Source organism: Tamandua tetradactyla, chromosome 16 (assembly GCF_023851605.1).
Source record: "Tamandua tetradactyla isolate mTamTet1 chromosome 16, mTamTet1.pri, whole genome shotgun sequence".
NCBI classification, from domain to species: Eukaryota; Metazoa; Chordata; class Mammalia; order Pilosa; family Myrmecophagidae; genus Tamandua; species Tamandua tetradactyla.
The window spans coordinates 46071336-46143424 of record NC_135342.1 but is presented as its reverse complement, the minus strand read 5'-3'; the positions used below and the strand labels follow the sequence as shown (position 1 = coordinate 46143424).

Here is a 72089-nt window from a genome sequence, read left to right as displayed (position 1 = left end):
ATTGCCCAAGGGTAAGAGTTTGAAAGCATGAAGATCGTCTTAGTATATTATAGATATTAACCCTATGTTTGAAATATATATACTTCAGCTTTTCCTAAAATGGCATTTACCTTGTGACTTTGTAGGATGGTTCTTGTCTTTGTCAAACTGATAAGAGGAAAAAGACAAATAACTCAATAGCAAATAAAATGAATAGGCTATTTGGAGAGGGAGAATTCAGATGGCCAATAAGCATATGAAAAGATGCTTGACCTTCCCACAAATCAGGAAAAATTCTAAGTAAATATATAAAGCAAACATTTTAAGTGCATTATGAGCCACGCTGGTGAGGCTGCAAAGAAAAGGGCACACTCACACATTGCTGATGGAGTCAGAAATTGCTCCAGCCTTTTGGAAAGCAATCTGGCAATATCCCCTTAAAGTGAAACACATAGGTCTTTTGACCCTGCAATCTTATTCCTGGGAATCTGGCCGACTGACAAAAAAAAACACACCAGTGTATAATGATATCTTTATTCTGTCATAGTTAGTGATGTGAGAAGAAAAAGAAGAAGGAAAAAAAAAGCAAACCAAATGCTAAATAATGAAGGGATGGCTGAATGAAATGTAATATATTCATACTGTCTAATATTTTGCAACCAATAAAAATGAGTTAAATTTGTATCATTTAACTTGGAGAGAATTCCACAATGTTTTATTAAACAAGAAAAGCTAGTTGCAGAGGTAATATAGAGTATGGAATCATTTTTGCCACAAGAAACAACAATAACAGTATAATTCTAAATATGTGTATTGATGTGTATATAAATATTTGTATGATCATAAAAAAATGCATGGAAACAGAAACATTAGACTCTTAATAGTTGGGAGGTATATGAGGAAATAAACAGTGAGGAAAGAAAGGGAGGGGAAGGGAGATGCAAACAAAATAAAATTATAGAATAAAATGAGAGAGGTTTACAATGAAGTAGATATATTCCATTTGTGAAAAAGTGTGTGTGTACTATTACTTAGAGTTATATGAAAGCATGATCATAAAGATATTAACTGCGATTGTCTCTGAACGGTGGGATTTCAGATGATGTTTATGATTTCTTTGTATGGTTTGATTCTTTTCATAATGTGGTCATATAGGGTCATTAGAATTGATCTCTCGCCAACTTTGAATTCTGCTGTGTGTTGGATTCATTCTCAGGCAGTTTCTCCTCAAATTATGCTAATGTGGCCTCTGATAGCCCAGGTTATATTCTGCCACCCAGTACAAGAGCACCTTATTTATAGTAGTTCTAACAAAAGTCCTGAGCACATTATCATTGGTCTGACTTCAGAACTCAGTCCACTCCTGAGCCATTCACGGTTACCAAGAACATAGAATACGTTGATTGGCCAAGTTTGGGTCACAAACCCAAACCACATGGACTGGGAGTGAGAGAGGCCAGTTTCCAAAAGGAAAATCAATATGCTCTTTCCAGAATATGGGTAAGTTATAGGAGGCTGTTTTCAGAATAATTCCATTCTATAGAGAAAGGCGAGAAAGTTGAGCTACAACTTGACACACTATGGTGAGGAAAATGAATACTTATGAGAAGAGATAGGAAGAGCATCTACAATTTGACTGAGTGGAAAGGAGAGGAGGTATGCTTTTCCAGAGAAAAAAATAGTGAAGCTAAAAATTTCTGTTTGAATGTTTACCTTTCATCATATATTGATTGTTTATTGCTCTAGTTGCAGACAACAGCATTCATTCCTACATATTCTATGATAATAAGTAGCTTATTAAGGTCTTAGAGACCTAAGAAACCAGGCTTAGATACTATGCTCTGGGAGAAATTTTCTACCCTGCCAAATAGTTATTCCAGCTGAAACCTGCCTCTGCCCTTTCTGCCACTTCTAGATTCAGCACCCCCAAATCTAGGGAGTGATCACCAGAAACACTAATACAACCACCAAAGAAGAAAGAAATGCCTTTACTATGCTTGTCAGAGGAGTCATATGGTCTCAGCATTGTGATAGTGGCTTCTGACTTCTAATTTCACGCAGGTTGGTCTACCTGATGAAGCAAGGCTACTTGAAGAACCATACTGTATGAGAGTCTGGGCAATGCCACCTTTAACTTTATAGCTTCTCCTGTGAAGAAGGAATGCTAGGAGGAGTTTAGAGGAGCAGTGAATGAGCCACTCTTCATTTTCTGCCATGTTCTACCCCTCTGGTTATTCAAAACTATGCCTATTCTTCCTCTTCCACTTAAATTTCCAGAAAATAGCAATTGTATCAATCACATGCTTTTGCTTAACCAAGTGAAATCTACATCTTGAACAAACAAACAAAAAGAGCTCACCCTCTCTCTCCAAGTGAAGATCCAGATTCTTACCAGGGTTTACAGCCTTCTCTGGGTGATGCTCTATGATTTCTCTGGTCATTATTCAATCTTGATACTTGAAAGTTGTAATCTAATTTGTAAAGGTAATTGCCATGAACACATTCCATATTAAATAATAGGGAAAAACAAAATTACTTAATATAAATAAATATGTAAATACTAAAGCAAGGAGAAAAGAGCTCCTTTATCCTTTGTTTCTGCAATGGATCATGAGGTTGTCGTTGATATTTGAAACTTCTTTTCTCCCTACCACAGTTCACAGTCCCTTTACTTCTGTCAGCATCCAGCTTCTTCGGGTTTATCTGGTGGTTCATTCTTTTATGAGGATTTGAGCATTGATGATATCACCAATTTTGTATTTCTGCCATCTTACATTAATTTTTATTAACTGGCAAAGCAGCAGTAGGAACCTTTGGGTTCCACTCTTACTTTTCTTCACTCCTATTATGGAGTAAAGGACATCTTTCTCCTTCATAGTCAGTGCTGATCACACTAGCCAGCAGTTTTTCTTTTGAGGAGCATGAAGTTGCCAGGAGGATCGTGACTTCACATTCAAGGAAACAGTTGTGTCCTCTGTAGAAGAACACATTTTCCCCCTTGCGTATTAAGACCTCTAAGCCAGCAAAGTCCAGAGTTGTGGAAATATAAAGGAAACATTTTTCAAGTTGTTCGTTAGGTGTGATAATGGGTGAAGACACTCCCACCCATTGTTTCTTGCACCCATGTGTTCTAGCTACGAGAGAAATGGCACCATTGCATGGTTGCTGGTTTGTTTAGAGCATATATGATATGCTGTAGGATAGCTGTCAAATCTCTCCAGATGTTGTTTCCAACAGTGGGCACCATGACCAGTACTTCGGTAGGCCACTCCATTATTATGTAATAATTCTTCTGGAAAATGGGGTTCGTGGAAAGACCAATACATTTCCTGTGCATCAAATATTGCCTTACTTCTTTTGCTGTAAAATTAACAGGCAGTGTTGGGTGTGATACCATGATAGTGGATGAAGCATTTAGTACTTCTGTGCTTGGTGGGGCTGTCAGAGATGTGGTGAACAAGGAACAAAAACACCATGTACAGAATAGGTATCTACTCTAGTAAGGACAGATTTCTGTCCCTTCATGAAGGAAGGGGTCCAGTGTAATCAATTGTTACCAGGTGACATCCTGGTCCCTCAGACAGTGTTCAGGACTTTTGTGCACACTGCAACGGTGATTCCAGGACTAACTTTGTGCTATTGAAACTGTGCCTCATCTCTATCTTTGCAACTACGAACATATTTTCCCTGAGTCTGTTCATTAGAGTTTCTGGAAAAACCGACAGATCTCCCCAGGGGTCATGATTTGTCCAGATGATCACTGAAAATCTCCTACACAATGGGGCCATTTGTTGAGCATACATATAGGGCACAATTACTCCGATACTTTGGGCCCATTTAGAGATGCCTGTCCTTTCTTAGAACCTCCTTGCTGCTAATCCTCTAATCTTATTCTTTCTAAATGCCAGACTAACTGGCTGAACCCTAAGGTCCTGCCCATAAATTGGTAAAGATACATATATTAAGCCTTCTTTCCTTTCATGCAAAATGCAGCTTGTGTCTTGAGACTGAATGCTTAAAATCCTACTTATTAGAAAATCTCCCTTTCTCCATTGTCCTTCAAGGCCTTTTATGAGTGGGGTTGAAATGGCATTAAGTAATTCAGTTCTCACTGGCTCCATAAATCAGTATTGATTTTCTTCCTCAGTCAACAGATCACAGGGATTCCCCATGGGGCCACTGGTATGGAACTACAATGTGATAGGAGTAGGTACACTGGGAGTGTGGGGCACTTGCAAGTTATGTATATTTTAAGGGTTTGTTCAAGCCCAGACGATGGAGTTCTGAAGGGCCTTCCTGACTTTATGGCTTAGTAGATTGTACAATGTCCTGCTCATGCTGGTCAGCTCAGTTTGTGTGATTTCCTGGCACTTGGAGAAACAGCTACTTTCTAAAACGAGAACAGCAACTTTCTGAAAAGACAATGGCACTGCTGCCAATCCCTAATAGCTTCACCTGTGATTCTTACAGGTCTTGCCTCAAGTCTCATACAGAGTCTGGATCAATCAGCAACCAAACATCAATGAATCTTTGGGATCATAAAGGCCAACTGGCTGAGGTAGACCAGCTGGACAGCCTTCTGTTGCTCTGGATTCTCAAGTTGACAGCCTTATGAATTACTTAATAACTCTTTATGGTATTTTCTTCTAATTGGGAGAGAAAAAAATGCATTAGACTGGTCAATATCTGCACACTAGTTTCCAGGAGCTGTATTGATTTTCTCTACTAAAAAGACTACACCTGGAACAGTAACTGCAATTGAATTCAACACCTGATTAAGCTTAGAATAATCCACTGCTATTTCTCCAAGATCTATCCATCTTCTGCACAGATTAAAGAGGCAAGTTCAATGGGTCTGTGATTGGGTTGATCTTTCAAGGCATTATTGGTGGCACTAATTTTTGCATTAAGCCAGGGATCAGTATTGTTTTGGGTTTACTATTTTTATATGGAGGCCAGTCTAAAGACTTCCCTTTGAACATTCTCCCATAAAACCTCTCACTTCACAGGTTGTTCTGAAAATATGCATTGCTGTTTTGAACCCAGGAACTGGGGAAATAACTAAGATGGCTCATGGATCCACTCAAATCACTGTGAAATGGCTCAGACCTAACCTCTATTTATCAACCCCACTCAAACCTTTGGGCCACAATTGTGTTATGAATTCCCAGGAATGATTGCTAATTCAGAGTAATTCAGCCCATTGATATCTCAAAGGTCTATATAGCTTCCTTTTCCATAGTTTCCTTTGGAGAAGACTAGGAGTAAGATTTGTGATTTTATTGTAGGGTCCTTCCTCAAGGGTGCTGAAATTTTCTTTTATTCAAGGGATTCTTTTTCGGCAAACAAATTCAGATCCCAGAATTGGTCAGAACCCACAATCTCCTGTCATGATTACTTAAATCAAACTTCTGTTTACCAGATCTAAAGTTTTTTGATTATGTAGATGAAGCCAGACCTTAGTTAGGTGTTCGTTTATTTAAGTTCCAAAGGACCCCATTATCAATGAGTCACTGCTACAGATCTCGAAGGATCAAATTGTGCTACCTACTGATGAAATCATGGCCACTTTGCTGGTGTTTGTACCACCCTGGGATCCCATTCTCCCCATTGAAATCAGAAAGCCCATTTCAATGACAGCATGGTGCATCTTCACTTCTAGTTTACAAAGTACAGCCACTAAAGTGTCTTTCAAGGAACCTGCTGCTCTTCTCATCAGTGTATTTCCCAATGCTTTGGTAAAAGAACCATTTTCTGGACCCCCTCAAGGGTGAGTGAATGTACTGAATATAATAAAGTTCCTTCAACATTCCTTTTCCCTACGTCATTGGAGTCTTTCTGCCATATGAAACCAAGGAATTACATGAATATCAAAATTATTTATAATAGGTCCCCAGTGAGACAAGATTTCTATCAGCCATTTAGAACCACTCCTCACTGATTTCAGAATCTTTGGCAAATAAAGCTAGATTAGTAAATTCAGCCTCATTCAAAATGTTGTTACTTCTTCTTTGATGTATGATACTTAGACATATGCTTCCCAAGTTTTTCTGACATAATTTAGTAAAATCTTGCAGTTTTTTTGAGTGTACCTTTTCTTTTCATATTTTAAGTCTATAGCTGATGCCCCAGGGCATGTGGAGATCTGACTCTTGGTTTAGGCCTGGAGGTTGTGGGAGGTCGTACATTGAGGCTAGAGAATTAGTCTTCCTGTGAGGGTAACTCCCTTAGATGGATGAGATGTTTATAGGTTTTAGTGGGCAGGACCTGTTTTATCAGATAGGGCAAGCATGGCTACTTCTGTTGGTGATAGAAGCTTGGTCAAATTTGGAAGTTCAGAAAGTTCATAATGCCCCCAAATATCACCATCCTTATTCTCACTATTCCAATCTAACTAGTATATGAGAGATCAAGTAAGGTTATTTATTCAATCCATGTAGAATTGCAAGCAATCCACAAAATTAGACATGGTATCTTATTTTTGGCTCCACCAGCCCTGTGGCTACAAAAAATGCAAGTCTTAGAAACTCTCTAATTCTCTAACCATGCCTGAAAAAAGAGACATTAAATTTTGACCATGTCATATTATTTTATTAAGCAGTCAGAATTAACCAACTGTTTTGGCTTTCTATTGCTGAATAACAAACCATCCCAAAACTTGATGGCTTAAAACGGTAACTGTTTATCCACCATACTTCTAGGGGCTACTGGGATTAGTGGGGAGTGCTGGGACTGAAATCATCTGCAAGGTCCACATGGGCTGAGACATCCAATAGAGTCAACTAAAATAGATGGTGGATGATGCTGGTGGTTGGTTGAAGGCTCAGCTGGGATCATTGGCTAAGGATACCTTGGTTCTATCCCACGTGGCCTATCCCCATTGTGTGGACTTCTTCAAAGCATGATGGCTGGGTTCCAAAACCGAGGGTTCCAAAGAGGCAAAGATGGACATTACAGATCTCTTAGGAACCAGGCCCTGAGGTTTTACAGAGTCACCCAAGGTTAAAGGGAAGGGGAAGTAAATAAATAAATAAATTTAGGAGTGATTAAGAATTTGTGACCATATTTAATTTACCATGTCAACCCACTTCACAACTTTTCTTTCCTGTGCCTTATAATAGTCTATAGCTGAGGCCACTTAATCCTCTAGCACCATATAGAAGTTCCATCTTCTAATGATAACTGGATCTAATTGACTTCTAGCTCAACAAGGTCCTATAATCAATCAATCCCATATTCCCATTTTCTTGAAGATTGATTGTCTATCATAATTTGCTCTATCACTCAGAGTTCTTAATTACAGACAAAATAATCCACTCTAGATGGTTTAAGCAGGAAAGGATTTGTTTTAGGTTATTAAGTCACTTACAAGGATTTCTAGGAGAGTCAGGGAAACAAGATTGACTGCTATAAGATTGAACGAAATGAGGCCAAGGGAAAAATCCAACCACATGTGGGATAGTCACAGTAGAAACCTTGCCGCTAATGCTAATGCTTGATACTTGGAAGCTAGGGACCAAACACTAGAACCAGAATCGCAACTTCAGTGAAGAACTAAACACCTCTTCCAATAAATTTTCAGAAAGACTTTACAATGGAGGCCTCAAGGATCTCACTTCTGCTTTCCAAATTTTTGTAGATATACCTAATTGGTAGGAGATGGGCCACAAGTGGAACTCTAGCTGTCAGGGTGTCTTGGAAATATATCTAAGATTGTTTTAAACCTTTAGGGCAGGGTTTTGTAACTTTGACACCATTGACCTTTTAGAGCAGGTACTTATTTGTTGGGTGCTGGGAGGATCATCTAGTGCACTGTAGGATGTTTAGCAGCATCGCTGACCTGTACCCACAGATGTCAATAGAAATATCAGCCCTCTGTCATTAATATAAAAAATATTTCTAGACATTGCCAAGTGTTCCTAGGGTGGAGGTGGGGTGGGGCAAAATCACTCACACTTGAGAAGCACTACTCTAGAGTAACAAAAGCATGATAGCATGGAGTAGGAATGGAACTAAGTAAACTGTCACACCACAAAATAGATTAAAAGGACGTTAGTGTAGGAGGAAAAGAAATTCCATGATACCTCAAGGATCAGTGATGGGTACTAGTACATTTAAAATGAAATTTTAGATGTACCAGTACCTATTATCAAAGTGGAATGAAAAGGTCTAAGTAGGTAGCAGATGTGAATTTAAGGCCAGTCTTTCAATGATGCTGACATGTAGGGAGAATAACAGAGGATCTTTCTACATGGCTGCCCACAGATAAACTCACTTCTGAGCCCCCTTTCTCTTTGCGGTTCCATCAACTTGGCAGAAACAATTCCTATAGAATATGTGAGTTCAGATTACTCTTAATCAGCCTGCCTTCCTCTCTTTTTAACTATTTTGAAAAATCTAACTTAAGTGCATGAATACAACATTGATATCAGTGTCATAAAACAATTCTCCACCCTCCATCCCCCACAACTTTCATTCCTTGAATCCAGGTTCTACTGGGCTTGGGGGGGGGGGGATATCTTTAAAAAGTGACAATAGGAAAGTTGTCAACTAGAGGAGGGAGGGAAGTGTATCCTCATTATTGTGGGTAAAGAGTTTTTATTCTGTGCAATTATCTGGATTTCAGTCCAACGTGAAATTGCTTTTGATACAGGAATCCCTGGAGAGGCAGAGGTGGAAGGGACAGTGATGTTATATTGTGTGACAGCAGATGGTAGAATGCAATTGTTCAGCCAGCTCAAATCTTTACATTAAAATGAGGATTGTGATGGGACAGGAAATTGAGTTAGCAGGGTTTAATCTGGTCATTCTTGATACATTGGTTTGTCTGGTATACTTAATAAGCATTTACCGTGAGCTCAGTACTATGCGAGATACACAAGAAGTAGAAGATGTGGCCCTACCTTTAACAACCATTGTGAATTATTCAATAGTCACTCCATTTTGTGAGCACTCATAACAAGCCAAGCATTGTTCTAACTGCTTTACGTCCCTTCCTTTATTAAATGTGTAAGATAACTTTGTGCAAGATGGATTTAGTTTTTTTATCTGTAAGTTACTTTTTATTATTTTTATTTTTTCTTAAAGCAGTTGTAGGTTTATGAAAAATCATACAGAAAGTACAGAGTTCCCATATTATCTGCCTCCCCAACACAATTTTCCTTATTATTGACATTTTGCATAGGGTGGTAACTTTTTACAATTGATGAAACAATATTATTATAATTACACAATTAACTATAGTCCATTGTTTACCTTATGTTTCACTGTCTGTGTTGTACAGCTCTATGTTTTTAAAAATTTGTATTTGGTAGCATATTATATACCTAAAATTTCCCATCTTAACCACTTTCAAAAATACAGTTTGGTAGTGTTAATTACATTCACAATGTTGTGCTGCCAAATACTTAGTTATTGCTTAACAATATGTTGTGCCCAAAGTCTCATGGTTGAGCTGGACTTTAAGATCAGGTCTATGCATCTATGCATCTAACAACTATGTTTACAGCATAGAGGAGCCAAATGACTTCACAGTCTTTTAAATCTCCAGGTGGTAATCTCCGTAGTTTCTAGGACTACATCCTACTAACTTCAAGTCCAGTAGAAAGAGAGACTCTTTCAATAATCCTATATCTCCCAGTATTTCCCACAAAATCCTTCAAACTGAGCTCCCGTGCACTGAGCAAACAACTGGGGGGTCAAGTTGCAGTTTTTTTTTTAATGGAGTCCAGTGTGAGCCAAACCTCCAGCCCCACTCAGCATTAATGAGACTGAAGAAGGCATTGTGAGTTGGAACTAGTCAGCACTCTACTTTCCCCTAACCCCTGGTGCCAGTGTGGTCCAGTGGACAGCTGAACCTCCACCCTCACCCAGTAGCAGGGAGACTGAATGAGGCAGTATAAAGTAAGGCTAGTTGGTACTCTGGTTTCTCCTTCCCTTTCCTGGTCTCAGCAGAAGCCACTGGGGACTTGAGTTCTTATTCTTACTTGGCATCAACAAGGCAGAATGAGGTGGTGGGAGGTAATGCTAGTTGACACTCCACACCCACCCCTTCCCTAGTAAGGATAAGCAGAGAGCTATGCTTCTGCCCCTTCCAGGCAGCAACAAAGCAGTGTGAATCAGCCTTCTGTCTCTCCCACAACCCGTGTTAGTGGAGCCGAGCAGGGAACTGAACTTACACCTCCATTTGAAGACAATTAGTTGGTTCAAGTCGGTGCACCACTTTTACTGGAAAGATGTCCCCAGGATGAAGAGGGAGCTGAATTTCCACCCCATCCATCACAAACAAGCAGTTATTGTTCTACTTTTATGGGATGGGTGTTGCTGGGACCCTGCAGGGAGCTGAATACATACACCATTTGACAATTACACTACACTGCTACAGGAGGGCTTTTGCGTAAATAAAAATTAAATAGAATCCAGACCTCATCCTATAATATTCAAAATGTTCAAGATATAATTGAAAATCTTCTTTCATTCCAAGAACCAGAAAAACCACAATTTGAGTGACCAAAGAAAGCAACAGATGTTAATACCAAGGTGAATCAGATGTTGGAATTATCTGACAAGGATTTTAGAACCACCATCTTAAAATTACTTCAACAAGCAATTACGTGTTTTCTTGAAATAAAATTTAAAAAATTTAAAAAATCAGAGCAAAAGAAATTATCAAGAAGAGCCAAGTAGAAATTATAGAACTGAAAAATCCAATAACCAAAAAGTCACTTGATGAATTCAATGGCAGACTGAAGATGACAGAAGATAGGATCAGTGGATGTTAGGACAAGCAATAGAATTCACCCAGTCTAAACAACAAATAGAAAATAGCTGAAAGAAAATTAAATGATGTCTCAGGAATCTTTGAGACAATAACAAAAGAGCTAACATTTGTGTCATTGGAGTCCCAGAGAGAAAAGAGAGAGAGTAAGATTGAAAAAAATATTTGAAGAAATAATTAATGAAAATTCTTTAAATTCGGAAAAAAAAATCACAAGCCTACATATTCAACCTGTACTAATTCCTAGTAAGATAAATGCAAAGAAGTCACACCAAGACACATCATAATTGAACTTCTGGAAACTAAAGGCAAAGAAAATATCTTGAAAGTGGTTAGAGAGAAAGAAGACATTACTTACAGAGGAATACCAGTTCAATAGCAATAAATTTTTCATCTGAAATCATGAAGCCAAGAAGGAAGTGACATGACATTTCCAAGGACCGAAAGAAAATAACTGTCAACCATTAATTCTTTATCTAACTAACTATATGTCTTAGAGAAGGCAATGGGGGGTTATCCATAGAAAGTTCTAACGGTAGAGGGGAGTCTGAGATTGTAAGTTGTTCTAGTTTGCTAGCTGCCGGAATGCAACACACCAGAGATGGATTGGCTTTTAATAAAAGGGGATTTATTTTGTTGGTTCTTCAGAGGAAAGGCAGCTAACTTTCCACTGAGGTTCTTTATTACGTGGAAGGCAAAGGTTGGTCTCTGCTGGTCTTCTCTCCAGGCCCCTGGGTTCCAACAACTTTCCCCAGGGTGATTCCTTTCTGCATCTTCAAAGGCCTGGGCTGAGCTGAGAGTGCTGAGATGAGGAATGCCGAGCTGCTTAGCTGTGCTACGTTGACATCTCTCATTTAAGCACCAGCTAATTAAGTCAAATGTCACTCATTGCAGCAGACACACCTCCTAGCCAACTGCAGATGTAATTAGCAACAGATGAGGTTCACGTACCATTGGCTTATGTCTGCAGCAACAAGACTAGGTATGCTCACCTGGCCAAGTTGACAACTGAATCTAACTAACACATAAGTAGTACAGTCATTTTCCACGTCAACTAAAATATTTTTTATTCTTTAAATTTTGTGATTTTTATAGTTTCTGTATTCTTTTAGAAGGAATATTGGTTGCCAACTATCACTGGCCAATCTCAAAACATTTCACTTGAAGCAATGAAACAGTATATGTGTCACTTCCCTGTGAGTGAACTTGTCTTCTTTGCTACTACTAGGGAATAGTTTCAGACCCAATTAGAAATGAGTGTGTCTCTTTGGGGTACCATAGGAGGCGTTTTTAAATGAAATCCTTGAGCTGTTTCTGATTTGGCCTCCATGGATTGCCTCATCAGACCAAGTTTCTCTGAAAATGTGATTCATAGGGTTGGGTCAGTTACTCAAAATGATGACACCAAATTCCTATCTAAATTAGCTCTTTACTAGTCAATGACAGTAGGTTATTGAAAATGCAAAAAAGTTGGTTCTTCTGATCCCTCAATGCAAGAACCTCAACAGCTGGGGCTTGAAGGGAGGAAGGCAGACTACCTTGCAGAACCTTAGAAACGGAGGGGAGGGGGAGTGATGGGAGCATAAGGGAGGATTGGTGGCTCTGCCATTTGAGGATAGATAAAATTGCTCATCAATATCTGGATTCTGTGACTGGAAGTTTCTAAGGCACTTAAGTTTAATTTGAGAATCCTTATCTCTTTTTATATTCTTCATATTCCTTAAATAGATTGGTTCTGTATGATTGTACCCATTTCTCAGATGAGAAAATCATTGCACAGAATTTATGTGGCACAGTTAGGTCTGGCATCCGGAACTTGAAGCTATTTAAGTATCCTATCGACTGTACCATAAACCTTTGTTATAGACTTACGTCTCATAACTTTAATGTTCTCCCTCATCTTGGTCCTTGGACAGCAAGGGGACTACAAATAGGCCTTGCAACCTATTTGATGAAGAGTTAGTTCTGTCATGACTAAATGGCCATTGAGAAGAATCATTGAAGAGAGGCCCTTTATACTTAGGAAACCACAGTTTGAAGGCTCAAAGCTGTGAAAGATAAATTAACCTTCCCTCCGACTTCATCCAACCTGTCAAGCAAACTGGAAGTAATTATTTTATGTGGAATGCTTATTGCCATTCAGTGGCATGGACTTGATTTCACCATTTAGCAGACCCATCTGTTTTTCCCTTGGCAGGCACTCTGATCACGTCTCACCTGAGGCCCTGGCACCCTTGGGCCTTGATTTGTAGGGCACGTCCAAGGCTAAAATATGGGGACTAGAAATAAAGAGAAGATCTGACTCCCACTTCCAGTCCAGCCCCAACGGGGTAGATGGGAATGTGAGTGAAATGATAAATTTCCTTAAGAGGCATGAAAGTACCAAAATATTTGTACAGATAGTACATATTCACCCCCAAAAGCCTGCAATGATGCACTGGAGTCACAGCTTACATTCCCTGATTCTACCACTTGTTAACTCCATGATTTTGGGCAAATACCAAAAACCTCTATGTGCCTCAATTTTCTCAATGATAAAATGGGCATAATAGCACTTACCTCATTTAGCATTAAATGAGAATGTTATTAAGTGTTTAGCATATAATAAGCACCCAGAGAATGTTAGCTTTTATGACCAAGAGTTGAGACACAGGAGAGAGCCTAGGGATGGTCAAAAAAGCTTTTCTTTCACTTGGAAACACTGCTTTGTCTTTTCTGTGCCATAGTATGAATGGACCATAGTTTGTTTTTTATCCATTTGCCCTTTGAAAGACATTTGAGTTGTTTCTAGCTTTCAGCAATTATACATAAATCAGCTATGAACATTCATATGTGCAATCTTTACCCTAACTCATGCTTTTACTTAATTTCTTAGCTATAGACTTGGAGGATGACTGGGCCATTATACCAACTATAGATATATGTTTAACTTCTTTTGGAGCTACCAAAATGTTTTCCAGAGAGACTATTGCATTTTGCATTTCCACCAGTAACATATGAGAGTTCCAGCTACTCTACATCCTCACCAGGATTTGGCATGGTCAGTTAGTTTTTAGTTTTAGCCATTCTAATAGGTGTGTAGTGTTATTCTCATTAAGGTTTTAATTTGTATTTCCCTAATGGCTAAGGGGTTGAGCACTTTTCATGTGTTTATGCGCCATCTCCATATTCTCTTAGTAAAGTGTCTGTTCACATCTTCTGCCCATTTTTTAAAACTGAGAAATAATTCATGCCATAAAATTCATCCTTTTAAATTATGCATACAGTTTAGTGGTTTTAGCATATTCACAAAGTTGTGGAACAATCACCAATATCAATTTCAGAACATTTCATCACCCCAAAAGGAAACCTATGCCCATAAGCAGATACTTCCACTTCTCACTTACTCAAGCTCTTGGAAACCACTAATCTATCTCAGTAGCTTTGCCAGTTTGGGACATTTCATATAAATAGAATTATACCATATTTGGCCTTTGTGACTGTCTCCTTTCATGTAGTATAATGTTTTCAGGTATAGTTATGTCATAGCATGTATCATTACTTCATCCCTAATGGGTTAATAATATTCCACTGTATATATGGACCATGTTTTACTTATCTGTCAATCAGTTGATGGTCATTTGAGCTGTTTCTACCTTTAGGCTATTAAGAATAATGCTGCTGTGAACATGTGAGTACAAGTATTTGTGTGGGCATATGTTTTCAATTATCTTGGGTGGAATTCTCCAAGAGAGGAATTGTTGGGTCATATGGTAATTCTGCATTTAATTTTTTTGGGAAGATTAACCTTTTGTTTTCCACAGCTGTACCATATTTGCATATATACCAGCGATGTATGAGGATACCAGTTTAGCCACATACTTGCTGCATTTGTTATTGACCATCTTTTTTTTATTTTTTAATTACGACCATCCTAGTGGGTATGGAGTGGTACCTCATTGTGGTTTTGATTTATATTTCCCTAATGACTAATAAAGTCAAGAATCTTTTCATGAGTTTATTGGTCATTTGCGTATTTTCTTTGGACAACTTTCTATTATTATCTTTATCCCCATTTTTTAATTGGGCCATTTGTCTTTTCTTGGGTGTGCTGAGTTATAAGAGTTCTCTATATGATCTGGAAACTAATCTCTTAACAGGTACATGATTTGCAAAATTTTCCTCCCATTCTGTCAGTTATTGTTTCGCTTTCTTGACGGTGGCCTTTGAAGCACACAAGTTTTAAATTTGATTAAGTCCTATTTATCTATTTCTTCCTCCACTTGTACTTTTAGGGTGTGATCTAAGAAACCATTGCCTGATCAAAAGTCATAAAGATTTACACTGATCTTTTCTTGTGAGAGTTTATAGTTTTAACTTCTACATTTAGGTCTATTATCCATTTTGAGTTAATATTGGAATATAGTTTAAGGAAGGGGTTAAATTTCATTCTTTTGCATGCGGTTATCCAGTTCCAGTAGTTTTTGTTGAAAAGACTATTTCCTCATTTAATTGTCTTGGAACTGTTGGTGAAAGGCAACTGTCCATAAATATGTGGGGTGGGTCTATTTATAGACCCTGGATTGTATTTAATTGATCTATATGTCTGTTCTTATAGTACCACACAATCATGGTTATTGTGGCTTTGTAGCAAGTTTTGAAATAAGGATGTGAATTCTCCAACTTTATTCTTCATTTTCAAGATCGTTTTGGCTATTCTGGATTCCTTGCATTTCTATATAAATTTTACAATCAGCTAGTCAATTTCTGAAAATAAGTCAACTGGAATTTTGATAGGGTTTCCATTGAATCTGTAGATCACCTTAGGGGATCGCTGTCTCAACAATATTGTCTTCCAATTCATGAACATGGTTTGTATTTCTTAACATGGGAAGAACAAAGTCTTCAGTTTCTTTCAATAATGTTTTGTAGTTGCCAAAGTATACACTTTGCACCTCCTTCTGTTCAAGTTATTCCTAAGTATTTTATTCCTTTTGATGCTATTGAAAATGGAATTGTTACCTTAATGCCAGTTTTGTACTGTTCATTGCTAGGGTAAAGAGTTATGACTAATTTTTCTATGTAATCTAATTGTGTATCTTACAACCTTGCTGCACTTATTTATTAGCTGTAGTAGCTTTTTCTTGTTGTTGTTGTTGTTTTATGCATGCGTGAATTCATTTTGTGGATTTTCTAGATGCAAGACCATGCCATGTGCAAATAGAGATAGCTATTTCCTCCTTCAAATCTGAATGATGTTTCTTTTTTTCTCTATTTTCCTTTTCTGGAAATTCCAGAATGATGCTGAACAGAAGTAGTAAGAGCAGACATCCTTGTCTTGTTCTGATCTCAGAGGGAAAGCTTTTAGTCTTTCACTACTGCATGAAGTAAGGCATGGTGGGTTTGTTTGCTTTTTTTTTGCCATTTATCATATTGAGGAAGTTTCTTTCTACTTCTGGTTTGTTGAGTGATTGGTCATCAGAGTGTCAGATTTTGTCAAATGCTTCTTCTATCTCTATGTAGATGATCATGTGGTTTTAGTCCTTTATTCTATTACATCAGTGCATTACACTGATTTTCACATGTTGAACCACCCTTGCATTCTTGGGATAAGTTCCAATTAGTTGCGGTGTCTGATCCTTACACATTGCTGGTATTTTGCTTGCTAGAATTTAGTTGAGGATTTTGCATCTACATGCATAAGGAGTATTGGTTTGTAAAAGAATGGTGTTACCTCTTTAAATGTTTGGTTGAATTCACCAGTGAAACCATTGGTCCTGATTTTTTCATTGAGGAATTTTTTTTTTATTACAAACCCAATCTTCTTAGTTGTTATAGGTCAAGTCAGATTTCATATTTCTGCTGGAGTCAGTTTTGATAGTTTGTGTCCTAGAAATTTGATCATTTCATTTATCTAATTTGTTGGCATACAATTATTCATATTATTCCCTTATAATCATTTTTATTTCTCCAAAATAGTTAACAATGTCCCCTCTTTCATTCATAATTTTAGTCATTTGCGTCTTCTCTCTTTTGTCCTTGGTCAATATGGTAAAAGATTTGCCAATTTGGTTGATCTTTCCAAAGAAACAACTTTTGGTGTTGTTGATTTTCTCTAATGCTTTTCTATTCTCTATTTTATTTATTTCCACTCTAATCTTTATTATTTCCTCCCTTATGCTTGCTTTGGGTTTAACTTACTTTTCTTTTTTCAGTTACTTTAGGTGGAAGTTAGGTATTGATTTGAGATTTTTCTAATTTTTTAATATAGGCATTCAGATTTATAAGTTTCCCTTTAAACATTATTTTATTTGCATCCCATAAGTTGTGGTGTGTTGTGCTTTCATTTTAATACACCTTATTTTCTTTTTTTCTTATGATTTCTTCACTGAACCACTGGTTAGTTTGGGAGGATGTTTAAATTCCATATATTTGTAACTTTTTCCATATTTTCTTCTGTTATTACTGTCTGATTTCATTCCATTGTGGTCAGAAACATAGTATGTATTATTTAAATTCTTTTAAATTTATTGATCCATGATTTATGTCCTAACATATGCTCTATCCTGGACAATGTTCCAGATAAACTTGAGAAAAATTGTATTCTGGTTTTTTGTGTTGAATGTTCTATAGATGTCTGTTCTATAGATGTCAATTGATTGGTAGTACTTTTCAAGTCATCTATTTCCTTTCTGGTCTTCTGTCTAATTGTACTATCCATTGTGAAAGTAAGATACTGCCTTTTCCAACTATCATTCTTTAATTGTCTATTCTCCATTTAATTCTAACATTTTTGCAGATTGATTTTGAATTATATCCTGTATTTTTCAAATATTAGGTTATGAAACTCTTTGTCATATTTGAATCATTTGTAGAATGTTTGTTTTAGCAGGCAGACAGCTAATTATGTTCAGATTGCAAGTTTCTACTTGTCTTCTCCGAGCTTTTGTCCCAAAGCCAGTTCATTTCTCCAAGCCTTCGTAGAACTATTTTGATCTGTTCCATGTGAATGCCATTCAGATACTAGTTTGGGCATGGGAAATGGGTCTACTACATATTTCCATACTTAGAGTCTTTAGTATGTTGTTTGGGGTCAGATCCATGTGTGCTTAGCTCAGGGGTGAGTATAGGAGTCTGTGTGTAACTTATAGCATCACTTTCTTGAGCTCTCTACTGTCTGGGCAGAGTTTCCCTTTTTGGTCTTCTGACTCAAACTCTGTGGGTTAATTTTTCTTTTCAGCCATGTCCTCCCCACAATAATGGCTGCCTCTGGGATAAGAGGAGAGAGAATATATATAGAGAAAGAGCAGGGGGCATTATCTCCATGGTCTGGTCCCAAAGAAGAGGCCCATTCCCTCTGAGTTTAGTACCTGTCCAGCCTCTGCTGCTTATTACCATCACCACCACCACCAAGATAGAATTGTCTGCGAGGCTGAAGTAAGAAAAAATGGATGTAGTGTAGGAAAAACATTATTTTCCTCATTCTGTCTTATCCAGAAGGCCCCCTTTCTCATTATTTGGGCCAGAAATAGAGCTTTCTTGGAGATCTTATGTCAGTTTCCTGATGCAGTTCTGGATTTAGAGCTGCTTTTAAATCTAGGTCAGGAGATACTGCAGGGAGGAAAAAAAAAAGGTAGCTTAATACCAGAATAGTGGTACATGGAAGTTCTGGTTTCCTTTCCCAACCTGCCTGCTACCAGTCACTTTTCAGAGACATAACTACCTGTTCCATGATTTTTGTCTAGGGTCTTTAGTTTAGTTGAATGGGAGAGATGGTGGAGTGTTGTTTTATGCTATTTTAAACAGAATTGAACCATCTCCTTTATTTTGTTTTTCAGAGGAAAAAAGATCTTTTGAGGTTTTAGCTAAGCGCTGGTGTTTTTTTCAATTGTGAAAGTTATATAGAGTGGTGGTAAAGAGCATGGACTATGGAGGCACGTGCTTAGGTTCAAATCTTGGTCCCACCACATTCTAGATGTGCAACCTTTAGCAAGTTTACTTAATCTCTATACCTCAAAAGGATGTCTTTAATAATAATAAAAACTATTTCACAGGGTGGTTAATATTATGTAAGTTAATATTTGTAAGGCTTGAGAACTCTGTCCAGAACATGATAAGTTATATCTAAGTGTTTGTCATATAAAATAATATCTGACTCATAGAATGTAAGTGTTTTTGCCACAAAGAGTGTCTTTTCTACATTTCCCAGTTCACTTTATGTCTAATATCACTTTGTTCACAGAAGATCACAGAGTAGAGTAAAAAGGCAACGGACATTAGAATCAACATCACCTAAATTTAAATGAAGTGGAAACTGTTTAGCCCAATGTCAGTCATATATTAAGAACACTGTAAATGATCCAGTTTGCTTAATTTAAAAGAAAATGTATATATTACAATGTCCAAAGTCCAGCATTCTTATTAGCTTAGGCCTCTTTTCTTCATCCATTAATCCATCAATTCATTCCTTCATTTGTTCATTCCTTCAACAAATGATGTTACTAATTGAGTGACTTATTAATTACTTAATCAGTAAGTATCTGCTTCATGTGCTAGGTGCTGGAGAAATAATGGTGAGCAAAAGTGGCATGATTCCTCCCCTCATGGAGCTTACACTAATCAAAGAATCATCTAAACATATAATTGCAAACTATGGTAGGTACACTGGGGGGAAAACGGTGCATGGTGCTTTATGAATGTATAACAAAGGACTCTAACCTATTTGGGGGATGTGGGGGAGAGAGATGGTCAATGATGGCTTGAGATGAGATCTGAATGATGAATAGACACTAACGTGTGAATCTGGTGGGGCAGGGATGAGTAAAGGAAGGGGGAAGAGGGTCTCTGGTAGAGAGAACAGCACCTGCAATGGCTCTACAGTTGGATGAAAAGGCTATGCTTAACACTGATATGGCTGGGCAGGCAGTTATATATGGCTGAACAGGGCGTTCAGAGGAGAATGACACCAGAGAGAGCAACGAGAGATGGAAAATTAGGTGGTATCAGGCCTCTTAAACGTTGTGAAGGACTGTACTGTCAGAATAATGGGGGGGGGGGGGAGGGTGATGGAAGGAATTTATTTTGTATATTTTTTATTGAGTAATCTTTGCACAAAGACATTCTATACATGGTGTGCAGTCAATGGCTCATGATATCATCACTTAGTTGTGTATTCATCACCATGATCAGTTTTTAGAACATTTGCATCGCTCCAGAAAAAGAAATACAAAGAAAAAAGAAAAAACTCATGCATACCATACACCTTACACCTCCCTCCAATGGAAGGAATTTGAACAGAGAATGGGATGGGGAAAGGACAGTGACATGATAAGGTTTGTATGGGAAGATAATTCTTATGACTGCCACCATGTGGGGAATGGCGGGTTTGTTGTACAATCACTCTCCAATGTCTTCCGTGCTTACCTTCTCTGGGTTCTTAAGGAGTACCACCAACCTATCAAAGATGGAAGCTAAAAGCTTTCTGTCAGCAGTTAGAAATATGGTTGGTGATGACATCCACTGCCTAATGTTCTCCCCACACCTTCCGAATGTATTTTGTTGGTTTAGGCATATCATCATCCTCTGAAATTTAACATAAAAGCCTGCAGGGATGGGTTCTCTCTGTGGTAGGAAAGAACAAAAAAGACCCACCAAGAGAGGCACAAATGGGAGATGGAAGGGAGACCTGACTATATTTGAGTCTCTGTAGCTAGTCGATCCTGAAATCACTTCCACCCCTGTCTTTTCTATGGTTTGGGCTTTCTGGGTCAAGAAATTTACTTTTGTGCTTAAGCCAAACTTTATTTTGTGTACTAATTAATTTAAGTCCTGGGTCAGTTGGGGATCACCATGTCCTTTGTGTTTAAATAAAATTCGGAACTAACTCCCATCCCACCTGCAGAGGAAAAGGCCAGTCTTTTCCTCTTGGGAATTCATGTTTGTATGTGTGTGTGGGTGGGGGGAGGAGACGACAGGGAGAGGGAAGGGGTGGGAGTGTGGGAGTACCCAAGCACCTGATTCTGCCCTCAGTGAACTCTCGGCCATATTCGGTTCTCACATCTGGCCACTGTTCTCTTCTCTCTGCCTTCCAGATGGAGAACACAGTCCCTTTACCTTGATTACCCTAATCCGTTTTTACTAGGCATGTTGGGTAAATCTTGTTCAAAGTTTGGGGTGCCTGAGATAACCACATTTCTAATTGCAAACAACTTGAAAGTGTGCATTGGACAGTCAATCTTCTTAATAGATGCCAAGAATTTCCCAAGGTTACTCTTTGCAGCCTCCTTCTACCTCCAATCATCCTGTTCTCACACTTAGCCCTGGCTGCTTGGTCCTTTTAATTTCCTGTGCTGGGAAGCTTGGCTATCGTCTTATTTATCTGTCTGCTTACAGACCCTCCCACTCAGAGGAACGTAGTGAGACATGACTCTTACAAATACTTTCTGCTCCTTGAGGAAAACTCTTCTACTTTTTCACCCCAATACACTATCTGCTTTACCTCTTTAACATCTGCTTTACTTTCTATCATTTCTTTTTACCACCACTGTCTCCTTCCAAAGCAACAACAAAACAAACAGAAACCCTGGCATTGATTCCTAGTGGTGAGTAAATGACTCTGAAACGATAATTTTCATTTATCACTTGGGATCTGCCCTGCCCCGCCCCACTTTAACTCAGTCTTTCTAAAGTACCCAATTGACATCAGCCCCAGAACTTCTTTTTGTGTCATCCCACTTGTCTCTTTTCTCCCCCTCCCTAAGCCCCATAAAGACTCTGGCAAAAAAGAAAGAATGATAGAAAGTGACTGGGTTCTAGCTCTTCTCTTTCCCATCTTTTCCAGGTCTGATACTACTTGAATGAGGGGCTCTCTGCGGATTGAACCTTCTTTGTTCACTCTTTGACCTGACAGTGTCCATTTCTTCTCTTGCCCTGAGAAAACTTTTGGAGTCTTGGGTGCTACCTCCTCCCTAACGTAGAGCTGAGACACCTCACCACTTAGTCCAGCCTTAGACAGATTATGCAACCCCCTTTCAAGAGTGGCTTTTGTAAGCAAAAGTTTTTAATTTTGAGAAGGTCCAATTTATGAATGTTTTCCTTTTGTGAATCATGCTTTTGGTATCATATCTAAGAAATCTTTGCTCATTTCAGGGTTACAAAGATTTTCTCCTATATTTTCTTCTAGAAGTTCTGTAGTTTTAGGTTTTACATTTGAGTCTATGATCTATTTTAAAGTAATTGTGTATATGGTGTGAGGTATGGCTTGACTTTATTATTATTATTATTATTATTATTTACAACTGAACACCCACTGGTCAAACAACATTTGTTAAAAAGACTAGCCTTTGTCCTCTGAATTGCCTTTGTATCTTTCTTGGAAATCAGTGGGGGTTTGTCTGATAAAAAAATCGTGGTTTACTTGCCTATCTTTACACCAATGCCATGCTCTTTGATAAACTAGCTTTATAAAAGCCTTGAAAGCAAGGAGTGTTAGTCCCTCACCTTTTTTGGCATTTTCCCAATTAATTTTAGCATCAGCCTGTCAATTTCTACAAGAAAGTCTGCTAGAGCTTGTTTGTGATTGCCCTGAATTATTGATCATTTTGGGGGAGATTTGCATCTTAGCAAACCGAGTCTTCCAATCCATGAACACAAAGTCTATCTTCGCATTTCTTTAGGTCTTCTTTAATTTCTTTCAGTGATCTAATGCAACTGTCAATGTAAAGGTCTTGTGTATCTTTTCCCAGGTATTTCATATTTTTTTGGTGCTATTGTAAATGGTATTGTTTTTAATTTTAGGTCTCCCCTCATTTTTCTTTTGTCTCACAGAGATTACTGTCCTTTGTTGCCTGATGCCCAATGTCTTAAAACGTTTGCTTCACACACGTTCTCTGAATTTTTAGTGGTTTCAGGAATAAGGGTCCTGTGACTTCATCTTGGCTGGAAACAAAAGCCCTGGAGGTTAATTTTTAACAAATAACTTATAAGGACAAAAATGGTTACTAGTAATGTGTAATCCCTTTGGGGTTCATATATCTCCTGAAATAATTTAGCATAGTAGGTGAGGGCATATTCATTACATATTCATTACAGAAGATAAAGAATGTTTCATTTTCAAATGTTTGAAGTTTAAGGTGCGAGGTGTGTGAGTCTAGCAATAGTGTTTGAATACCAATTGACTCATCTTTCAGAAATCTGAGAGCTAAACTTGACACAATATCAGAGGAATTATTCACAGTACATAGGATGATTATTGATGACAACCCATTTATGATGCTAATGGAACAAATAATGATTCTATAAAATTTTAGAACAGATAAGCAGTTATTTCTGTTTCTACAAAGTCGATGCTTGAGATAAGAGTAAATTCATTTTCTTCTTATCGTGGGGATTTTTTTATGGTGCAGAAAAACTCTCTCCTCATAAAGGATAGGGATTACCCTGCCATTGCCTTAGAGGATATAGCAGAGTCCTATGCAAATGGTAGTCACTTTAATTGATATTTATTGAGTGCATGGTTATTACCTATCAATTACAGGAATAGCAAACAGGTGGCTTAAAGGTAGTATCCTTTCTGTCTAAAAAGTGTTTTTAAAAATCAGTCAGTTTCACATAAAAATCCAAATTCTCAGTGTTACTTTGATGGGAGAAGCTGGTGCATTCCATTTTGCTACAGACCTCACCACCCCCTATTACATACTCGGCACCATTCATATACATTAACTGGCTGGTCTGTTCTTCAATTCTTCATCTTATCAAATATTTAAAAAATTAAAATATCCTCCTAATAAAGATAATGCCTAGAATATTGTGAGTAATAAAAATACATCCTTGAAGCAGATGGCTCACAGGGGCACCTTAAACTTATTACTCCTATCCTGTGATTTAAAAGTGGCCACAAAATCTTTGGCACACCAGCCATTGAAAGGAGGGATCTATGTTCCCTCCTTCTTTTTCCTCCCCTTGACCTGGGCAGGTTTATGACTCAATTGCAACTGATAGAATGTAGCAGAAATGATAGTAGTCGCTAGCATGACTTCCCTCCCAGACTAGGTAATAATAGGCAATACTAATAAGGTAGAAATGCAACTTCTACCTTGAAACTCATATTTGGAACCCAGAAGTTCCCTTTGAGAAGTTTGACCTGAAGCCACCATGCTGTAGCCACACACAGGTGCTCTGGAGTACATCCCACCAGAGCACCTAGCCAACAGCCATCATCAGCTGCCAGACCAGTGAGTGAAGGTGCTTCCAGGTGGTTCTGGACTCCAGCCATCTCATCATCCTCAGCCATCAATAACTCCCAGCTGAAGTCCCAGGCATTCTGGAGCAGAGACAACCCCTCCCTCTGCTCACCTGGATTTCGATCTACAAAATGTGCAAACATAATACAATGGTTGTTTTAAGCTGTTAAATTTGTGATAATACTTTGGACAGCAGTAGTAATTGGAACATACCTATTTCAGAAATGATTTGTAGTTATATACACTGCTCTGAATCTGAGTTACTCATCTGTAAAATAGGGATAATAGTTTCTATAGATCAGATAAATAGAAGTATGTGATGTGTCAGTTCCAGTGCCTGCACGTGGTAGATTCTTGTTTTTAAAAATAACTAAAACAAAAATAATTTATCTCTATGAAAAGCTAGTCCTATAATAGAAATTTAGAAGGGATACTAGTGGTAAAATTATTTCATCTCATTCTGTTGTATTTTTTTTCTTTCCAAATCCCAACTCTTAGTCACTAGATGGAATTGATACAAGAGAAATTAAATGAAGTCTCGCTGAAAAATCTGATTAAATGGAAGGCTCCCCACATAAAGGCAGTGTTTTAGACATGTGGGTAAAAGAACAAAAGTTTGATTTTTTTGCCCTTTAATCAGCTGCAATTGGGACTTGTCGTTTTTTCAGTTAATTGAAAAAGTTGGTTAATTGCAGGAATCATAAAAAAAAATTGATTCTTTAGATACTTAAACTCTTTATTTTAAATTAACACACACTTCCCCCATGCTTATGTAAATATGCATTTCACTTTCAGATCAGGCCTTTTCTTTAGGTGTGGGTTTCTAAGAGGAGTTTCATATTGCATCTGTTGCATTAAACCATATCTATGACACTCTGGCTGTGATTTTTACTTTGGTTTCTTCAAAGAGGAGTGAGAACTTAATGGAACTCAAGAAACAATTGAGTACAGACTTCTTTTATATTTTTGAAGCTTTTTACAGTCTTCTTACTGGCTCCTAAATAGTTGGCCTTCATTTTTTTTTAGGCATTCACCATTTATTGATTGTTTCAGAAACATTTATCTTTGTTTTGAGTACCTATCTTTTTCCACTCATATTACATAGGTAGATATGCCTATGAATTGATCATGGAAGCTCCCATAAGTTGCTTATATCTCTATATATGCATGATGGATAAATGCCATCAAAGGGTTATAGATAATGTGCAGTGGAGGGAGGGGGTAATTATACTTTCCACTCTGGAATGGGAAAGGTGTCAACAAAGACTTGTTGAAATAAGAAGTTCTTTGCTGGATCTGGAAGTATGGCAAAGTTGGAAAAAGAAGAGATATGGAGGAGGACCCTACAGAGAAGAACTCATATGCAAAGACGGTGGCAACCAAGTGCAGGGAATATTTTGCAAGTGATGCACAGTCAATCCTGTCAGAAGTAAGATTGTGTATAGGGAGGGTGATGTTTATACCCCTATTTGCCTTGGATATTCCTGACTCATGCCTGTGGTTCAAGAACCCCATTTGGTTTTGCAGTTGTCCCAAATGAAAATATCCTGATTTGGATAATGAATTACATGGTCACTCTGTCTATGGGAGAGAAATAGGAAGTAAGGATGATGTGCCAGGTATGGTTTTTTGACAACAGTAGGCAGTAGAGAGTCATGGAAGATTTGGGAGTTGAGAGAATCAGAACTGAGTTTTAGAAGGTCTCACTGTATGACATTGCAGCTTATATGATGGAGGAAGGAGAAGAGAGAAGAGAAGAAATTGGGATTTTCAAAAATAGTACAGGGAAGAAATTAGGAGAAGGGCACAGGTTGAGGTGAAGGGGTGGATGGAGTAATGATTCCAACTTCATGTTGAGGCATTGACTTCCTTCACAAGTGAGGTGGTTCAGAAATGGACAGGGGTCATTTCCTGTCCTTTCCCTTCAGCCACTTGGAGGCATGATTCAATGGTTAATTCAAGTCCTTCTGAAATGGGAAGAATTGGAAATCAACTCTTAGGTCTCGTAGTTCTTCCAGTTCAGAGAGGGACCTTGCAGGTTTGTGCCATTCTGCTGTTGAGGATAAATCTCTTTCAAGATCCTATATCCCCACCTGCCTTTTGGAAGAAAAAAAGAAGCAAATTAGTCTTGAGAGCTCACCTTCATTCGGGATTCACATTCTTACCGCTAGTTTCTCACTGGACAACTGAGATAAGGTAAATCTTTGTGTGTGTGTGCTGGAATAGGAAAGAGAAGATGACCAAAAAAAAAAAAATCCTCAGGTCAAATACTTGTCAAGGTAATGACTCTTTATCTTTCCCAAGCCACATGAACCACCTTTTCTTCCAGTTCCCTTCTGCAAATGCCTTGGAAATGTGGTTCCTAATTGTAGGATTGAAATGTCTGAGCATCCAGCTATGAGCACAGGATTTTTCATTGTTGCAGAAACATGAGAGATGAGTTAGGAAGGAGCTCATTCCCGCAACTAAATATTTGATCACCTTCTCTGTGTCAAGGACTGTTCCAGGTCCTGGAGATAAAGCAGTTAACAAAGAGACAAGCATTCCTGACTCGTGGAACTTACATTTCAATGCAGCAGCAGCAGCAGCACAGAAGGAAAGATGATAAACAATATAGCAAAAAATATATATATAGCATGTTAGAGGGTGCTAAGTGTTAATGACCAAAAGAGAGAGAGAGAGAAAAAAAGAGCATTAAAGGGGAAGGGAAATGCCAGGGGTGAGGGTATTGAAATAGCTAGGGAATTGAGGGAAGGTCTCACAATAAGGAGACCTTCTAGCAAATACTCAAAGGAAGTAAGAGACCAAACCACATGGATATCTAACAGAAGGAAGCTCCAGGCAAAGAACACAGCAAATAAAAAGACCCTGCAGTGACATGTTCAAGGACCAGCAAATAGACAATTGTATCTGAAACGGACAGTTAATCTATACATTTCCTGTATATAGCAGAGAAGGCTTAAAGTCTGACTTAACATAGGTCCTAATAGTGGTTCTACTAACCTGTTGGATCATCATTAACCCTGGGGAGCACTGGAAAAATACAGCTGCCTGAGCCCCCACCCAAGCTATTGCAGTTCGGTGGGGCTGGGGTGGTACCCAGACATAGTTTCTGTAGATCGCTTCCCAGGTAGTTTATACAATCTATATATCTGGGGCTCAGTTTTCTAGATGCAATCCATAAAAATTTCCACATTTATCCTTGTGAGAGCATCTATGGGTCTTTTCTTCAGGGCAATGAAACACTGAAGCCAATCGGTTAGTATTGGTTTGAGTTGTTTTGTCAGCAAGACAAAAACAGAGTAATGACAGGCTGCCATTTTTGTGTCTTATGATCAGGAATTGCAACAATATGTGGAGTTTACAATGATTTATAATTGCCCTGTAGACCAGTGGTTTGCTTTCCTTCTATGAGAACTGGCCTCTGTTTCCAACAGGTTCTAGTTGCTGTATGCCACGTCTCCCTGTAACCAAGGAAGGATAAACTAAGGTAACTTCAGGTAAGGGTGGGTTATAAATGGGCTTCAGGAGCCACTAGGAATCAAGAAATTGACTTCACTTCAGAATATTCTACTCTTATGTTTGTGCTCTCTGCCCATGGGCTTCATGCCCCATCATTTCCACCTCCACATTTCTGGAATTTTACACCAGAGAGCTTCTGCCTTGAGAGGGTCTGACTTCTATTCTCTGAATCTCAAGTCTAAGAAGTCCCATGCTGATCAGGTACCTTCTAGTAAGTGAATCAAGCATGACCATTGTCACTTAGAACATAGACACTCCTTTCGTAGCTGTCAATGGGCTGAAGTCACAGTCCCCAGGAGAAAGACGGTGTGGGGGTATGAGTGCTTCCTTAGATACTCACTCCAGAGCTGAAACCAGATAATGCCTTGAAACTCTTCTTTTGACATTGATTTAGAGCTATGGTAATGTAAGACCAAAATCAATAAAATTGGGTAAATGGCCCTTCGGATCTGGTTCCTTATTACCATGCTGAAGCTCCATTGCTGACAACCCTTTCCCATGTTCACCCCTCGAGCTACACTGGTCTCTGAACTAGCTGTTCCCACTGACAGGAAGTCTTGCCCCAGAAATCCACATGGCTGGCTCCCTCACCCCCTTCCGGTTTTGGCTGAAATGTTTTCTCACTTAGTCTTTCCCTGCCCACCTTATTTAGAATTATATTTCCCCTCAACACCTAGAACTCCCAATGTACTGTAGTACTTCTATCCATAGAACTTCTTGCCATATTATGCAGTATGGCTTACTTACTTATTTGTGGTTTCTTTCTTTCACTGTTATATCAGATCCATGAAGCCTGAGGTTTTAATCTGTTTTATTCATGGCTATATCCCCAGCATCTGGAATAAAGCCTGGCATATAGGAGGCATTCAATAAATAGTTAATGAATGACTAGTCATATTAATGTATATTTTCTTGGACACCCTTAGTTATCCCATGGCCATACTTCCCTATAATTTTCAATGATTAGGAACCCAAGGGTAGAAAACCCCACCTGAGCCTCCTTTGGATTGATTCCAATGATGATTCCAGAAAACAAACAGAAGAGCAGAGAGGCTGGTGCTGGCATAGCAGCTGCTGAGTTGGGAAGGTGGCAGCATCTGTATTATTCAAACACTGCAGCATCCCTGGGGAGAGGGTAACCCTGAGGCTCTGCAGGTCTTTTCAATATCTTGGATTAAATGAACTGTGAAATATTTGTTTTATTAGAAGAGCTTGGGTTTGTTTCTGAGGCCTTAAATTGTGTCTGTTCTGGGCCACTGATACATAGCAGAGTGAAGTGTGCATGGCGTTTAGAGAACTCACAGGTTTCTCCCTCATCATCTGAAGCCTGTTTTCAGGGGTCTATCTCATTTCTCCTTCAGGACCAGCAATCTGCTTGTTGGCATTGGAGAAAGATGAGCGTAGTCAGGAAAGGAATGTGGAGGGGAGCAGCCTCGCATAGCACTGAGTGTGGAGGAACTCAGGGAATTTTGTATGCCTGGATGGCTGCATCTATAGAATTTCAGACAGAGGCAAGTGCATTGAATAAGGACAGGGCAGGGTGTTCAGGAAGAATCAGTTTCTAAAGCTAATAAAAATCAGGAAACTTTTATGGGACTTGGAAGGAAAGCCCTTCAAGTGTACAGATGTGCTAACTTCCGTTCAGAGCATCTCCTTCTAAGTAGATTGCTCTCAAGTCACATTTGCTTCCTGAGTGGAGGAAAGCCAAGGGCCTCTGAGGTTCAGTCCAAATCCCATGATGGATTTCCATGGTGAATGGAGTTGGAGCCCCACATTTTTAGCTATGAAGATTGAGCGTCGTGCTGCCTGCTATAAATTGGTAATTGGTTTATGTGTGTGTGTGTGTGTGTGTATGAATGCATGTGTTTTTTTTACAAAGGCATTGTGTATGTGCATGGATGTGTGCATGTGAACGTATGTGATAGGTGTAAGTATGTGTAAATACATGGGAAAAGTTTGGAAGGATATACTTCTCAAATACCGAGAAGTGTTTTACTCTGGGAAGGGGTGAAAGAATGTGTAAGGATAAAACAAAGGGGGAGATAGGGTTTCATTTTAACCTTATACCATTCTAAAATGTTCACCTTTTTTGCTCTTTTTTTTAAAGCATTGTTTGTGTAGTTTGGAAAATTGCAAAAATTATCATTGACAATTGATGTCACTAACCAATACCAGTTCCATGACACATTGACTGATGTTTCCTTTCTGCTATACTCTATTTTCTGCCCATCCTGAATGACTGCAAAGGTAGTGGCTTGGGGAGGGGAATCTAATCACATAGTTTGGGAATCAGTTTCTTTAATGCCACACATCTACATATATGCCTTTTTTAAAAATCGCATTTGCTCTTATACATAGAATGCATCTCCCCCCAATCACTAGCTCCCTTCAGTTGTCAAGTTTTGCTCATCCTTTAAGACCTGTCTTGACTAAACTGCTTACATGAAGTTTTTCTGCATTTGCTCATCACCCATGTCTTCATGAATGCAAGTGTGCATTCATCCATGTGTAGTGAGTGCCTACTGATGCCAAATGCTGTGTGAGGAATTAGATAATATAGACATCATGTCTTCTGGAGTCCTAGAAGAATTTTTTTCTTGCCACATATTTGCTTATCACATTGTTCATTGTATCTGTCATCATTTCTCTGTTCAGAAACTTGATTTTCTAGCTTTGCTTCATCCTTCAGTTGCCTATGCCATACTAGTAACTCAATGGACTGAATGAAGCATACATGGAATGCATAACAGTAAAAAGAATTCCCCTTGTAGTGTCTCAAACATCTTAAATTTCCTTGACACCCTCTCAGGAAAGACTAAAAAGATGCAGGGATGGTTTCCAATATCATTCAGGACCGAATATTGAAATGATTTTGATTTTTCAAGTCTCCTTTCTGCTAGATCTTTGCCCTGAACTAGGTAATAAATACACCATTATCTACAAATTCAAATTCTGGTTGGGTAGAAACAATCCTTATGCCAAAATTTCTTTTAAATTCATTTAAAATCCTGTTAAAAGGGGAGCTACTTTATTTTGTGTTGTCTTGATGCCTGTGGGGATAGGAAGAGTAAGTGTATTTTTGGTAGACTAGAAATGATCTTTCTTTTAGCATAGTATGTGGTCTATAGACTATACTCCCCTCTCTGTGCCTCTATATTGAGTTGGTTCTGTTTTCCCAATTTGATGAGTTTATTGTCAGCCATCTACCCAGGATCTGGTCTTGAGGCATGGGAGGATTTTATTTCTGAATCAATAATCAGGAAAAATCTTTACTTTCTCTCTAAGGCATAACATCTTCAAGATTGAAGCACTAGAAATAATGATTCCAGTGTCAGAAACTTGTGATGACCAGAGTGAAGTGGAAAAAGACCTTGCCATTTCTAGAAAGTCTTACAATCTTAGTGTTAGAAGAAAACTTATAAATCATTTAGGTCCAATGCTAGAATTCCTTTATAATAGCCCATTCCTGAAAAATGGGCATCTGTTCCATTTATACATGAATACATTTTTGATGAAAAATTTAGTACCTTCTGAGAGAGACTACCCTGTTTCTTAGCTCCCTCTGATTATTAGAAATTGTTCTTCAGACCATTTGCACCCCATAAGCTTCAATGAGACAAAACTTTTATTTATTACATTCTCCCAGTGAGCCTGGGTGTGGTCGCTGGGAGGGCAAAGACATGTCTTTTGTATGGCTTAATAAGAACAAGACTGGGCTTTGAATCACGGTTCCACAAATAAGTTGACTTTGAACAAGTTTTTAATTCCTGTGCTTCAATTCCCTCCCCTGTAAAATGTAGCTAATACCTACCTCACTGACCAATTCTGAGAATTACGTTAAGAGAATGTGTACAAATTATACCTAACATATTCCTAACACCTTATGGGTGCTTAATAAATATTTTTTCCTGCCTCTTTTTCTTCTCTCATGATTACTCAAACAGCTTGAGGACAGCTGTATAGCTAAAGGAACCATTTGGCTACAAGCGATCGTATACCCAATTAATATTGGCTTAAACCATAAAGACACATTGTTTACTTAACAGGAAGCTCAAAAGTAAGGCTTAGGCATCATCTGCTAGTTCATTGAGCTCATCAAGGACCCAGGCTCTCACTATCTCTCTGCTCCACCACTAGCACTGTTGGCTTTGTTTCCACATAACTGTAAGACGACTGTCATAGCTCCAGGTGTCACATATGAATTCTAGTCAGGAATAAGGAGGGGGGGATGACATTTGCAAGCTTTCCTTCTCCTCCCACCCCTATTCTCAGGAAGCAAAATATTTTTCATTGACCAGAACTTGGTAATACAACTTTCCCTCAGTGAAAAGTGAGTTGGGAAAGCAATATAGGAAAGGAATAAGGAGATTGGCGATGGCTATGTGTTAGTCACATAACTGCAGCTGCCACAGCTGCTCTTGTGTCTTCCACAAATCGTCAGTTCTCCAGATTTATCACTCTTTATGGCCTGAACAGCTCTGAGAATGACTTAATTTGCACACTCTTTTGCTCCTCTGGTCTCCTTGGTTGGGTTAATTTCAGTCAGAACCAGGCAACAGCTTACAATTTAGGGTTTCAAGGTTTACATAAGAATAGCACCACCATGAGTAGACTGTGGAATTTATTATAAAGATTAGATCTTATAAAATCTGGGAGGAGATGGACAAGTAAGTCAGAGCAAAGTTATTAACCATTTCTCTAGAAGACAGCACAGGAGGTCATTAGAATTTGCAGAGAAATCTGGGAAGTCAAGCATTACCAGCTGTCAAACTTTTAGGGACCGAATGAAAAGATTTCTAGAAGGTTCTTGCCTCTGTGTCTAGAGATGAACCAGGGTCATTTTCGGTTGGCCCACTGATCTGGATGAAGAGCTGTGCACAATGTAGAGTGAGGGCAAACTGGAACCTCTTGACATCTTTTTTTTTTTTTTTGTCTTTCACTTCATCTAACCACGACACTCCTCAGAGAATAAGGTCAGTGGGATTTGAATGGGCTCAGTGTACCTTCTCCAAACATAAAGTGTGTCACAGGGTAAAAGAAGGGGGATGTGCACCCAAATGTATTTTGGCTATTGTGAGCTGTTGCACATTTTCATTGCAGTGAGAAACACATTTGGGGAGAGAAGACCATCTGAGTTTGTAGCATATGATGGAAATTCCAAAAGTAAAAATAAAATCGATATAAGCTATTTTACATTATGACCAAATCTTAATCTTATAGGATTAATGACCTATATGACTTGAAATTGCTTTCAGGAAATCCATTAGGAAAGGAGAAGCAAGAACTTAGATTGTGAGGATAAATAAAGAAGAGGATGGCATATTAAAGCAGTAACTGTGCTCCCAGTCATATTTCTACATAAACTCTTCAAATCCCCACTCTTAATATTTATTTCTTTAACCTCTGTTTCAAAAAGTCTGTGATAGCAGCAGTTTTTCCTTAAGTGTGTTTTTCCTTTGGAATTAAATCTTCAATCTTTGTCTTGACTTGTGCATCAGTAAATGTTTAGTAGTATGTCAACTGTTATCTTTTGTATACTTAAAGCACAGGATAGTTTAGAATAATTAAATCATGGGATGTCTTCTATACTCATCTTAGTGCTGATGTTCTTTTCATCTAGGTGATAAAAGCCAGACATGCATTAATCCACATCAAATTGTCTTATGAAAACTTGAAAAATTATAAGAGGATATTACCTATTCATGAAAATAAGTTAAATTTGTCCTTTACCATAAATAAAATGTTTTTTTTCTATTTACAAAGCAGACAGAAGATTAGTGAGTAGGGCCATTTTTCTATTCCACTATGGAGCACATATGATATATTTATTGTTTCTAAGATCTGTTCTTTAGGGCCAATTTGTCAAAAGGACAGCCTGACCTATGTCTTTTCTCCATGGCAAGCTGAATGCCAAGCAAATATCTCCTTCATTCCGAAAATACTATTTTATTCCATGTAGACAGAAGATGATCCTGGTTTAACTTAACAGCAGGGAATTGCTTGACCAGAGTACCTTCTGATGGCAAGTTTATTTCACAGGCCTTTGTGGGGAAGGTGAGTTTCAAAGTCAATCCTAGTGAAAACAATAGCTCCAACCTGATTTCCAATTATTATTGCCCAAGTGGGAACATTCCAGTCAGTGCTGGGATTTTCTTATACAAATGGTAACCCTAGAAAAGTCACATTTTTTAAAAACACAACTTAAGAGTATATACTAAAGCCAGCATTGTAAATTCCATTTTACTCTGGACATGGGGAAATAAGCAGATGGAATATATTGGAAAGGCTGAGGGCACAGATGTCTTCTTGGCGTGAGTTCAGAGTGAAAGAAGAAGCCCATTCTGTAGCTGAGTCTGTGATAGGAAACATCCAGATACATGGAGGGCTAAAAAAAATAAATAAGTGTACACGGTATAATGAACTGATTTTCAAGATAATTATTACAACATTTAGGCAACAAGTTATTGTTTGGGAGTATGCTCTTTTAACTGATAATTCAAACACATGTTTGGGTGGGGAAAGCTTTTCAGTGGTGGTTGAGCTACACCAAGCATCCTGAGACCCTCCACTCACAGGAGCAAAGTGATTGCTCCGGCCAAGGAGAGCTTACACTGTTGAAACCCTAAGCCCTTTGTTCACTAAAAACATTGTCTTCATGATGTTTAATAAACCGGGAATGGATGTTTACTGTGGGAACCTCTCCTTTAAAAGCCTAAGTAAAATCAGCTGCTATACTCTGTTTAGGAGCCATATTCGCAAGGGAGAAGCCATGAAAAGTAATTGACTTCCATTGTTTTCTATTGTTTAGCTCTTGTTACAAAATTTATGCATACGTGTTGTAAAAATGTAAGAAAATGCAGGCAAAAAGAAAAAAATTAAAATGGCCAGAAATTCTATCAGGAAACAATCACTGTTAATATTTTATAATGAACTTTTCCAGTCATATATGGGATTGCAGTGTATTCTTTCATATTCTTGTTATTTTTTCCAGCAATATGTTATAGAGGCTGTTCTCTGCCAATAAGTACAGACACAAATTGCTAATTTTAATGGCTACCTATATTTTATCTAATCTATAATAGTTCTAACACATTCACAAACTGTGGGCATCATGATTGTTTTCTCTATCTATCGATAGATTGATCAATCTATCCATCTATTGGTATCAAATCCAACCATCTAGCCTTCCAGCCACTGACCTTTAAATAACAGAGCAGTGATTATTCTTGCATATACATCTTTGTATGATTGCCTGGTTATTTCTTTGGGTTAAATTCCCAAAAGTAGAACTGCTGCATCAACAGGTCTGCACAAGTTTAACTGTTGATAATTATTGCCTAATTGCCTGCCAAAATTTCATACCCATTATACTCCTTTCAACAGAGTATGAGGGTGTCTTTTCTCCATATGCTCCTTAAGGCTGGGCAATATCAATCCAATTCATCTTTGCCAAGCTGAGAGACTAAAACACAGCAGCAGAGACACTCCTGTTCTTATTTGTATATTTAAGGTTATTGCGATTGCACATCTTATTACATGTTAATTAGTGCCTAGCCCAGAAGACTATGAACTTCCATTTTTCTACTGTATTTACACTTTCTTTATATTTTAAAAGGATTACTCAGTACAGCCTGGAAGTTAGTAGACCTGACATTTAGTCCTGCCTAACACTAGCTCAGGAGTCAGCTATTTTGTTAGGGGGGTATAATAGCTAATATCTAATGGAGATATTGGAAACAATTATCACCAAGCCAAGCATAGCCAGAAACTACCTTCTTTTAGTGTATAATTGGAAGGTGGAGGTTGGTCGGTCATTTTGCTTGTGTTTTCATGTTTGTTTGTTTTCTAAATTTCTGTCTGTTTCTGTGGTAGGCAGCCTATCATATGGTCCCCAGTGGTCCCCACCTCCTGGTATTCACACTTTCGCTTAATCCTCTTCCCCTGAGTGTGGGAAGGACTTAGTGATTTGTTTCCAACAGATACAAATACAGCAGAAGTGACAGGTTACCACCTCCAAGGCCAGGTTTCACATCGACTCTGGCTTCCATCTTGTCCCACCTGCTTTGCCTTTTCTCACTCTCTTGGAACCCTGGCTATGGGGGACGCACACTGCCTCTATGGAGAGGTCCAGGGGGCGAGAAACTATTGTGTCCAGTTGACAACCAGCAAGGACCCCGGGACCTGCCGACAACCACTGCCCCAGCAGTGAACTTGGAAGCCGACGCTCCCCAGACCAGCCTTCAGATGATTGCCACCGAAGCCTACACCTTAACTGCAGCCTCACAGAGACCCTGAGTTAGAGGCACCCAGTTAAGTCGTGCCCTGGATCCCTGACCCTTAGAAACTGCTAGAAAATGTTGGTTTGTTGTTTGAAGCAAACAACACATTGATTATTGATACCTAACACAGCACCTGAGGGATCCTCTTGGCAGTTATCAGCAAGTACTGACTGCTCTGCCTGCTGGCCTTGGCTTGGCCAGGGAACACCTTTCTGGGGTCACAGGTCACCACCTGGAACTCTGAGGTGCTCTTCCTACTGTACTTGACCTACCTTCAAGAAGGGTCAGGGGGAGGGCCACACTTTCCTTCTACTCCCTTGTGCCTTGTTCCCACACTACCTCCGCCCAGTGCTTTATTGAAAGGGTCCAGTGAACACATACAGGTCAAGAGCAAATGATTGTTCTCTGAGTCCCATATAAGCTAAGAACATAATAAGAAAGAGAAACACTTTTGTCAGTGCACTTGATCTGTGGAGACTCTGTTGTCCATTAAGATGCAAATCAGTGTCGGTTCTCCTTTGTTTATTATAACCCACCCCCCCACTCTCCTTTGGCTCACCAGCATTTAAGCATCAGAGAACTGATGGCCCCTGACAGTCTCCATAAGTTATGCGAAGAGTGGCCTGAAGTTCTAGAAGCATCATTTTGAAAAATCAAATTATCTTTTGTTCATGCCCTTCCCACACCTTCCTCCTGCAGGTGAAAGGAGAGAAAAGGGGAGCCTGGTTTTCCAGATTTTAGTCAGTGGGCTTGGCTGGATGATCTTTTGAACCCCCATTGTTCTCTGTGAGAAGCCAGCTTGTTCGTTCCTACTCAGGGAACTTCTACAAATAGTAGAAGTAAGGAGACCTTGGGTATCATTGTTGGCTCATTTGTTATTGTTTGTGTTTTTCGCTTCTTTTCTTTTTGAAGAAATAGCATTTCAGCCTGCCTGACCCCATCATCCTGTCTCAGGTCCGCGTTTTCAAATGGGTTGGAACTACATTTGAGCAGGTTTCATGCAGACCAGCTTACAGATTTCCAGTCGACTTGTTTCCTGAGCAGGATGCCTTCTTTGTATATGAAGCAGCTATACTTTGAAATTATTCTGGAAGGGAAAAAGGGAAAGGCTGCGCTTTCCTGTGGTATAATCGAATTTTGTAACAATTTGTGTTTAAAGAGCCTATTTGTCAACATTGCATTGTTGTTTTTATTCACTCTCATCTGTCTTAAGTTGAACTAAACAGTACCTAATTTATGAAAGCACTAAAACACAGAAACGAAAAGAAAAATATTTCCCACTCTTTGTTCTGCCTCTCAGCTGGGAGGTGCCATAAGACTCATGCTCCAGGACTGTTGATCATTTCTGCTTCTGGAATTGTTTGGGGAAAAATGAAGGTATTCTGACAGGTTATATTCAAACTTTTTTTTGTTTGTTTTTGAGACTCTTCCCTTTGTTTCATGAACTGCCTTCTAAATAATGTTCTTAGTCTGTTGAGGAAGAGAAGTACCCAAATCGTGTGTGTGTGAGTTGACTAGCAAATATACATAAATGGAATAGTAGCAGGGCTTCTGTAACCAAGAGAAGTTTATGAAACACTTGATTGCTAGGGGAGTTGCAGTGTTGCAGATTGACCTTGAAGTTTTAAAAAAGTGAATTGATCCACTGAAACAAGTACAAAGCCAGCTTTGGTGCTAAATGTAAATTGTTAAAAATGGTACGGAGTAACATCTGCCTTGTAGTATGCCTTAATCAGCACTGTGAAAAATGAAAGTTTAACGATCTACTATAGTGGCTTCTAAGTGAAGGATAAACAAAGGATGAAAGAGTTTCTTGCATGGTTTGTAACTGATGCCATGAAAAATGTCAAGAACCATCTGCCTCAAACTTATCCAAACTGTCATCAAGTATTCTAATCCAGTCAAACGAGATACAACTAGAACAACCTATGTAACTTGCTGAAGGCTTATCAAAAGAGTTGTAAATAAAAAAGAAAAAAACCCCATCAACTGTGTAGCCGCAGATTGCAGCCAGCTTGCCTGTGGCTTTGAAATTCAATCCCATTTCTCTAGTCTGACAAACTGTACTAAGGAGCAAAATGGATTTTTATTGCTCTCAGTCATTTTCACTTTAGTTGCTATCAGCAGATGAATACACAGTTTCCTAATAGAATCAGAGTCGTGATTTATGTTTTAAAATGCGCAGACTGATTTGGACCTTACCCTTTGAAGCATTTGTGTACGCACAGAGCATGTGCACGGAACCTCAGCATTGAGTTTTAGACAGTAAGAGATCACCGACCCAAATATAACTGGATCTCCATGGCCTAAGACTCCACACAATTTTTTTTTTAATCGACGCTTCTCTTTGTGCTAATTACTAAATTGACTTTTCATAATCTGTTCATTAAGAGTATGGAGTTTGGAATCAGACTGATGGGGCTTAAATCCCAGCTCTATTATTTACTGGCTGAGTAACCTTAGGCAAGTGGCTTAACTTTCCTGGACTGTTTTTTTTTTTCCTTGTCTGGAAGACTGGGATAATTATAATTACCCAGATCATAGGTGGACGTGAGTTTATGCTGGAGAAATTCTTGAAATTTCAAGCCGATTATGGCAGAGACAGGAAATCTCACTGAATATAGCTGTACTTGCTCTGGTTTCCAGCCCCCTTTGGAGTTGGATTGGGGACATATGACTAGTTCTGGCCAATGGGACATGAATGGAAGGCTGCATGTCGTGTCTGAGCCCAGACACATTGTAACTGCCCATGTACCTCCTCTAACTTTTTCCTCCCCTGCCGAGGCCACCCTGGAAGTGATGTATTCCAAGTGAAATAGTTAAAGATGAAATCTGCCTCTGGTACCAGGTCAGATTTCCCATGAGAAAACAATTTTATCTCTGTTGGTTTAGCTACTGACTTTTCCATGTTAATTTGCTATTGCACATAAGAGATAATCCTAGTACATGAATCAATACGTGTTGGTAGTTATAATTATATACATTTACTTTGCTACCAGTAGATATGCGATAAATGTGTATTCAAATAGCATGTAATCTTCTGACTCCTGTAGTATCTTCTTTAGTATTTCTGAATGAACTGAGGACCTTTGTTGTGGGATAGAAAGATGATGATACAAATAACTGTAGAGTAATACAAATTGCTATTGAGGCTACAAGGACAGGTTTTTTTAAAGGACCTCTAAGAAATTAGGCAGAAGAGGAGATTCCTTACGGCTGAGAAGTACCAGAAAAACTTCATGGATATGGAGCCCGTTTATCTAGCCTGGAAGGATAGGCAAAATTGACAGGTTGGTCTAAGGGCGTGGAAGGGCATTTCCTGTGGGGAGTCGCTGTCCCTCCCCCAACAGATGGAGAATGATGCAGAAGTCTTTAGCAAAAAAAAGAAAAATAGGAATGACCAATATAAAAATGAAAAAAGATTCACTCTCCCAAAGTAATCAAAATAAAGGAAATCCAAACAAGAAGCATATACTATTCTTTTACCTATGAGATTTACAAAAAGAAGATGACTGTTTATACCCAATGCAGGTGAGAGAGTAGGGAAATGGGGAGATGCCATTCTCACGGACTTCTGGTGAAAGGAGATCTTGCTATATTTCTCCGATTTGGGGCAAAGTATATCAAAAGCCTTAAAAATGTGCTTATCTTTAAGCCAGGAATTTCACTTCTAGAATGTTTACACAAAGATGATTCTATGCTGGTCATCACATAACAGTTCAAAATAGTAGACACCAGGGCAGTGCGACGGTGGCTCAGTGGCAGAGTTCTCGCCTGCCATGCCGGAGATCCAGGTTCGATTTCCGGTGCCTGCCCATGTAAAAAAAAAATAGTAAATGCAAACAAGCAAAACAACCCATAACAGTAGGAAATAATCTAAATATCCATCAGTAGGGGATTAGTTAAAAAAAGTAGTGTATGTATGAAGGGACAGTATTAATTTCAAATGATAGATGTATAAATCTAGTGATTTGGAAAGACCCACAATATATAGATAAGTGAAAAGATGCATTTAAATGTTATGAGCCATGTTTTCCCATTTATATTTGTATTCCACAAGATGTCTAATTATATTTGCATACATATTATGGTATATATAACTATTTTTACTTAAATTAATTTGATTCATTAGTTTGCATATCCTTTCAGAAGTTATATATATACCAAAAATGTTAATAGTGATTATATAATGATTATATTAGGTGGCTTTAGGTAGTAGGATTATAAATGATATTTATTTTTGCCCCCATTTTTGGAATTCTTTTCATTGTGTATGTGTTGCTTTAACAATAAGGAAAAAGCTACTTCAAAGGAAAGGAAAAATGCTGTTATGCTGTTTGGGAACAGTCTTAATGTTGCTACGTGGATAAGAGGCCATCCAATGACTTCTTCCGATGTGGGATGAATGAACTTTTTTAAAACACACTCTTTGTGTGAGGAAATGGGCCCCATCTTCCTTTTTATTGTTTATGTAAATCATTTTTCATTGGAGAATACTGCCTACCAGTTTGTTTTCTTGTTTCTTTTTTTGACTTTTTAGTGTTATCCTACAACTTCTTTAAAAGTAATTGTACTTCTAATTTTATGATAAGTCTGAAGTAGTTTGGCAGGATTCCAAAGAAAAGAGAATTACATGTGTTGATATTTACATGCTAGAAGACTGGAAATCTCTTGACTTGAACAGTCAGGACAAAGAATTCTTAGTTTTGTTTTGTTTAAAATAATAATAGCTACTATTTATTGAGCGCTTCCTATTTTACAGGTCCGTCCTAAACCTTTTTTGTAGGGTTTCGTATTTTGTCCTCACCACAACCCTATGACATTATTAGTATTTCCATTTCACAGATGAGGAAACTGAGGTTCCACAGCTGAAAGGTGGCAGAGTCATTGATTTGCTTGGTAATTAAGAAATGGTCAGACACCGGGTAGTGGGTTAGCTTGATGAATGGAGAGGGGTCAGGTGTAGGGATTAGATGTTCTGAGCCACATTGCTGTTAATTATAGGGTAAGTTCCTTCCCCTTAGGTGGAAGTTAATATGCAAGTAGAACATGCATGTTATTTATTCTCTTTCCTATGCCCCACTCACTTGCTACTAGCAAAGGAATAAAAACCATATACTTATATGTGTATATATATGTAACTATGTCTATCATTATTTCTATACCCGCAAAGGCAGAGAATGGAGAGGAGAAGCAACAGATGAGGGATGCCAAGACATTTTAGAAAGATTGAAAGCAGAAGACAGAGTAGTAATTAACTTAGTAGAGCGGAAAGGGCTGAAACCTAAGTGCTTGTGGTATGAGGAGATGATGCAAGAATATTTACTCCAGAGCTTAACTTACAAGTTCAGAGATTGGAGGAATCCCAAAAATCATGTGTTTATCTATTTAGTTATTTTTTTCAGAGTCTTTTAATATGTTAATCCATCTTGTAGCGCTCTTACTTTCCAAAACGTTATTTTATGATTGTTTCCTTTTTCATCCTTTCTCATTTTTGTTTCAACTTAAAAAACCTTCTGTGGTCTTTAAATAACAAAATTATCATACTGCAAGAATTTCAAATAATACATAAGTGTAGAAAGAAAGGGAAAAAAAGAAAAGAAACTCTGTCAAACACCCATCTGATTCTCTAGCTGTGCCACCTAAGAGGGTATATATTGGCTTTGTGTTGCTATTTAAATTTAAATTAATAAAAATGAACTACTATTTACAACCCAGTGCCTCAGTTTCACTTGCACTATTTCAAATGGTCAATAGCCACACATGGCTAGTGGCTGTCTTACTGAACAGAGCAGAAGTAGCATTTCTATCTCCATGGGAAGTACATTATATAGTATTTCTCTAGAGGCATCCACTGTTCACAGTTTATTGTATAACTTTTCAAAAAATTTCCAATTGCATCCTATTATCTGTGCTCTTGGTTTTACACAAATTGTTCAGCTGTTCCTAAGAAAAGGCCACCCCACCTCTTCCATCCCTCCCTATTCCAAGCTCAACTTTCCAGAAGCACCCACTTAAAAAATAGTTTATCAACTTAAAGTTTCTCCATTGTAACACATTCAGTAATATAGAAACACAAGAAAAACATCCCTCTCCACCTCCAGTCTGATACTATAGAGACAAAATCTGTTTTGATTTTAGCTCTTTTTGTGGTTGCTTCCAAAACACTATTTCTAGATTTATCACTCAGTCAGCATGAGGATTCCCATATTGACCTCTTCCCTTTTGATACTCCTGCTCATGTTTGAAGTTTATATCAATCCATTCTATTAGTTGTCTTTGCAACTAACTACTGTTATTTGGCCTCTATTTCTTGTTTCTTCAACTTTCCCTTGACTTGTAAAATCAGGATATCAGCCCCTCAACCCTCTCTTCCATCTCTTCCTCCCGTTTCCAACTCCCACGCTCTGCCAGCCACACTTTTGCCCATACATTGTCTGTCCACGCCACAGCTGCCTTTTCTGTTCTTTCTTCGTAGAGTGACTGGAAAAATCCAAAGCCAATGAACAACATTGGTTTGGACCAAAATATCTGGCTTGTGCTAAAAGCATTCTAAGGCTGCTCCTAGGTTGAATATTCTAATTTATTTAGCTAGATTTGATGTTGGACTATCTGAAATGAATCTGACTCACATTAGTGGGAAAGTCTTTCTGGGTGGGGAGTGGATGTGTGTGTAAGCGTGAGTGCTGGCACACCCGTTTGTGCAGTCATGAAGGCATGAGCAATGTTCTTCCACTAATAGTGTCAGGTGGGAGGTGCATGTTTAGGGGCTGAGAGACAAGCTACAGCAGTGTGATTCTGATCCCTTTGATGGTGTACAGGCTTTGCATCCTAGATCTTTGTTTAGATACTGTTTCTCCAGCATGGCCCTGAAGCTGTGGATACTACTTAGTGTTCTGATCTTCCAGAGGGTAAAAGATTTCCTTGACTGAGGTAGAAGCATGTAGACTAAGAGGTACAGAGAGCAAACTTTCAATCCCAGAGATCTATGCAAATATCTGGAGACATCTATATTATATACTCCATGGACATTGACACAGGTTATTCATTATTTCAATGGCGATATTGGATTGCCTTTAATATATGCTGTTTGAAAGGGGAAACTAACCAAAAGCTAATATTGGCACTTGCACTCAGGCTGCTGGGAGGCCCCCAAGAATCTCATTGGCAGTCTCTTTTGAAGATCAGTTCCCTACGTCCATTAAAGCAAGATTAAATTAGTTTGTGGGAGCTGCTTTTAGCATTTGCACTATTACATTATGCATGATTCCTGACTGCACATTGCATGAACAAACTGCATCGAGCTCCATTAGGGATTTTTTAGGGCCGTGCTTAACTTGGAAATGGAGTGATTTTTGTGTAGGTTAATGTATAGCAGTGATGCTATCCTGTCCTTAAAAATACTCTCTTATGTTTGATATCAATAGGGAAGAACTCTTTGGGGATTATGGCTTGTTTTAAAAGGATAAATTATGCAGATTGTGTGATTAGAAAGCAGTAAGCCCTATAACAGTATATTACATATCAGGAAAAATAGCTCTTCCCACCCCCACCCGCCTTGGGGAGGTCAGGATGCTTTTCTCAGTGTGTTTTCCAGTGGGGACTTCTCCATGAGGGTGAAATGGTATTCCCGGGATCATTCAATAAGTCAAGGCAGAGCCAAAAGTTGAACTTATATTTGGGGACAAGAGAACCAGAGAAGGTGATTTGGGGGACCTTAAATCATCTGTCCCACTAGAGAACTGCAAAAAATCATCTCTCTATCCTTTCCAGAACCAAGCAAGGCCCCTGTGGTAGTGTAGGTATCGGATATAAATTTACTGAAATGGACTATTTCCTTGTTTTACAAGAGAAGGCAGCTTGGTCACAGTGTAACTATTTAATTCAAAAATCACTAAACATACCCATAGCCAGGCCCCAAGCAAATCCATCATGGTCCCTGGCCGCTAGGAGCTGTGAGTTACTTGGGGGAGCAGACCATGCACGGTTAATGCCCCTGTAACACAGCCCCGTGCAGTGGGGTGTCTGGGAACACAGAAGAGGGGACTTGAGGTTCTTCAGGGGCTAACGCTTATGGTTAGTCAGACAAAGGAATTGGCAGAATATCCAGGCAGGAGGAAAGCCTTGAGAACAGGGACAATGAGATAAATGAGCTTAGAGTGGACCGGGACCAACCTAGGTGGGAGGTGAGGCGCTAGATCAGGAAAGGTAGGTATCAGACAGATCAGGGGGACCTTGCTGCAGGTGAAGGAGCTGGCCTTGCCCAGGGAGGTCAGACATTTGATGGCAGAAGAAGGACTCGAAACCTCTTCTCTTGATGCCCTGGGCCAAGAGGGCTTTTCCCTACAAGACCGACCTGGGCCACTCTGCAAGGCTCCTTCTCCCACTTCGATCCTGGAGTGTCTCTTTAGCTGTCCTCACTGGGGGAACTTCTACTGAGACCTTTATTTTATGAGTATTTTTTAATCAGAGAGAAATTATTTATTCTAATTTTTAAGAACTGAAGTATATAAATATCCTATAAATAAAATTTCCCCCCTTGCTTAATTTCCCTTTCCCACACTGCTGATGGGGAATTAGGATCTTTCCAGATGTTGTATGAGTGCATAGGAAGTATTGGGCATGAATGGTAGCAGGCAGTAAATACTGTTCTGCAGCTTGTCTTGGTCCATTTGATAACAAAGCTCATACATCTTTCCATGCCTGCATAGTTCTGTCTCAGTTTTCTAAATTGCTGCACAGTATTTTATAGCATGGATTTGCTCTAATTTGTTTAAACAGTCCCTTATTGTTGAGCATTTAGTTGCTTCTCTTATCTGGAAATTATGATATTTATGTATGCATGATATACATGTGTATATATGTAGCAAAAGTATGAAAACATAAGCTAGATACACTCACAAGTCATGAGCTTTTGGTTGTCTCAAAAGAAGGAGGGGAAAGGGATAGGAAGAACAGCATGAGTGGCTTCATCTCTAAGTGGGAGTTTTATTTCTTATAAAAATATACATATTTTTATTTGTGTGTGTGTGTGTGTGTGTATACCCATATATATGAAGTATAAGCACACTGATATTTATGTTATCTTTTATATATATTTTTTGCATTTTCAATTTGACATTTTAACTTGAAAATGCATACACACATGCAAAATTAAAAAGCAAAAAATAAAAATAAATAAAAATGCATACACCCACAAAGCAGGTTGACATTTTCATCCTATAATAGGCACCCTTTTATTTCCTATAGATGCTTTAAAAACGCATCCAAAGGATCACAAAAGAAGTCTCTGCGATGTCCTCAGGTTTGACCAAGGAATAATGGAGCTCACTTAAGATACTAATCCGTGTTTTTGGACCAATAGGAAGCAAGAAACAGTTAGGAGTCAGGCAAATAATTTGCACCTCTTTCCTCCATTCTCTGGTTCCTTCTTGCAGCCCTTTGGAAAATAAAGTATGCCAAGCAAATATACTCATTCAGGGACCGGCTGTATTACCCTGTGGTTCCTTATGAAGTGGGAGCCGGAAAAGGAGCCCACCTCTTAGAATGCTTTGCGTCACCTCCCTTTTCTTCCCTTCACCACTGTGAGTTTGCACCTCCTAAATAAAATATCAGCGCTTTAATCCTTGCCTTGCTGCTGCTCTCTAGATACTCAGCATGTTCCCACAGCTCTCACGTTGCTAATGATGGAGAGTCTATGTGGAACCTTGGAAATTTTGACCTGAAGTGTTTCTAGGATCAAGGCAATGTGGCTTAGACAAATTCAGATGAAATTGAAGCACCAGTTGTCCTAGATTCCAGTCTTGGCTCTAGAGCTTATTAACTGTGTGACTTTTAGTTTCCCTCACCAGTCTGATGGAAATAATAGGACCTGCCTTCTTTATCTTGAAATGTCAACCTCAGGATCAGGGAAGATAACGTGTGAGAAAGTAATGCATGAGCCGTGAAGTAGCATGCAAGTGATTATCACTGTCAGAGATGAATTTGGTCCAGTGAAGTCTGCTGCCCTTTTCTGCCAGTACAAGGTCAGTGTGAAAATTATATAGAATTGTGAATAGTTCACGTAAGTTACGTATGTTTTTGGCTTTTGCGTAAATGATATTCTACTAGAGCAGGAGTTACTGAATGAGGGCTTATAGGCTGAATTTTGACCGCAGCCCAGTTTTGTAAATAAAGTTTTCTTGGAGCTCAGCCATTATGTATATTCATTTACAAAATATCTATGACTATTTTCAACAAGTGTGGAGTTGAGTCGTTGCAGTTGTGACAGAGACTGTCTGGCCTGCAAAGACTAAAATATTTACTATCTGACCCTTTAGGAAAAAGTTTGCCAATACCTGTAGTAAAGGAAGTGCTGGCTGCCTTGTCCTTTCCAGTCAGCACTATATATCAGCGTTTATGGTCTTCAGATTTTATGGTATCTGCAAGATGATCTGCCAGGGTGCAGAGACAATATTATCCTTTAAATTTTTTATTTCATTCTTTTTTCATTTCCATTTTGGTATATATTTTATGAAGTACATAATTTATTAGTATGGTCGAGCCTGTACATAATTTATAAATAAATACACACAGAGATAATTATATTAGGGGTGAACAGTCAAAAGTACTTAAAAACAAGTACTCTAAGATCTAGCCATGTTGCTACATGTAGATCTTGTTATTTTGCCTGATCTCCTGCGTGGTGAAGAGTGTAAATACAGCATATGTATCCATTGTCCTTTAATGGGGTTGGGCTACTCCCAGTTTTTATTTTTACAGTGATGCAATGAACGTGAATGATTCACTTTGTCCTTTACCTCCTGGTAAAGCCTGGTGTCAAGAACTGAATATGACCCTGTCCAGGTTTAAGAACTGCATACAGCTAGTAAAATCCAGGCCCAGACACAATTGGGTCATTGCTACATTGTTCTTGGCTCACTGCAGACGTGCTTTATCTGCCTTAATGACAAATGGATTACACTGAAAATTTTCTTGAGTTTCTGAAGCAAAAGGGGAAAAACTTCTTAAAGACTCCACAAATCTAAGAATCTGTAGGAAGGAAACAAAAAAACCCAAACCAATGTAAGAGGTCTCAGGTTGTCCGACTCTTCCTTGGTCTCCAGTTGGGGTCTTGCTTCCTAGAGCTCTGGAGAATGACCCCCACCTTATCCCGCCCCATGCTGGCTCTTGCGCCTTCTAATTAGACTGCACCTTTTCCCACCTTGTGTAGCTTTGATTTTGTGCAGCATTCTGGAAGCTCTGCAAACCTGTACTCTGAGTTGAATTATTAAAGCAGGTCAGCATTGGTGCATTTAGAAGCAAGATTCTTTTTTTCAACTTTTCCCTGTGATAGAAAAAAGGAAGTCTTTCAACCATCAGATACCTGCAAGGATAGTCTTCTTATTCATTTTCATTCTCTCTTCTCTTTCTCTCTTTCCTCAGCTTTATTTCTAGTCTTTTTTTTTTTTTTTTAATCCATTACTGGGCTGTGAGCCAAGGAACATCCCATGGCCTATGGGAACTAATTCACATCAGGTATGTGCATTTTGTTGATTCTTTCGCCCTACCTTTCCTTTGAGTTTTAGACTGATGTGACCAAAGTCATTTCCATCCTTGTCATCAAAAGTAAAACACTCGTTTGACCTACAGGGCCAATTCTTTAGCTACCAGGAAGCTATTAGCTTTGTTAAGGCTTGTTTCAGTTAGCATTGTAACCCCACAGCCAGCATATAGTAGATTTTCAATAATATTTATTGGATGGATGGATGAATGAACCACCAAGCACTGAGATGGGAGGCAGATATAACCCAGCAACTGAGACCATTCATACCCAGGATATAGAAAAAGATTCTTAAATGACAGATTCCTCAATTATAAAACTTGGGCACTGAAATGTAGAGAGAATGGGGAACCATTCGTCTTCACCCAGACTATATTTTTTATGCTATTTATTTACTAAAGAGATGGGGTATTTATTATACACAGTGTTTATTCCACAGTTAAATTGTGAATAAGAAAAGTTATCTTGACATTTTGATTCAGAGCACCAGACTTTGAGTCCCAAATCCCCCATTTGGTATGAGTCTTGACATGGCACTTTACTTTTTGGATCTTCAGTGTGCTCACCTATAAAATAAACAAAGAAAAATAGTGTTTCCCTAATATAGGATGAAAATAATTACTTTAAACTTGCATAATTGCAAGTTCTCAATAAATGTGAATTCCTTTCCCCATTTTCCCTTAACCAAGATGATTTTGTCACAGAAGTGCTGGAAGGACCTCTTTAAAGGACGGTTTTATCGTACAGACTAAAATGAGTGCTCTACAGCTAAGTTGCATAATTGGGGCAGGGGACTTTGAACTAAAAGACTTGCCGTTTGATTATTGACTTTGGGGTAGAGATTTCTAAGAGTTGGATTATTTTGCTTATTAATAAGAATTGCACTGCCCTTCATTTTACCTACTTTGAGGATCTACAGAGTTTATTGGACCAAATTTGGGTTTAATAGTAATGGTTATTATGTGTATACTTCTCTATGGCTTCCACATTTACTCTCTTAGAGGCCTTATCTCATTTGACTCTGATGATAACATTTCAAGATTAAGGAGGCAGGTCATATTATCTCCATCAGACTGGTGAAGGAGATTAAATTCATGTAGTTAATAAGTTCTAGAGCCAAGACTAGAATCTAGGACAACTGGCTCCACAATTTCATCTGCGTTTGTCTCAAACACATGGCCTTGACACTTGAGGTCAAAATTTCCAGGTCTCCACATGAATTTCACATAGCCAACATGAAAGCTGTGGGAACATGCTGAGTATCTAGAAAGCAGAGGCAAGGCAAGGACTAAAGTGCTGATATTTCATTTTGGAGGTGCAAGCTTGCAGCGGTGAAGGGAGGTGATGCAAAGCATTCTAGGAGGTGGGCTCCTGTCCTGGCTACCACTTCATTAGGAACCACAGGGTAACACAGCAGGTCCCTGAGTGAATATGTTTGCTTGGCACACTGGATTTTCCAAAGGGCTGCAAGAAGGAACCAGAGAATGGAGAAAAAATGGACAAATTACCTGCCTGTCTCCTTACTGTCTCTTGTTCCTTTTGTGGAAGATTCACCCATGATGAGCTGACCACCCTTCTACCCACTTCCTGTGGACCTCATCTGGAACATCTGGAAATATCTACCTGGGTGGGAAGGTTATATTTCTTATTAGTTAGTCTCAATTAGTCAACAGGTGTTTATTGGTGGAATTTTTACCTCCCTGGCCATCAAAATTGTTTTGCAGAAATGGTAAGAAATCCAACCATAGTCTTCTTATATCTCCCTGCTCCCGGGGCAAATAGGAAAAAAAAGAAGGATGTTCTGAGGCCTCTGTTGAAGCAGACAGACGGAAGATCAAGAGCAGTTCACATTTGAAACTCTTGTGCCCTGTGTTTAGGGTCTTAGCTGCTTTCTTTCATTGTCATCACTTGTACAAAATAAGCGCCTTTATTTTCTAGATGAGTAACTGAGACTTAGAAAAGAAGAGTATTTTGAGAAAATCAGCCAAAAGAGTAAGTGCTCAAAATTTATGCCCCGGTTATATGCTTTCAAAGCAAGAGTTCTTAAACACTGTGTTATACTATTTGATAGTTATTTGATTTCATCAATTCTAAGACAAACCATGATTTCATGTAGGAAGGACATTTTTTAACAACATTGCCATTTGAATGGATGCACTGCTTTCTTATCACTTAGAACTTTTTTTTTTTTTTTTTTTTTTTTACCTATTGAGAGATTTCTTTTACATTCATTGAGACACATCTTTATCAAGGATAGAAAGTAAAATAAATTGGTTTGGGTATTCCAGAATCTCCTTTAGTTTTGAGTAGTCTTTCATCTGGGTTGTTGAGTTCTGCATGTTTTGTACCACTAAATACCCTGGTGATGAACCATTGCTTAGAACAGTCTGATACTATCTCCAGGATTTTCTGAAAAGGCCTTTGCACCCATTCTGTACAACTTTATGCCCTTGAGCAGGCAATGACAACTGCATCGTGATTGCTGTTAGATCGACAGCCACTATAATATCCCAGCTTCAGAGACATAAAGGTGAAAATGTGCATTTTGGAATCTATTAAGTATGGGCATTTTACCCCTGGTCATAATTGAAATGTTCTTTTCCATTTAGAATAGAATATTTTCCTCCATGACCTAGGAGATTTCTGCTGGCCAATTAGGCTTATTAGGAAAAAAAAAAGTAGAAAATCTTTCTGTTTCTTGGTTTCAGTAATCCCAGCAATAGCATTAATGAATTGGATTATTTTCTAGGTAATCCACCCCCCTCAAGACTTTACAAACTATGAGATTTAACTCTGTTTGAGAAAGTTTTCCACTAAAACTCCTGGGCTTTTAACTTAGATGGAGTCTTAAGTATAATTCATTATTTTATCAATCTGATATCCAAGGATAGCTTTGTCAAAGCGAGTCAAATATTGGCAATCCCTCAGAAACCTCTGAAGAATGCATAAAAGAAAAATGATTTAAATATGATAGATTTAAGCAGAAGGGTGAAACCTTTTTAAAAACTGACAAACAGATCCCTTCATGAATCTACTATTGCAGGCTTTTGAATATGAATAGAAAAGCAGACTCTGGGAGCAGAGATGGATCTTGGGACATTGTTTTGTCTATTGCAAGAACTGTATCTAGCAACCTGGCCAGATAATGATACACTGTGTTGATCCCTGAGGCTTTCCATTGAAGAACAAATTTACCCTTGCAATTAATTCAATATGGAGAAAGATGACCCTGTCTCTCATATAGCAAAGGGGCAGAATAGTGTAGGGGTTAAAAGTGTGGTTCCAGAACCAGGTTTGAGTCTCAGATCTGCCCCTTATTAGCAGTATGACTTTGAGCTATCTCTGTCACCCCTCCTGGCCTCTGTTAGACATCTATAAAAAGAAAATCATAACTGTATTTACTTATGATATATTTATTAGGATTAAATATACTTGTTAAGCCCCAACACATAATATGTAGGGGGAATCTAATAGGTGCTTTCTAAGTGTTTTTTTTTTAATAAACAAAAATGACAACTGTTTTTATTAAACCAATTTCTTGTAAATAGAATAAATTGAATTGGAGTCCTTTATTATGTCACATAGCCATTGCTTCCTTCAATTTCAAAGGAAGACCAATGAACCAGCACAGGCACATGGACTGTTTTTCCATCAGGCATATACACCTCAGAAGACATACTTGAATATTTTTCTTGAATTCTGAAGGTGACTATGAACATTTTCTGGATTGCTGGATTGCCCTTTCAGTGTGTGGATACAACATGCATATTCTGCTTTCTTTTTTATTGACTTTAAAGTTTGCTTCTTGCTCAATCAGAAAAGATAGATCTTACAAGGTCTTCTGGCCAAGGCAACTTGGACAATGCATTTTTAAGAAATTTTGTCTCTTGCCAAAGTGGGAGCTCTTAAGTGCAGGATTTCAAGGCTCTTTACGCCCATGTTCTGTTATGTGTGTGACTCCAGCCCATTCCAAGGGCTGCTTTTCTCTTCTTTATTATCTTCAATAAAGTCATTTTCTTGACTTTTCAATTTGAATTCCTAATGGTGGGAATTTGAATGTCCCAGTATGCTTTTTTTAAAGTCAGGCTACTTCTTAAGCCACCAGCCACCTTTATGTTGTGTTCTCACTCCCACTCCAATCCATGGCCACCCTTGTGTGAAAACCATAGTGCCCTAATTATAAAGTTCTATGACTAGAGCATGAATAAAGGTTGAGGATATGTTGGTTAGAGCATAAAGACAAACTCCACTCTGGCAGGCAAATAGATGATGTGTTGATTTTTTCCTTCTATGGAAGCAAAACTCAAAGACCCATGATAAGTGCATCTCTATTTTTAGAAGTTTCCATTCCAAATTCTAAAGTTCCAACCCAGATTTGCTAGTACAATGTGATCTCTATCAGAGCTGGAACACGTGATTGATTCAGCTTTATCCACCTCTGTGTCCCAGTGACTTTCATTTTGTTCAGCCCAAAATGAATCTTCATTGAATAGTGGGTGAGTGAACTTGTTGTCTCCTTGGATGTAACTTATATTGAAATTAATATACTGCTCAGCCAACCGGTGCAGTTGCTGTAATCATACGGAGTGATTTTAAAGAAAGATTGGAAGGAAAGAGGAAGGGAGGGAGGGAAGAGGGAGCAATGGGGGAAATGAAGGATAGAGAACTCAGTTTCTCTGTGTAGTCACGTTTAGGCTGACTTCCTGCTTGTTTATATAGTTGGCTGTGGTCCAGGATTGCGCTTACTTCCTGAGTAGTCCAACACCTTGTGCTAGTAACTGCCAAGAAATTAGATGCTAGTTGGACAACCCACTGGACTGTAAATAAAAATGAGCATGTGAAATGACCTTGGGCTTTTTTCGTGCTCTTAAAAATTGTAGTAGTAATGATTGCATAATAATTTTTTTTTTAAAAAAAGCCAAACAAAAATAAATACATCAGAATGAAAGTTCCCTTCCCTCTCTTTGCTCTTGCACTTTGTCTCAACCTTCAAAATTAACCTCAATTGACATTTATTGTCTATACTTCCAGAACACTCTTCTGTGAATATAAACGCAAATATAGTTATGTGTGTGTGTGTTTGTGTACGCATATATATATATATATATATATATATATATATATATATACACACACATGAAATGAGATTGATATTTATATTAGGTATGGATTTCAGGCCAAAAACACAGATGTGCAAGTTATATACATTTCTTTATTTTCAGTGAATGAACATGATTTAACTGAGGTGCTCCTAAGGTGGCAGGAAATTCAACTTCAAATTGAGATTTCCAGGTCCTAAGGTTTGTGCCAAGATCTTAAGTCTTATGAGGCACCAAGTTGTTACAAGAGGTCCTTGGGTTTTCTCTCACGTTGGTACTGCTGAGATGCCCATTTTCTCTGTATAGATGGTTCTTCCAAAAAGCCTCAGCAAAACCTGTACTGGAGGCAAGGATACTTGAATGGACGGAGAGAACAGTGGGAGATTCAGGGTGAAAATATCATTCCTCATTCGAAAAAGCATTCTATGCTACATGTGTTTGTATGTGTTCCCTGAGAACCAGCGATGAAGATATGGCACATATCTGTGTGAAACGTAATTACAGTAAACCCACAAAGCAATTCTTCTGTTACCTATGAAACTACCTTGGTCGTTTTACCCTTCTTTCTTTTGATAATCAGTTACCAGACTTTAACAAGCACAAGGAAAAATCTGAATTGGCCTCCAATATGGTTTGGGCTCCATGCACGTGAATTTCTTCTCTAATGAATCCTTCTTCAAATCTACTCTTTTTCTCCCCCAGCCCTTTTCAGAATGTAACTTGGTTCTAGTTGTGCTCAGAACTAAGCCTCATAATTCAATATAAGCACAAGAATTTCCATCATGGGGTGAATCGTTACTTGGATTGTGAGAGAGGCACTGTCTGCCTTATAAAGTTACCCCTAGTGTCTTCTCATTATACTTCTCCCTTCTTCCTCATTACTTCTGGGGTGTATTGATCAGGTGTTTTTTTTTTTCTTTCTATTTGTTTTCCTTCTGTTTGTTCTACTCTTTGCCCTTATTTTCCTAACTGCTGACAGAAGCTCAGCCTAATCCACTGTTAGAGATGAAGTCCCTTAATGAAATAACGTGTGATAAGGACCTGGGCTCCAACAATCCTGTCAATAACTATTTTTTGAAGTTTAAAGTAGAAGCATGAACCTTACAAGCTTATTTGAGCTGATCGGCTTTGCAATTTAAACTGATCAGTTTGCACAGCAAGGGAGGAGGAGTCCTGACCCATTTCATGTGAAATGGGTGAGTGAGTTCCGACCAATTTCTAAGGTTTCAGCTAAGTCAAGGAACTTTTAGAGCTCCAGGGCTCACAAAGCACGCGTGCAGTCCAGGAACATTCATCATGTTATCTTATCTGATAGTGCCGTTTCCCCCTTCTGTTCACCAAAATAGAAAAGTCAGTGCATTTGGATGACGTGCCCTTGGCACTGTAGCATAAGGCAACTTGAGAAACATTCTTGGCCAAGTTGACATGTGTCTCTGCGGTTTAAGAAGTCAGTTTTATCTTTCAACTCCCAAAATTTCTATCAATTCAAAGTGCATCTGCTAGATGAAATCTCAAAATCCATTTAGATAAATAACATGTCAACCTCCAAAACTTAAGAGTTGTTAATAAAGTTGGGTATCAATGAAATGCTGTACTAAGAGGTAAAGGATAAAAATACAAGAAATTGGAATGCTTCATCTATTTAGCATACCAATAATATGCTAATAAGTAGCATTTTATTATTGTCCATTCTAATCTTTTCAATAGATAGAAGGTTATGGAATTCTGACAAATTTGTAGCTTGTATGATTCTGAATGCCCAAGATGATATGCTTCAGTAAAGCCCCAGGTTTGTTTCAATTTCCAACCACTTCTTCATCCTTTAAACCTTTCTACCTGTGTCCTATAAGACTCATGATCATCAAAAAAATGTCCTGTATCTGGTCTCTAAATGTTCTCTTTCACCTTTTGCTCTGAGACTGGCTGCTCTTTAAAGATACTGCTTCTCTGACTGCTTATCAAACGATGGCTTTCTTTTTTCTCTCTTGGACCAAAGTCTAGAGATAGGACATTTTTTCTCCTTGTTCTTCATTGCTTTCTGGACCATTGTTTCTCTCTCTTCCCCAAACTCCCATTCCTTTGTGATATGTGCTCTCAGATTGCCTCCCCTACTCCTTTGTGTTGCAGGTCATCTAGTATTGTCCCAGCCACTGCACACCCCATTCATGAGAGACGACTTAAACAGCTCCGTATCTCTCTTTCAGAGTCACATCTTTAACATTTTCGGTGAATCTGAAATTCCCATAGATGATCCATCTAGCCCTTTGGCAGCCCATGTCTTGTCTCTCTCTTTTCAGATGCCTCTTTTCTCCACATTCCCTTTGTTTAAATCATTCATTTCCATAATATTACCCATGACCTCGAAAGGTCATTCTCATTTCAGGACATGTGCAGTTGTGTGGGACATTTTCCTCCAGAGCTTTTACATTTGTTTCCTCAGTTATCCAAGTCTCTGTTAAATTGAAACTTCCTTGGAAAGGCCTTTTGGGCTCACCTATCTAAAATAACCATCTGACCTCAACCTACATTTCCCCTTATCTTCTTGTCCTGCTTTATTTCCTTCATACCTCTTCCATAGTGCATCATCTATGGAAGAGTTTCCTTTCTCCCCCCATTAGAATGTATACCCCATAAGGACAAGATTTTGTCTGCTTCTTCTCCACCATGTTCCTTGTACCTGGTCTCTGTCGACTCATATTAAACCTAAATAGGTATCTAAGAATGAATTAATGAATAGATTATGTGTGTTTATAGCTATGTACCAATTTACCACGGACACTCTCAGGCCATCAGAGAATTATCACACCTTCTCAATACTCATATGGTAACTCTAATATATTAAGAACATTCCTGGAAATAATTTCCATATCTCCCCACTTGAAATTTTTCTGATGTGTTCTAATTAACCCAATCACATTCCTAGCTTATCCTGAATTGCAATGTAGATTCCTCTTGGGAATAATTTTCAAACATGCAATCCAGTTCTTTATAACATTTCTCGTATAAAGTTTTGATAATTCTTTTCAAACTGGATAAGAGAAATTGCATGGATGTCGAGGGTGAGGAAGCATGAGCCGTTCTGTGTGAATGAGAAGATTTATTGTTGCTTAATTCTCAAGGAAATACCTTTAGCCCCTTCTTAAACTATGGGTCAACAGTTTTTCCTGTGTTTATGTAGTAGCTTTATTCATAGGCCTGATATTTGGCCCCTTCCGGGAAGATCTGGGATCCGGCACCAGAAAACCGCTCTGCTTTGTGTACAATGATCTGCTGACCTGCCCACTGAGAAGCCTGCTGCTGAGCTTTCTCTCCAGAGGTGCGGCCTTTTTTTTTTCCCCCTAATATTTACTAATTCTTTTCTGAGTTTTCTTCTGAATTTGTAAGATATCTGGCAATATCCAGATACACAGACCGATGCTGGAGAAAAGATTTTCCTCTGTGCAAACCTGCCTAAACTTTATATGGACTTTGGTCTCATTAACCCCCTTTTCCAAGCAATTCTGTGGCACAGTCCCAAGGTTAGGGAGCAGGTGGAGGGCCTTCCCTATGGCCACCGCCTTTGGAAACTTAATTTTATATTTGGAGATAACCACAGGGGCTCTGAACTTGATTAGAAAGGTCCTTCCCTGAGCTTTGTCATAGTTGGCATTCAATAAATGCTAGAGAACTGATTGACTGAATAATGGAAAATGATGGGGGTTAGAAAAGGATTCACTCGTCTCTCTGGGAAAGAGAATTCTTATGTTCCTGTGGATCTTTGTTGGTAGAAGTTTAAAAAATTCAGATCGGGAACCTCTCTGTCTTGAGCATTAATCTCCAGTCCAATAAAGAACAAATGCCCATATAAGAGTGATGGGGGGAAATGTGTTCACAGTAGCACCCCTTTCCCTCACCGTGCCTCCTCCTCCCCATATTATGATGTTGAAAAGGAGGGGGGAATGACTTCCTGGAGCAGAGAAAAGTGACCAAAGAGGATGAAGTGCCAAGAAGTTTTTGGTTAAAAAAAAAAAAAAAAAGATTGGTATGAGAAATATAATAACAAACTGTATAGTCTTCATCATACATTTTCCCATGAGTTTGTACTACAAGTAAAGATTATTTTCAGTCATTTTTTTTTCTAGTGCTGTTATTTTCCCTGAATGCACATTTATATCCTTTGGGGCCCAATTTAATCTGGTTTGGTGGCGCATCGCTGAAGTCATCCTGGAGGGATAAGCCTTCAGGGTGGCTCTGGAAGTTCAATTGATTAAGGGAGAGCTGATTTATTCTGGGGGATCCTAGAAGGCTTCCTGGAAGGGGCAGCATTTTACCCATATCTTTAAGGATAGGTGCATGCAGATCAACAAAAGAAAAGGGTCAGAGCTTCCAGATGAAGGGGATGATTGAAGTGACCCAGATGGCAAAAATCAGGAGGCAATGAGGAGCTTAGGGTGGCTGGGACCTGCCCAAATTCTATTCCCTTTGCTTGAAATATATTCTCCACCCCACACACATACACACACACACTGCTCTCCACCTTCACCTGCCCCACTCTTCCTCATCCTATAGGTTTCATCTGACTTCACTCCACCCAAGAAACCTTCCCTGACTCCTTCTCCACATAGCTTTATGTGAGGAGCCCCTTATGTGAACTCAGGGTACCTGGGATCTGTCATCAGAGCATCCATCACACAGCAATATAAACAACCACTGAATTATCATCTGCAGGAGGACAGAGATGTCTCGCTCACCATCAGGTTTCCCAGGGTTTACTACAGTACCAAGAACATGGTAGGTTCCAAATCATTCTAAGAACTACTGTTGGTTTTTTTTTTTTCCAGAAATAATTAAAAGAGAGTTTTGGGGAATACATTCTGTTGAGACATGGAAGCTACTCCAGGGAATACATGGGTCTTCTTTTCTTGGGCTCTTTACCTGCCAGGTGTGTTGATTATTCAATCATAAACTACTATCATCGGAGGGGTCTTTAGAAATATCTCAGTCCCTCCCTTGTTGTACCACAATTCTATGAGGGAGTAGGGATAACTAGAAGGAAGATGTCCAAGAAAGGTGCCCAATTAGTGTCCACTGGATTACTCTTTACTGACTTCCACTTTGATTCACTTATCCCTGTGCCGCGTGGTTACCTTACAAATCAAAAATGTGCTATTCCATTTTTTAAAAAGAAATAGAAGTTTGTAATCCAAGATGCAAAAAATACGGAAGGAAAAATTCATGGCTAAAGTGTCATGCCCTGAAGCATAGCTAAGTCTCACAAAAGTGGCAGAACTTATTTGCCGGGAAATATTAAATATAGAATCCAGTCAGCAAACCTCCCCCTGCTTCTTGCTCCAAAGCCTACTGTCACTGTTGTCAATCACGACTGCTCCAGCTCTCGCCCACTCATATTTATATTGCATGTACCTTCTGACATTAAGGTACAAGGAACTGTAATAACAGGGGATTTGTAATAAAAATTTTCTCCCACTGACTACATAAACTTGATAATATATCGGCCTAAAACAACAAACTGATGGCTAATGAATCTATTAATCATCTTGTCTTAAAGGTGCGTTCTTTTCATTTTCTTGAGAGTTGTAAGAAGAAAGAAAGGTAGGAAGTTACGACTTCTCTGGGTCTTCCCTGTTTATCCATTCAGCACTTATTTGCAATGATAGCTTGTTGGGAGGCACCAGAGAAGAAGACAGACTTGGTTCTTTATCTCAGGACTGCTGGCTGGTAAAAGGGTAGTTTCCCACCATCTCGATGTAACTGTTCAATCCCACAGGTTCTGTGTGCTGGAAGGAAACATGCAGGTGCCCTGAGAACTCAGCCCAAGAGGGCCCAATCTAGCATTCAGGCTAGAATAACTTCCTAAGGAAATCAACCTTAAACCAGGATCCAATGGATAACTAAGATCTGTTAGGTAGAGAGGGGATGGGAAGGGAGGGTCCCTTCCCCAGAGGGAATAAATCTTAAGAGGTCCTGTGGCCTTCTGGCTAGCTTGACTCTGGTTGAAATTTATACAATTCTGCTGATGGCCTTGTTTTTTTTTGGGGGGGGTGCTGGGGGCACTGTTATTGCACCTGTTTTACTGCTAAGGCGAACAAAGCAGATATATAACTTACTAAAGTTGTAACGCTAATCTGTTGGAGAGGAAAATAAAGCAAAAAGTACAGGAGTTGACCTTAGGAGTTCTGGCTCCAGAGTCCATAGTTGTAACCAGCACACAAGAGTGCTTCTTTCCATGATGGAGCTTGAGGCGGGCAGAGCACAAGTGAGAGGAGAGCTGGAGAAGGCAGAGATGACGTAGGATCTTGCAGAAACTGCAGCAAAAGAAATAGAGTACAGAGAGGGAGAGCAAAGTGAAGGCTTCATAGAAGTTTGAGTGAGAGGTCATTAGCTTGAACTAGTATTGTGACAATCGGGGATATTTTGGTGAGGGAAGGACCAGGATTAGGTCATCAATTAGATATTGGGAGATGAGCCTTTAAACAATTATGATGGTGTGACTAATTGTATAAAATATCCAATTGTATATCATCCAGTTAAAATCATACATTTTACATTTATATTTACAGCTTCCTGGTGATAACAAATAATTTAAAATATACCAAGACATATCCAATTATCTAAATGAAGTATATTTTCTAAGCCTTATGTTCCCTTTTGCCTCCTTCCCCATCTTCTTAAGAAAAAAATTAAAGAAAATTCACCACACAAAAGTCAAATTATATCACCTAGCTAATTGGTCCTACCTCAATACAGCTCCCATAGTTTCTGTGCATGTGCCTTTTGAAAAAACACCTACGATATGTGGAGAAGTAAAATGAGTCCATTTGCAGTGACATTTAGCGCTTGGATCTGTTACATAGATATGTTCAGAGATGAACTGCCTTTTGCTCGAGTGCATTTTCTTCATTACCGGTGAAAAGAGGTTTGGGGTCCACTGTGAGGAACGGGGATGAGAGGGAGTGAGATTTATCCCAGGTATCCTCTCTATGCCCATCCAGGACGCATTCTGTCTTTCCTACAGCACCGAGGCTAGGCTCCACACTCACTTCCAAGAAGTCTTCACCAACACTTGGCTTTATTCGCCTTTCTCATTGATTTCTCCTGCATGGCCTTTCCCTTGGTGGAAGGGACCCTGGAGGAGTATGGGTTAATTTTAGGTAGCACATGGGCAATGCATTAAATAAATCCTATACTAAGGAAGTTATGGTTTTTTCAGTTCCTTCTCAATCCTTATGTTTAAATCAAAGAGAAAGTACAAGTTTGGTGGGCTAATATATATTTAACAACTCACTGATACTTGCTACCTACATTTTTTTAAAATAAAGAGCAAGCAGGCCTTGGGCTTCTAACCTTGGCAGCTGACTGCCTAGGCAAATTTTAATAAAATTGCTTCACTTTCCAGACACTTTCTACTTACCATCTACAACACCAGTTCCATTTATGATGGTGTTACACATCTTCATTTAAAAATGAAAGTATTTAAGAAAGGGATCCAAAAGGAAATGCTTAGTAAAAGTAGAGGCCTTCTAAAAAGAGAGAAACAATTGTGAATAAAGATTAAGGAATATGGGGCACTTAACGCTCTGAAGCACAAATAAGTTACTCTGTTTTCTTTTATAAGAGAGTCCTGAAAGATACAAGAAAGAAATATGTACAAAAGGAGGACTTATCATGAGAGTCAAAAAATGTATCCCAGGTGTGGTAATAGTTCTGAACTTTCTTCTATTACCTTTGAATTCCCAGGCAAAGAAGGCCCAATGAACATTCTTCTGAGGAGCAAGATTTGCAGCTCTTACCATAACTAGTGACGTTCATGCTTGACCTTCATTCAGTTTGAGAACTATGCTTTTATTTTTCTCTTCATTTTTTTCTAATTTTAGAAAGGGTAACTGCAATAAAATAGCCACCAGGTACTTGAATTGCTAAAAAAAACTATGGCAACATGGTCAAACCTGAGCTCTTGACTCCCTGGTAATGCAGCATTCATTGCTTAGAATGTGCCTCAGAGAGCAGGTATACAGAAGTCTGAATTTATCAAGTAATTGACATTTAACAGTATCAGTGTATAGGGAAAAAATACGGGACATTATAAGAAAGTTGAGCCATCAGAAGCTAGTGATTCAGTCTTATATAGTATAATAAGCTCATGTTGTAAGTAGAAGTTGACTTGCTCTTAATCAAATACGATTTTGTACTTTTATCAATTGATTTGGTTCCCTCTCAACAAAATATTAAAGCCCTGAAGCATCATGACTTTTCTTATTGCTTTGGTCACTGGCTTCTCTCTTGGGAGTGGGATGTATGGGGTTTTCACATTCACAGAATCTCCTCTTTCAAATGGGGTAACCCAATTTTCTTTTGTGGAATCATTCTTGACCCAGTCCATGTAGTTACAAGGGGCTGACCCCATTCTCAGCTCCAGGGGAAGATACATGACCCAAACCTGGTTAAGCAAATGATTTCATCTTATGAATGGACACGCAATTCAGCCTGGAAGCAATAGGATCCAAAAACTTGGGATTTGCTTTGAACTGTTTGCATAAACCCTCTTCTTACTGCTGAGTAAAACATAAGCCTGGAGCTATCAGGGCTACAGTCTAGAGAAATCCTGACCAAGAGTGAAACCAATGCAGAGAAAACCAGAGCCTTGAGCCATGGAGAGAGTAATAAAATCAAGATAACCCTTTTTTTATCCCCCTAGATCCAGCCATTCCTGAAGACATTATCCTTGGACATTCCATACCCATTGTTTTAGTTTGTTTACCACTGCTGGAATACAATGTACCAGAAAAGGGTTGGCTTTTATAAAAGGAATTTACTAAGTTACAAGTTTACAGTTCAAAGGCCATAAAAATATCCAAACTAAGGCATCAAGAGAAAGATACCTTGACTCAAGAAAGGGCTGATGTTGTTTGGGGTTTCTCTGCCAGCTGGGAAGGCACACGGCAATGTCTGCTACCTTTCTTTCTGGGCTTCTCAGGTCAAAAGCTTCCCTAGGGGTGTTGTCCTTCTGCATCTCCAAAGATCTCTTGCCTGTATTGGCTCTGAAGCATTTTCCAAAATGGTTCCCTCTTAAAGGACTCTAGTAATGACCCAACTTAAATGGGTGGAGACACATCTCCATGGAAACCACCTAATCAAAAGTTCCCACCCACAGTTGGGGAGGATCACATCTCCATGGAAACAACTTAATTAAGAAGATTCCACCCAACAATACTGAATCAGGATTAAAGAACATGGCTTTTCTGGGGTACACGACTGTTTTAAACTGGCACACTCCTTCTCCCCACTCTAAAGTTAGTTTGAGCTGCGTCTTGCATCTGCGACAGTACTCACTAAGAAATCCTCCTCCTCCCACCTAGCACCTAGTACAGTGCCAGGTCCATGATGTGCACATGATAAACAATTGTTGACTTGAGTGCCCAAGTGCCCATGGATAACAGAACAGGGTGGTGTAGTGGGAAGATCACTGGAGTAAGATTCTGGAGAGTTCAATCATTTTGACACATTTTTCTCATGTCTCAATTTTGTGCCAGGCATTGTTCTAGTTGTGGGGTACAGCAGTGAACAAATAGATAAAGCCCCCAATGTAATGGGAGTGATACTCAAGAAGGAAAGCAAATAATGTCATATCATACGCAGCTGTGAAGACAAATTTTCTACTAATTAGATGTGGTTCTTTGAGAGAGCCACTTTATCTTTCTGGGTTTCAGTTTCTTCATGCATAAAAAAAGGGAGTTATAATTCTTGCTCTTTTTTTTTTTTTTTTTTTCCTTTCCAGGACAACACAACAACAATGACTGTTTCTTGACACACTTATTCTTATGAACCTGAATTCAGGAGCACACATGGAAATATATTGGGGGTTGGTTGACATGTCCAGGAAACTTTACATCTTTCTGTGTTTACACTAAACTTCTTCAGGCATAGTTTTGAGAAATAGGAATTCTTTCTTGTTCACATTTCCCAGAAATGAGCCAGATTCCCATGGGATTTGGGGGCTGACTAAACTTGCTGAATTCCCTTGAGTTTCTCACCTGAAAGCGATATCTGAGCCTACCTGTTCTGTCCGTGAGCATTTTCCGAAATCAATGACAGTCTGTCACAGTCACCTTTCATTTGGAACAAAGTTTCTGTTATCTTTGAACCTTGGGTAAGTTGAGACTTTTTTTCCCTCCCCCTCAGCTCCTCAGTTAATCACTTTACTTATCATGATCTCTGGTCTTGCCCGCCTCTTCCTACAAGTTTTCAGAATCTCAGAACTTCTCTCCCAGTGGAAATCATCTCTGTGGTGCTATTGCTTCTGCCTTTTAAAGTGACACTGTGAATATAATTAGGCTCTGAAGAGTCATCATCCTGTGGTTCTCAAGGATGAGACTTTATTTGCATATTCCTATATTTTTTAAACAAATATTTCTTGAGCAAATAGTATGTGTCAGAGGATGCTGCAATGCTCTGGTGCTTTCTCCTTACCCCAGTCCTTCTCTGTGGTAGGAGCCGGGGAAGACTACATTTGATTTGGGGCAACAATCTTGTTATTTTGCACCTTCCTTATTGTTCTGTCCACTCTGCAAACCATACTCACTTGACTTCACCTCACTCCTCACGCCTACAGATTGTCTAAGGTCAGATCAGCTCATCACTGCCTTCTAAGGCAATTCCAATGATGCTTTGCTACGTCACCAGGATGTCAGCCTCTTAGGAAAATATATCTTTTGGTTTTTCCTAAAAGCCTTTTGAAAAAAATGACTTTGAGTCTTCTGGGAGTGATTCCTCAAGAGGCGATTCTGTGGTAAATCATAATCCCTTCCTGATCATTGTGCTCATGGTACTAGCTTATTTCAGACTGTTAGCCTTTGGGGTGTTGAAGGAATGTAAGCTTCCGTTGAATCCCAAACTCTCGTGGCTTTGGTAGACTGGGGTGTTGGGGTTTACAGCCTCAACGGTATAATTTGCATAACCCCAGTTAGCCCTATTTTGTCGTGTTTCGACTTGCTAAGTGATTCATGTGAATTTTGCAGTGTTTGTCTCTGTGAAACTCATGTTGGATGAGTTGGTCCTACAATCCCATGATGCGGGGACATCTTGCCTTCAGCGAGGACTACATCTTATGTCTCTTTATCTTCCCAGTGCCTCGCACGCTGTTTGGCATGCAGTGTGTGCCCAATGAATGTTTTGACAATCTGATTTTGAATCAGTTACTTTTTTGGAGAGCTGTTGACAATATCCCAGCTTCTTGATAAAGTAAAACCTTATGGTAGTCATTGAATTTCTATCAAAGGCATTGCAAACTGGTTATTGATTTTTTTTAAAAAAAGAGAAATAAATCTACCACTTGGTTCCTATTCTTGCACTAAAATATGAGCTAGGCGAGCCAGAATTAACTCCAAAGGCTGGCTGATGGACCCCTACGGAATGAATGGTAATGAGAAAAATGATAGAGATAATGATAATGATGATAATAATAATAGATAATACCAAACGGGAATTTAGTTAACTTTAAACAATAGCTAATTATTCCATCTTAAGAAAGTCTAGAATCTTCTCCGTAATTTGAGGAAGGTTTTAGGGTTTAACTCTTTATGCTTTTCTCTATTTCTCCATTTCCTTATCTACCTCTGTCACCTTAAATCTGTCAGACCTTATATCCATCTCTGTTTGAAGCCCAATGTCTTCACTGCTTCCATTCAAAATTCATGTGCTTGTTAGCATCTTATTAAGAATTGGAATGGTTGAGAGAGACAGAGGTTGTGTGGAGCCCATACTCCTTCCCATCTTAATGGATACACCAACCCCCTTTCCTTTTCTCTCCCTCCTTCTTCCCTCACATTGAGAGAAGGTACTCCATTCTTCCGGGACCTCACACCAATCTCCAGATAATGCCCTTCAATCTGAAGCACTTTTCCAAATAGTCTCCTTCCTAAGAAGTATGCTGGTGCTATAAAAACTGCCTCTATCTTATTGCCCAGAATTTGGGTCTTCCATATTAAATACGGGCTTCAGATGGAATTGTTGTCATTTGAAGCACTACTTCTTCAAAGGACAAGATTCTGGAAATGAGGGGAACTTGAGGAGTGAATCAACCCCCCCCCACCCCCGCCAAACCCCCAAAATGAAGAAGCTGATCTTCAGCTCTCTAAAAGAAAGCTGCTCAACAGCTGCTTCCTTAGAGTTCTGCATCAGCATAGCAGAGCTCAGTCAGGGGTTGAGAGATCTCAGCAGTCACGCTGTAAAAATCTGAAGAGCAATAGGTGGGCTCTGGGGGAGTTAAATTCCTAGCCTGGAGCAAGTGGCTCAGCTTTGATGGAGATGCAGATGCCTGGAGAAAGACATCAGAAGTTTGCTATGAAAGGTTATACGATGGGTCTCCATCAGTGGCTTTTTGGGGTCGGCTATGCTAAAACAGATGCAGTAGCTGGAGGCCTTGTCCTCAAAACTCAGAAAGGTCTTTTCATTTAGAGATAGTCCAGAGTCCCAATACAGAAGGCTAACTGCCAGAAGTTTATTGCATGCAAGAGTAACAATTCTTAGTTTCCACAGGATGAATTTGATGAAAGGAACTCGATAAAATGCTTGTAAATTATGATGCTCTAACAGTAGCAGCATATAGCCATGCTTGAACTCAGCACAGTGCTGACTCGTGCTCTTCTGGTGAGAACCCAACTTCCCAGGCTCTGCCAACATTCCCCACTCCTCAGACTTCAAGGAGAGATTGCTCTCAGCTGCCATGTACCTCCGCAGCAGTTTGCTAGAAGCATAGAGAGAGACAGGTGGAGAATCAGAGTTGGCCAAAGGGAGTGCAGGCTCAAATGTGGTCATTGGATTCTAGGTCAAACGAATGGATCATATAGCCTCTGGGGCTAAGATCTTTAAACCAGGGGTCAGCAAGCTACTGCCTGTAGACCAAATCTGGCCAAGGCCTGTTATAATTCAGTTCTCGAGTTAAGAATGTTTTTCAAATTTTGGGGGATTGCAAAAAACAAAGACTGTGACAGCAAGCATATGTGACCTGCAAAGCCAAAAATATTTACCATTAGTCTCTTTGCCAAAAAAGTTTGCTGAACTGTGCTCTAGAATCAGTCTTGGCTACATAGCAAGATCACCTGAGTCATCTTTAAAAAAAACCAATACCAGACAATACAAACAAACGATTACCCTGCCCTGAACTGACTTACTGAAGATATTATTTGCATGTTTATGAACCTTCAAATATAATTCTGATATTGACCAGTGTTGAGAAAGATGGAGATCTTTGACTTTTTATAGGATCCTCATTGTTGATCTTTGCTTTGTGTTTCATCAGTTTACGTTGGGTTAATCAGAACCTTTGTTCAGCAGAAGAAATGTCCAGGGCAGAACTAAGTGAGAAAAGGGCACCAAGAAAGCTTCTACCTTGCCTAGACAAAATACAGAGTTACAACAAAGGCTGATCTTTATTGTGTACCAACTACATTTGTTAAATCCTTTACATTCATTTTCACATTTAACTCTTGCAGCAACGCTATAAAATAAATCATTATCATGAGGAAACTGAGGCTTAAAAATGTTAAATAGCCATCCAAGATTACCTAGATGTCAAGTGGCAGAGGTAGGATTTGAACCTGCTAGAACCTAATTCTTAACTAATGTACTTTGCTGTTGGACTGTCATAGAGTGGAACCACTAGTGGTTAGAAATCAGATCAGTCACCCTAGCAGTAGATGGGAAACAGTTTATCAAATGGATTGACTGATCCTCCTGCATTCACATAGAGCCACGAGGCTGGGACAGTAGGGTCTTCTTATCTTAGAGATCTTAGAAAGGAATGTGGAGCATCTGAATTTAAGCTCCTCACATGCCATATTACTCCAGGGTGTAGGTTTCCACCCTTTCAGGCCTAAAATGCCATGCACAGACCTCTGTCTCTGTCTTTCTGTCCCCAGGATGGCATAGAAGCATGCATGTGCTATCTGGAATGAAAACAGAATGAAGAATACAGCCACAAAGATACTCTCTGAATGGCCCAATGCAAAGGCCTTGAAATTGTCTAATTTTACGGAGGAAAGTGAGCTGGAGAGAGACTACTTAATGGGCTCAATGTCACCCAAATCCGTAGGGGTGGTCTCCTACCAACACTGAGCCCATCTCTGTCCATGGTAATACCACACTCTCTTATCTGCTGCCGGTTTATGGAGCAGCTGATTGCCAGAGGTCCCTCTTGCCTTCTCTATCCATCTCTCTGAAAACCCTCCAGGGTCTTTCTCAATAAAGAGAAAGGCCTCCTCATGAGGCCTGGGTGTGAGCTGTCCCTTCTTGGGCCTCTCAGTAGTCTGGCCTCAGTTGAAGATTTTCCCTTTCGGGAGGCCCAACAGGCACCACGTTTTCAATTGCGCTGGTTGCCATGGTGACAGGTCTCAAGAGGGATCTGCTTTTCTCCCTCCTTGAATGAGGAGAAGTCTAGGGCTTTGTGAGGGGCAGCACTACCCCCTTCACGGCCAGGAGAAGAACTGGGTGATCGGGCTTATAAAATTTTACCTCCTGATTGGGTGTAAGGTTGCTGATTGTTCCTTTTTGAGAACAACTACTCTTATTGGGAGGACTTATCTTTTTCCCCTTTTGATGGTTATAATGTCTTTTTTTTTTATGAAATGCATATGATAGTAGAAGAACAGTTTAAAAGATTCCACTCCATAAAGTAAAACGTTAGTTGATACGTGCAACAGGATAGGTGAATCTCGGAATCATGCTGAGTGAAAGAAGCCTTGGGAAAAACAGACTACCTACTGCATAATTTCATTTATATGAAATTCTAGAAAGGGCAAACTAACCCATAGGAGCAGAAATCAGATCATTGGTTGCCAGAGAATGGGGTGGAGGGAGCGATGGGCTAGAAGGGGCAGGAGGAAATTTTGGGGGTTGATGGAAAAGTTCGTTATCTTGATTGTGGTAATAGTTTACATGTTTCAAAACTGATCAAATAGTACGCTTTAAATATGTACATATTGTGTGCTTCAGTTTAAATATATACAGTTTTTTTTTAGCGTGCTTCAGTTTAAATATGTACAGTTTAGTGCGCTTCAGTTATACTTCAATAAAGTTGAAAATGAGATAGCAACCTTTCATTGGTCCCCAAATTTTACTCTTAGTTTTTGAAATTTAACCTACCTTTGGAAAACCAATGTCTGGAAAGCATAGAGCTCTGGTGGCCAAAGTTCAGGATACAATGATGAAGGATGTAAAGTTTGCTTCAGTTGTCCCATTAGACTTAACCCTACCCCCAGGGGTCCTGTTCCAGGAAAAGGTGATTCTATAAGCAAATTGGCACGATGGTATCTGGAGATTTAATGTGACTTTCCTCCTAACAGTATTTACATTTTCTAAAAGAATTCCTGGGTGGTAGTCATGCTCAACCTGAAAGGGTCTATCTCCACTGGTAAAATTTTAAATTCTGAGGTACCAAGTCAAAGTAATCCTTTGAGACTCTTTATATTCAACCACCTACATTAGTGTGCTTTGTCCAACATTGAAATAAATTATTCCTTCTTTGTTTCTGAGGCTTTTTGTTGTTTTCAGGCTTTTCATCATTATTGTTTCCACAGTTACCCTTTTGCTAAAGCTTTTATATAAATACAAATGAGTGTAATTGTATATCTATATGCAGATATATTTATATTTTAACTATAGTTTTGACCCGTGAGGGCAACATCTGGATGGGATTAGGCCAGTGACTAAGAGTGTTTTTGTAGTCTATACCACATGTGGCATATATTCATTCAACCCCAAAATAAACTCATCACTTATTACACGCACACAACTACTCTAGGAACTGGAGCTAGAAGAGAAAATATGGAGTAGTACCTTACCAAGAGGCACTAATAATCTAGTAGAGAATGTGATAATTGTTAATTGTAATTAACATAAAGTTTGATATATGCTAAGATCTTGGTAAGTTCAGGAAAATAGTACCTAGGCAAGCCATTGGGGTGTAAGCAAAGACTTACTGAAAGAGGTGATAGCTGTGCTGAATTTGAAGGGCCAAAAGGAGTTAGTCATCAATGAGTTGGGAGAAGGACTTTTCTGGCAGTGGTGCTTTGTGTGACTGAAAAAATTTATTGTGCTTGAGTGTGAGCTGGGGAGAGGTAAACCTGGAGAGATATTTAGGAGCCAGATTATGAAGTGCCTATTCTAAGAGACAGTGTAGAGGTTAGACTTTGTCATATGGCCAGTGGGCAGTTTTTGTAAGATTTTCAACTAGGGTAGAGCAGAAACCAACAACATTTGAATTTAGAAAGATCATTTTGGCTCCTGTTGATATATTTATGTGAAAACAGTGACTGGTGGGAGATAATTTAGTGAAAAATAATGCTGCTGGAGTGGGGATGGAGGCAAGTGAAGGTAGAATCAACAAGAGTAGACTCAACAGTATGATTGGAAATAAAATAGGAGTCATAGACAAGGCGAACTTAAGAAAGACATCTAAAGTTTGGCCTTGGCTAATGACATGTTTAGCTAAAGGAAGTTGAGCTAAAGTTTAAGAAAGGCTAGGGGAGATGAGATGATGAATTGAGGTTGTGATATGTTGAATTGGAGGTGCCAGAGATGCATCTAGAAATGTCAAAGGGGATGTCAGATTTATGGGTCTGAACTCAGGAGGCAATTCCAACACAGAAATATAGATTGAACATATTAATGGGACATGAGACCACCAAGAAAGAATTAAATGCATGTTGAATTAAATTCTCTGTGATCAGCTATTTTAGTCAAGACCTCCATGTTTCACAACAACTCTCTGTTTACATGGTGGGGAAAGATGTCCCTAATTGGTGCAGGTATAACTGAGACTCCATTCTTTTTTGACTATAAAGATGGTGTGTTTTGGGGATAGAATTGTGGAGCTTCAATTAGAAGTACCAAAAGTCTTCAACCTCTTGGTTTTTATCCAATTATACATTTTTTAGGTTTTCAGAAAATATTCCCTCATCCAACTACACTTGATAGACACCTTCATGAGAGTGCTTTCTCCCTTGGCTGATGGGATGTATTTATGTATCTGTCTCCCCTGACGATTAACCCCATTGAGGACAGGTACCATGTATGACTCACTGAAGCTTTGGCATGTAGTAAAGGAGTGGTGTGCTAAACTGAGTGCTTCTTATCCACGGTCCCCATGTTGAGTTTTCTAGCAAATTACTCTTGATTTCCCCATTGACATTTGTGTGTTCATAAAAGTAATTTAAATGGGTAGCCAACCAAAAGCGAATTTTATTCTTATGTAAGGAAGAAATAAGTGGTGCTGTATAATATGTTGAATGCTAAATCTAAAGGCATATCCTTGCTGTGATTATAAATATAAACCACTGGACCGGTGCTCCTCTTGGCTTTCTGAACCACACCCACTAGATACCTTTTAATTTGGTCCATGGACTTTTGGTGATTTCCCTTAGCTTGTCAGGCCAAATCTTCAAAATCACTCAGAATAAACGTAATCCAAGGTCCCTTTGTTTCTGCAAATGCTAAGATAAACTGACCACACCGGGATGTTGTCTGTTTGTGTTCACATCTTAATTTTAAGCCAACTGTTTCTGTGTTTATGATCTGCATTAATTAATTTGGCACATCATGAGAATGGTTTGTGTTTTATGGGGGGGTTTCATAATGAGTAGAAATTTCTGCATGGATATCTTACTCATTTAACAGTTGAGAACATGTCATTATTTTATAAGCAGTACTGTAAATCATTTGACAAATACTTCCCAGCCTTTTAAAATAATTTTTATTTCCTGTGATTTCAATTGTCTCTGCATTTTTCCTTGTAAATAGTTGAAGAGTAAGCACATTTTCAAAGAGCTGTAGGGAGGCTAAGATGCCAGTTGCATTTTAACTATATAGGGCATTATCGTTCTTACTGTAGCCAATTCTCTTTTAAATCATTGCAGTTTCTGCTCTAGCCTCCAGCTATAGAATTCTTTTCAAGCTGGCAGTGAACTTGGCAGGCTGCCAGAAGAAATATAAAGGTGTTTTGGTCCACCAAAGTATTTTGAGTGGTTCTTAGTGATACAGTTTTCTTCAGTACATCTGCAAAACATTTTTCTGAAGTGAATTTTCATGTGAAAAGCCTCCTTAATCATCACCAGCATTGTTTGTTTCAATGCAGTTATTTAAGTGCCCCCCTGGGTGCCTACAAAATAAACAAGGGAATCTTCTAAAGAGTTTTAAAAGTGGCAGGTGCTGAGGCTGTGCCCTATTCACTTAGTTTGCAATGACATTTTTGTGCTAATCTATAGACAAACAAGAGACAGGTGACACAACGAATCAAGTACAATGCACAAGAGAAGATGGTTTCAGCCAATGGGGTCGACTCTAGATAAAATGCTTTTGAGGCAGATGCATGCAAGATGCAACTACTTTTTAACCCCTTTGCTATTTGCATTCTCCTTACAAAAATCTGATGTTTAAACTTGAGATGTTAACTAAACTTTTTGGGTTTAAAAGAAAGCAAAAGGGAGATTCAAGATTAAAGCATCTATATCTACTTCTATGTGTGCATGAGTATAAAAAGTAAATATGTGCACATATTTGTATGTCTATATGCATGCATGTATACACATATATTTGCATTTAAAGAAAACGAACACTAAGATTAAACATTAAGGACATGTGAAAACAGCTGTTTGTTTGTTATTTGGCCATGAGTTCAATCCATGTATGTAGTATTTTCACAACAAATACAAGGCATGTATCATTCATGTACAGGAGGGAACTTAAGAAATAAATGATTAAGCACATTTTACATTGTCTTCATTTTATTGATTGCCACATATATGCACAAATTCTGCTTTTGAGGGATTTATTTTCTTGTTTTAAAAGTTGGATTAGTCATCTATTTCAAGATGGGAATTTGATGCTTTAAGATATTGATGCTCCAATACAGACAAATTATTAACCACCATACACTTTTTTTTTTAAGTAATTCTACTGTGAGTTGATGAGTAAAAGAAAATTGTGGAAGATTTTTTTTAAAAGGCTAATTCTTTGTGTAAAACAAAAAATTGAGATGCCTACTGTAAATAAGACTGAACACACAAGGCACTGCAAAATCATTAAAATACCGCATTGCATTAAGGAATAGAGGTTTGAGGTCATTTATACACTGCCTAGGAAAAGTTGAAGGTCTTGCATAATATCCCACCAAAAGGAAAAAGAACCAAACAATAAATTTTTCTCCAGCCTTTTCCACCTTAAGAAGCCTTGGCAAGGTCCACATTGATTATTTTGATCAAGAACAAGAAGTACACACTGCTTTTGGTTAGATTTTCAAAATCATTCAATGTTCTTCAAGCTCTGGGTCTATTGGTTTCAGCTCAGCTGCTTCCATGGCAATAAGCCTTGATTTACAGATATGTATTATTTCCCAAGTAGCTCATAGAAGGAAACGTATGCCCCTTTGCAGTAAGCATGGCACTCCTAATATTTAAGAACCAAAGGAAACTTAGCTATTGTTTATATGACATAGAAAGAGGATGAACTTTATTAAAATTGAATTGAAATTTCATGAACCTAACACAGTACTCCATCAGATTTGGTTTATGGCTTGTTTGTGACTGGGACAGAGTCTTCTGCTAAAATTAGAGATTGTGGCCCGCTGACGCAGCAGCATGTGGAAGGGCCTGTTGCCATGACTGGGAAGATTGTTGTGTT

At 38.8% G+C, this 72089-nt stretch overlaps 1 long non-coding RNA gene across 4 annotated transcripts; it reads right to left on the bottom strand.

Annotated features, from left to right (window-relative positions):
* Nucleotides 1–47746: 47746 nt before the first annotated feature.
* LOC143660300 (uncharacterized) lies at nt 47747–62672 on the bottom strand. 4 transcript variants are annotated; one of them, XR_013163928.1, is made up of 6 exons: nt 62473–62672; nt 59830–59938; nt 59156–59544; nt 58585–58723; nt 48828–48942; nt 47747–47885 (listed from the first exon to the last, which is right to left on the bottom strand). It is a non-coding gene; the product is annotated as an uncharacterized LOC143660300 (long non-coding RNA). The 4 variants fall into 4 exon arrangements; XR_013163927.1 differs by lacking the exon at nt 48828–48942; XR_013163929.1 differs by lacking the exons at nt 47747–47885; nt 48828–48942 and adding an exon at nt 52528–52753.
* Between the last annotated feature and the right edge of the window lie 9417 nt (nt 62673–72089).